The sequence below is a fragment of the Chiloscyllium punctatum genome, chromosome 30 (genome assembly GCF_047496795.1).
Source record: "Chiloscyllium punctatum isolate Juve2018m chromosome 30, sChiPun1.3, whole genome shotgun sequence".
NCBI classification, from domain to species: domain Eukaryota; kingdom Metazoa; phylum Chordata; class Chondrichthyes; order Orectolobiformes; family Hemiscylliidae; genus Chiloscyllium; species Chiloscyllium punctatum.
This window is the reverse complement of record NC_092768.1, coordinates 58,272,245-58,344,333: the sequence shown is the minus strand read 5'-3', so window position 1 is coordinate 58,344,333 and position 72,089 is coordinate 58,272,245. Positions and strand designations below refer to the sequence as shown.

At 43.6% G+C, this 72,089-nt stretch overlaps 2 long non-coding RNA genes across 2 annotated transcripts; both read right to left on the bottom strand.

Moving 5' to 3' along the window:
* Positions 1-15,958: 15,958 nt before the first annotated feature.
* Positions 15,959-56,264, bottom strand: LOC140455526 (uncharacterized). Its single transcript, XR_011952909.1, has 5 exons — positions 54,942-56,264; positions 49,555-49,689; positions 35,957-36,525; positions 27,293-27,391; positions 15,959-16,418 (listed from the first exon to the last, which is right to left on the bottom strand). It is a non-coding gene; the product is annotated as an uncharacterized lncRNA (long non-coding RNA).
* Positions 56,265-58,497: 2,233 nt separating this feature from the next.
* LOC140455525 (uncharacterized) lies at positions 58,498-64,507 on the bottom strand. The gene is made up of 3 exons (XR_011952908.1): positions 64,320-64,507; positions 63,804-63,857; positions 58,498-61,597 (listed from the first exon to the last, which is right to left on the bottom strand). It is a non-coding gene; the product is annotated as an uncharacterized lncRNA (long non-coding RNA).
* Between the last annotated feature and the right edge of the window lie 7,582 nt (positions 64,508-72,089).

Below are 72,089 nucleotides of genomic sequence, written 5' to 3'. Positions count from 1 at the left end.
ATGGTCTCGTGTTATTTTCTCCAGACAATACATCCAGAGAGCCAGGTACCTTCAATCTCCCTATAGCAGATGGTAGAATTTGAATACAATAAATTATTTGGAACTAACAATCTATTGAAACATTGATGGTTGTTAAAACTAATAACCCCTGGCTCAGTAGTGTCGCTCAGGGAAGGAAACTTGCTATCATCACTGGTCTGACCTACATGTTACTCCAGACCCTCAGCAATGGTAGATTCTCAAATGCCCTTTGAAATGGCCAAGTCAACCATTCAGTTATCAAGATCTACAAGATCTCAAAGAAGTGAAACCAGATAGACCTGAGCACTAGCAGCCGACAGCACATCGAATTACAGTGGTTCAGAAAGGCAGTCCCCCAACCGCTTCTCAAGAGCAAATAGGAAAGAGAAATAAACTCTGGCCCAGCCAACATCAAACATGTCCCATTCATAAAGGAAAGAAGATGGCCACACTGAGGGAAGAGATCGAGGGGACAGAATTCACTTCAAACAGGGACGTGCATATGTGCCCACACGTGCATGAAACTCAGGAATATGGGAGGAGGTGAAAAATAAATTAAAATAATGTCACATTTTATTTCCATCTCTGCTGACTATCAATAATCCCTTTGTTAATGTATTCTATCTCTCTATTTCCCCATATGTTTATCTCACCTCACCAACACACATTAAATTAATTCCCAGCTGCTTTCGGATCTGATACATGGTGAGTGGACTCACAGTGTTAACTTTGTTTTTCTCTTGCCCCACTCTGCCCAACCTGCTCCATTTCCCCTGCACTCTGTTTCTTTTTGGTTCAGGCTTCCAGTACCTTCCATTGTTTGATTTAACATATGTTTCCTTACTTTATAGGACAGATACCTTTCGAATCCACATTGACAAACTGAAAAGCATTGCTCCCCGACCCACCTCATACACTACTCCTGCATTTCCCAACTACTAATCTACCCCTGCATCTCACATGTCTATTACACCGAGCTGCACATGATTGGTGGGACTGTGGGAGGAACCTGGAGCACCGAGAGGAAACACTTGCAGACCCGGGAGAATGAGAAAATTCAACACGAAAAGTCCTGAGGGCAGAAGCAAACTGGGTCCCTGCTACTATGAGACAGCCGTGCTAATCACTGAAACATCATGCTCCCACCCCCTCCCCAAACTGTGTCCCTGCTACTATGAGACTGCCGTGCTAACCACTGACACACCATGCCCCCCACCCCCACCCCCCAAACTGGGTCCCTGCTACTATGAGACTGCCGTGCTAACCACTGACACACCATGCCCCCCACCCCCACCCCCCAAACTGGGTCCCTGCTACTATGAGACAGCCGTGTTAACCAATGACACACCATGCCCCAACCCCCACCCCCCCAATCTGGGTCTCTCCTACTATGAGACAGCCGTGCTAACCACTGAAACACCATGCCCCCCCCACCCCTCCCCCCAAACGGGGTCCCTGGTACTGTGAGACAGCCGTGCTAACCACTGAAACACCATGCCCCTCTCCCCTCCCCCAAAATCGGGTCCCTGGTACTGTGGGATAGCCGTGCTAAACACTGAGACATCATGCCCCCCTCCCCCAAAACTGGGTCCCTGGTCCTGTGAGACAGCTGTGCTAACCACTGAGAAACCATGCCCCCTTCTTTCCCACCAAACCTGTTCTCTGGTACTTTGAGACAGCCGTGTTAACCACTGAGACACCATTTCCCAATTTCCCACCCCCACCACTCAAACTGGGGCCCTGGTACTGTGAGACAGCCGTACTAACCATTTAGACACCATTCCCCCCTCCCCCTCCCCACAAAACGTGTCCCTGGTACTGTGAGACAGCCGTAATAACCACTGATCACCGTGCACCCTCCCCCTTCCCTCAAACCGGGTCACTGGTACTGTGAGACAGCCGTAATAACCACTGAGACACCATGCCTCCCTCCCCCTCCCCTCAAACCGGGTCCCTGGTACTGAGAGACAGTCGTGATAACACTGAGACACGATGTCCCCCTCCCAATCTCCCTCCCAAACCGGGTCCCCGGTACTGTGAGACAGCCATGCTAACCACTGAGACACCATGCCCCCCTCCCTGCCCTGTCCCCCCAAACGGAGTCACTGTGCTCGGTAATACTGGGGAAAATGTGAATAAAAGTGATGAGCTTAGAGCTATGATGTTGTGGCCATAACAGAGACGTGGGTTTCTCAGGGGCAGGAATGGATGTTGGATGTTCCAGGGTTTAGAACATTTAAATATAATAGGGAGGAGTTAAAAAGAGGAGGGGGTGTAGCACTGCTCGTCAGAGAGGGTATCACAGCTACAGAAGTTACCATTATCGAGGAGGGTCTGCCGACTGAGACAGTATGGGTGGAAATTAGGAACGGTAAGGCAGCAATCACCTCATTAGGGGTTAAATACAGGCCCCCCAATAGAAGCAGGGAGATTGAAGAAAGCATAGGTCGGCAGATTTTGGAAAGGTGTGAATGGAATTGGATAGTTGTAATGGGTGACTAACTTTCCCAATATTGATTGGAACCTCCTTCCAGTAGATGATTTGGAAGGAGCTGTTTTTGTAAGGTGCGTTCAAGAGGGTTTCCTAACTCATTACGTTGACAGGCCGACGAGGGGAGAGACCATTTTGGATTTGGTGCTCAGCAATGAGCCGGGCAGGTATCAGATCGTGTGGTGGGAGAGCATTCTGGTCATAGTGACCAAACCATTGAGGAGCAGGTAAGCATGCTGCAACAGATAGAGATTGAGGAAGCTGATGTGTTGAAAATTTTGACAAACATTATGATTGACAAGTCACCAAGGCCAGACTAGATTTGTCCTCGGCTGCTCTGGGAAGCGAGAAATGTGATTGCTTCGCCGCTTGCGATGATCTTTTCATCCTCACTCTCCACAGGATTCGTACTGGAGGACTGGAGGGAGACAAATGTAATTCCTCTCTTCAAGAAAGGAAATAGGGAAATCCACAGATATTACAGACCAGTCAGTCTCACGTCTGTCATCTGCAAGGTGTCAGAAAGGATTCTGAGTGATACGATTTATGACCATCTGGAAGAGCATGGATTGATTAAAGGCAGTCAGCATGGCTTTGTGAGTGGCAGGTCATGCTTCACAACCCTTATCGAGTTCTTTGAGGATGTTACTAGACAGGTTGATGAGGATCGAGCGGTGGTTGTTGTGCATCTGGACTACTGTTAGGCATTTGATAAGGTTCCCCATGGTAGGCTCTTTCAAAAGGTCAGGAGGAATGGGACACAGGGAAATTTAGCTGTCTGGATACAGAATTGGCTAGTCGACAGAAGACAGCGAGTGGTACTGGAAGGAAAATATTCTGCCTGGAAGTCAGTGGTGAGTGGTGTTCCACAGAGCTCTATTTTTGGGCCTCTACTCTTTGTAATTTTTTATTAATGACTTGGATGAGGAGATTGAATTATGGCTTAGCAAGTTTTCAGACGACACAAAGGTTAGAGGTGTCGTTGACAGTATACAGGCCTATTGTAGGCTGCAGCTTGACATTGCCAGGATGCAGAGATGGGCTGAGAGTTCTAAAATAGAATTCAAACTGGATAAATGTGAGGTGATGCATTTTGGAAGGTTGAACTTGAAAGTTGAGTACAGGATTAAAGGCAGGATTCTTGGCAGTGTGGAGGAACAGCGGGATCTTGGTGTGCAGGTACATAGATCCCTTAAAATTTCCACCCAGGTGGACAGGATTGTTAAGAAAGCATACGGTGCTTTGGCTTTCATTAACAGGGGGATTGAGTTTAAGAGCAGTGAGATCTTGTTGCATCTCTATAAAACTTTGGTTAGACCGCACGTGGAATGCTGTGTCCACTTCTGATCGCCCTATTATAGGAAATATGTGGATGCTTTGGAGAGGGTTCACAGGAGGTTTACCAGGATGCTGCCCTGGAATTATCTTACAAAGAGAAGTTGACTGAGCTCGGACATTTTTCGTTGGAAAAAAAAAGGAAGAGAGGGGACCTAATTGAAGTGTACAAGATAATGAGAGGCATAGATAGAGTTGATCGCCAGAAACATTTTCTCAGGGCAGAAATTGCTAACACGAGGGGTCATAGTTTAAAGCTATTTGGAGGAAAGTATAGAGGGGATGTCAGAGGCGGGTTCTTTACACAGAGAGTAGTGAGAGCATGGAATGCGTTGCCAGCAGCAGTTGTGGAAGCGAGGCCATTGGGGATATTTAAGAGATAGCTGAACATGCATATGGTCACAGAAATTTGAGAGTTCATACATTAGCTGTACCTCACATGAGGATCAATGGTCGGCACAACATCGTGGGCTGAAGGGCCTGTTCTGTGCTGTACTGTTCTATGTTCTGTGTTCTAAACTGTAAACAGTGACAAACCACCACAGATGTGTCAGGATCTGGAGGTAGAAACAGAGGCAGCATATAGGGTCAGATATGATCCTCTTCTGAAAAACTCATATCGGACTCAAAAAGTTAATTGTGTTTCTCTCTGTTCAGAACTTGCAAATGTTTTTCTGAACTTTCAATTTAGTTACTCTTCTGGACAGTGGATGTTTGTCTGATCTGAAAGGGAACAGCGAAGCTGCCATTTCTGTTGATGCTCAAGAATTTGGTTATGGTTTTTGAATGAAAAATGAAAAACTATGTGCCTGACAGCTCCCCAAATACCGATAGTTTATTGCCACTGTCATAATACATTATGAAAATGTTGAACTCGGTGATCATGACATCACATGATAAATCCGCTGAAAGTAACTGATTGAAATACTGATCCCAATTGTTATCAATGTCTTATCATGCTCCTGATTTTTCAGGCATCATACTCATCCAGCAAAGTCTTACCTTTCCGAAAGTTTACACACAGCAATGAAAACATAAAATATCTTTGTATTTTTAACAGGACATATTCATCCAGGGTTTTGGAAGGCACTAGCAAGGGCAGACTTTATTTGTCATCCCCAATTACTCTGGAATAAGCGACACAGAGTTGCCCTGTTTTAACTCCTCAGTCCAAAGTGATGCAGATCCAGACAGAGCTGTTTGTAGGGGCATTTCAAGATTTTTAACAAAAACTTGTGAAGGAACAGAAAAATTAGTCTCTAGTCAGGATGACATGCAACTTGGAAGATACCTTTCAGAGACTGATTTTTCTCTTGTTCCCATTCCCAGTGCAGAATGTTCTCTAATTCCCATTAACCACAGTTTTGCTCAGGGTCCTTGATTCCACCCTCAGTCAAGTCCTGCTTCGGTTGAAAGGGAAGTCACTCTGCTCTCACCTCAAATTACACGGGAAGTTCAGTTGAAAGAATAAAGAGCAAATGACAAGAACATTGCTTGTTAGAACAATGTCCTTGCAATATTCAAAAGAAAATTGATGCACGGTCTTCCTTAAGGCATTATTTCGACACGACATCACCTTTTAAACAATATTCAGAATGGTGGGTATTTGTTCTTTTAATTTGCTTCCAATTCAACGTTGAAATGAGACCGTGAATTGATCTTCTATAGTGTGTTTATAATCCAGAATTTAAATCAATCCTTATCATCATTTCTCTAGTTCTTTCAAACAAAATTAATGAATGAGTCTGTGTCCATCCTTCAGATTAAAAAGTTCTTTTATCTTTGACTATTGCAATGAATGTTGTAAAGAACAATCTGCAGGCCCATGTAAAATGGAAATATTGCAGGGCATGGTGCCAAAAGTTAGTCAAAGGTTTATGATGTCCAAGCCATATGAATAATACATATGGAGGGGTGGAGTATAAAAGCAGAATTCAGCTCGATATCCGAAATAATATTTGTGGCTCCCTCACAAAAGAGCACAGCTGATTCATGCTGTAAATTCACCAAAATAGAAAAAAAACAAGAGACTGGAATTCCCAATTCTGCAACAGCATCTGTAGAACAGGAAGAAAATCAAGGTTTGTTTCTGAAATTTATAAATGTTGATGATAAGAATGTGGGAGATGGAGGGGATGTTGGAGAATGATGAACCATGTTGTCGATGATTAGCCGGGTGGGTCAGAGTGATCAGGAATGTGTTGTTCACAAGAGGGTACAAATGGATGGTCAGATGGTCAGATCAATGACTCATAAACGGTAACTCTGAAACATGCGAGATGCTGCATTTTGGAAGATGTAACAAAACAAGAGAGAAGTCAAACCATGAAGATCCGTTGCATTTGCGTTTGGAGCAGAGAAGAGTGAGGGGTGACCCTGACAGAAGTGTATTACAGCATGAGAGGTATGGGACGACTGAACAGATAACAACCATTCCCCTTAGCTAAACGGTCAAAAACAAGAGGAAATACGTTTGAAGTGAAAGAGAAATTTGTGAAATCTGTTTTGACCACAGAGCCTGATATGTGTCAAAAGTGTATTGCCTGAGAGCGTGGTTCATGAAGGTAACCTCACAAACGTTATGAAACACTTGTATCAGCACAGGGTGGTGCAGAGTCGATGGGCCTTGTCTTTATTACATGATTACATGTGGTGGCAGCCATGAAAGCTTTGGTATATTCTGAAGCAGCAGCCAATTGGACTTGTTGGTTTGTTAAATCGAACTGTGCTCAGTAAGTGGCGAGATTACAAACAAGCATCATCCCATGGAGTATCAGCACTTACTCAATCTAGGACAGCCCAGCCATCTCTGAAATCATCCAGGATAATTCACATGATCAGTGTAAGAATCGTCCAACACAGCATCCACATTATTCCAGCTGTTTGACAGCATTATTTTAAGTTCACCAAGAAACAGAATTCGCTTCATTTTTATATAGACTTCTCGTGTAAGGTTATTATTTCTCTGAAGACTAATAAATTCCTAACATATATTTGTATTGACAAAGAGTTTGTTATCCTGCGAGCTGTTCCTCACAGCGTGGCGGCTGGTTTAACACTCCATCCATCACCAGCAATATTTACTCCCAGTTAAACCGGCACATGAGATGCACTGCTGGTACTCTCTCTCAATAGCCACTTGGATGGACCAACGTCAACTGGACTGGAACTTCTTAAGGGCAATTAATGCTGGTCTAACTCCATTAAAATCACAAATGAACTAAAAAGACAATCTGAATTTCTAATAATTTTAAACAACGAGGACATTTTATTGATCTGATGAGCTTGTAACTGTCTTTGAAATGTAGAAACTAGCATCAGGAGTAAGGAATCAAAATAGCTCCGTCATTAGATAAGGTCATGGATGATCTGATTTTGACCTCAATCACACATTCCTCCTTTGCTCTTACAATGTTAGTGCGTCATTCTTAGTCAATAGTCTGCCTGCCTCTGCCTAAGGAATATTCAATGTCTTATTCTCCAACGCTATCTGGGAAGAGAATTCCACAAAGACACAACACAATGAGATGATTACAACAAATCGCCAACTTCTTAACAGAGACATTCTTCAGTTTTATACCATCCAATCATGGTAATCTCTCATACAAGCTGAAACATTGTTTCAGAATTCAACTTGAAAGACTACTTGGAATATTCTGGGGTTAAGCAAGATCACATGTTGTTCGCCTAAAGCCCAGCAGATCCAAGGCCAGTCAATTCAAGATTTCCTCCAGAAATACACACTCGTCCCCGGAGTCAGCTGAGTGAATCGTCTATGGATTGCATTTCATATCATTGTGGTCATCGCTCTCTCGGTGTGCTAACACCATTACCTTGTAGATCTGTAGAAAATCGCCCCTACTTTTAAATGTATTCTGTGTCAGAAAGTTTGAACATTTATCTTATCTCCCTAAACGTTTGATGTACACGTAAAGTTTTTATTTTGTAACCAAGGTGCCTGGTTCCTCTGCGCCTAAAGCCAATGTCTCCACTGAAATAATACATTACGTTTCCATTCAACCCGCCAATATCTTTGAGCACAGACACATTTTTCCTACTATGTTCCATACACCAATATTTGCCTGTTCACTTGGCCCAACCTGTATCTCTTTGTAGACTCATGTCCTCTTCTTATCTTCCTTCTGCAACAGTTTCAACAATTTGTATTCTTCCCTAATACAGACAGAATATTTGGCCAAAGAAACACACTGTGGCGACATTTCAAAGTAATTTAAAATGAAATATTTTTACTCCATGTCTAAACTATAAATTTAAGACAAAGCTAAAGAGTGTTCCAGTCCTATCACTCAGTTCCCATTACTCAATGTAGGGTCAGATGGTGTGGAATGTGTGTGGGTAGAATAGAGGAACCACAAATGTGCAAAACCATAATTGGAGTAATATTCAGGCCTTTGAATCATAGTCAGGAGTTGGAGCGCATGATAGACCAGGAGATAGAAAATATATGTAGAAAAGGCAAAGTTACAATGAGTGGGGGGATTTCGATATGCAGGTGGATTGGGAAAATCAGACTGGTAGTGGTTTGCAAGGAAAGGAATTTGTGGAATGTCTACACGATGGATTTTTGGAGCAGCTTATGGTGCAGGCAACAAGGGAACGGGCAATCCTGGATTTAGTGTTGTGCAGTGAGGCATACGTGAGAAGTAATCTTAAGGTGAAGGAACCCTCCGGAGGCAGTGATCGTAATATGATTGAACTTAATCTTCAATTTGAGAGGAAGAAAGTAGAATCAGAGTTAATATTACAGCTGTATAAAGGCACCGACAAAGACATGAGAGAGGGGCTGGGTGGAATTGACTGGGAGAGGAGCCTAGCAGGAAAGACAGTGGAAGAGGAATGGCGGGAGTTTCTTGGAGCAATTTAGGAGTCACAGCAGAGATTCATCCCGAGATGCCTTGTCCAGGGAGGATGAGGTATCCATGGATGACTGGGGAATGCATGGCTAGGGTAAAAGAAAAAGAGAAAGCAGCTAACATGGCAAATGGCAGTGGGAAAACCAGAGGATTGGGAAGCTTACAAAGAGGAACAGAAGGCAACAAAATAAGAAATAACGAGGGGGAAGATTAAATATGAAGTTAAGCTATCCAGTGATAGAAAGGATGACTGAAAGAGTCTCTTTAGATATATTAAGGGCAAAAACAGGAAGCAGAAGTGGATATTGGGGCACTGGAAAATGACGCTGGATTGATAGTAGCGTGGAACAAATAATAGATGAGAAACTAAATAATTATTTCTTGTCAGATTTCACAGCGGAAGACATGAATAATATCCGAAAAATTCAAGTGAGTGAGGAGGCAGAGCTGATTAGGACAAATTGCTCGAAAAACTAAATGGGTAAATAAACTGGATGGAGACATCAATGGTGATATTCCAGAAATCATTGGAATCAAGGAGGGTCCCAGAAGACGAGAAAATTATGAACGTGACACCCTGTTTGTTTTTAATAAAACAAGATTTTTGAATTTTTTTTACAAAATTACAAAAATAGTACAAACTAGTGTATTCTGCTTTACAATATAATAACAACCCAAATATAGAATTTTTAAAAAACTATTAATCTATTCTCCAAATCAGCAAACCATAAAATAGGTTATCCTACATTACTAAAACTAAACAAAAGGAGAAAAGAAAATAAATAAGTAAATAAATAACTCGATACAAATGTTTTAAAATATATATTAAGTCATAACAGAACCCATACTCATACAGGATTCCTCCTCCCAGGACCCCCCGAAGCAGCCAGAACTATCCCCACGGCTAAGTAAAGGCCCTGAACAACGTGGCTGATATATCTGTGTCAATGTAGTTTAAAAAGGTCTGCCATGTTCTATGAAATAATTCCGTCTTTTGGTTCACCATATTCGTAAGGAAGTCAAGGGGGGTATATTCCATGATTATCCTGTGCCAATTTGAAAGCCCTTTGAAAGGGAACCTTCGGATATCCAATTCACTAAAACGTTTTTGCCCGGACGAAAGAAAAGAATAATGAATAATTTCCTCCTGTATATATCCAAAGAAGGGAAATTTGGGAACCCAAAAGTAGAGGCACTGGCTCCCACCCAATCTTTGCCAAGGCATTCTCTACTCTGTCCCAACACATGCAGATCTTATGGCATGTCCTCAGACAATGCGTGAGAGTACTAACTTCTGTTTTGCATATGGGACACATTGAAGATGCCCCTGCCTGGAACTTTACAAGTCACTCAGGTGGCATCTGAGCCCAATGAAGTATCTTGAATTGGATAGCCTGAGTTCTGTTACAGATAGACATCTTCCTAACGTTTTCCCAGACGTCCTCCCACATCTCTAAGGAGAATTCCATCCCCAATTCTTCACCGTAGATTTTATATAACCATTCCATGTCCTTTGATATCTTATTAAATAGTTTATGGTAGAGAGTACTGACCACGGGCGGACCCATTGGCCGACGCACTCTCCTTTCCCTATCCGATTTATAAGGATCAATTATCAACATCGTCTCCTATTTGAAATTATCGAAAAAGATCTTTGCTATGCAGCCCAAACTTCTGACGCAGCTGTTTGAAGGACATCATGACTCCCCATCGAACAGGATTCCCAAACAGGAGATACCTCTTGACTCCCAGATTCTGAATACATCAATCAGCCCTGGCTGGAATCCCAACATTCCCACTATAGGGGTATGGGGGAGGATTTTTGTAGGTTACCCTCATCCTGTCACATTATCGTCCAGGCTTTGATTGTATTTAATACAATAGGATTTTTACAATGATACGTCATAACTCTCACCTTGTCCATAAATAGTAAATTGATGAGGGGATATTTTGCTTGGGATGCCTCAATATCGAACCAGATTGTTTGTGGATCACAAGAGACCCAATCAGCTACGGAGGTAATAGAGAACTCAACTGGTACCTCCTCAAATCCGGAAAATCCAGCCCATCCCTTACTTGTGGAAGCTGCAGCTTTTCTAATTTAATAAGGGGCCGTCTATGACTCCAAATAAAGGAGCCGAGCCAATCATAAAGCTTACGCAGCGCTTGTCTCAGCAGCATCAAGGGGAGCATTCTCATAGCGTATAAAAAGCCAGGTAGGATGTTCATGTTGACCAAAGCTATTCTACCGAGCCAGGATATTGGGAGATCTTCCCAGCGTTGAAGGTCCTATCATAATTTCTCCAATAAATGTGTATAATTGACTTTATATAGCTGACCAAACGCCGGAGTATTAAAAATACCTAAGTAAAGAAAACCTCCCAGTGACAACCCAAAGTCAAAACGGGATTCATCCGGAAAATTGGATATACTGGCAAGACCGCTCAGCAGCATAGCCTCTGATTTCACAAATTGATTTTATAACCTGAGAACATGTCAAATAATTTAACCACTTGAATTAAGCGGGGCACAGATGTCAATGGATTATTTAAGAATAGGAGGACATCAACTGCATAGAGAGTAATTTTGTGCTTACCCGATCCAACCTCCGGAGCCATTATATGAAGGTCAGCTCGTACAGATTCCACCAACGGCTCAATCACTTGTGTAAATAATAATGGTGAGAGAGGGCATTCCTGACGACAATCTCTGCCAACGTGAAACTATCTGAACGTAAACGTTTGGTGATCACCGCTGCTTTGGGATCATTATATAATACTGTAACCCATTTAGTAAAGACCTCTCGAACACCAAACCATTCGAGCATATAAACGAGATATGGCCATTCTATCCGATCGAATACCTTCTCTAGGGAGACAACTAATCCTGGCGTCGCTCCCTGCTGGCAGGCTTGTGCCATATTTAAGACTCTTCTAGTGTTATTAGTTGATCTGCGACCCTTTATAAATCCCATCTAGCCTTCTTTAATAATGAATGGCAAAACCCTCTCCAGTCTTCATGACAACACTATTGAGAGAATTTTAAAATCCACATTCAACAAGATTATAGGTCTATATGAAGAGCAGTCATTTGGAGCCTTTTCCTTGTTGAGAATGAGACAAATATTTGCTTCTCTCAGAGAAGGCGAGAGGCAGCCCAGATTATGTGAGTAATTATACATATTTATAAGTGGCCCGACTAATTCCCCCATCTGGTCCGGGCACCTTGCCACTCTGGAGTTGCATCACTGCCTCCTGTATTTCCTGGGTTGCTAGGGGGGCATTGAAGAACAACATCTGCTTCCAGGTTAGGGCCGGGAGGGCAAGGCTTTTTTTTAAATAAAGACTTTATCTTCCTTGTTCTATCCTCACAGCCCTGTGGCCTATAAAATTCGAAATAGAATCTTCTAAAGACTGCATTGATCTTTTTTACGATCACAGGTCAAGGTACCATTACTCTTTCTAAAGACATAATTGCTTGGGCGGCCTTCTTCTTTATGGCAAGGTATGCTAGATACCTGCCAGGCTTGTCACTGTATTCAAATAATCTCTGCTCTGCCAGTATTATCTCCCTCTTTGCTGTTTGATTAAGGTATTCAAGGTTACCCTAAGTGCTGTGACCCACTGTAGTTTAGTAATGGAGGGTCTTAGCCGCCTTCCGGCAAGCCTCGAGCAGACACTGTTGTTCTCCCTTTTGTCTTTTCCGGGGCACAGAATATGAGATAACCAAGCCTCATGCATGTGCCTTAGCAGTCTCCCACATCACCGACGGGTTACTGACCGTGCCTGAGTTGATATCCCAGAAGGTTTTAAATTCTTCAAGAAATATTTTATATACTTACTATCCTTCAATAGGAAAAGGTCCATACCCCAATGTCGGGAAGCTATCTCATCATCACTAGTCTTAACCTCAATTTATACTGTGGCATGGTCGGAAATATATATATGACCGACTTCACAAAACAATATTGAGTTCAAAAATGTTGAGGGGACAGAAGCATATCGATTCCGGTATGGCACTTGCGTGGGTTAGAATAAAAAGTAAAGTCTCTAGCCTCCGGGTGAAGACACCTCCATACATCTACCAGCCCCAACTCCACATTCAGATCCGCCAACTGCCTAAATCTCAAAGATATACCCGCAGAGCTCTTAGGTATTCTGGCCATTCCTGGGTCGATGATACAATTATAATCCCCCGCTAAAATTGTGTGGTGCACCCCGAGAGCCATCAACTTGGAGAACGCTTCCATTACAAATTTAAATGTGTGCACGGGGGGGGGGGGCAATAAAGATTCAAAATCCCAGATTCCTTTCCATGTATTAGTGTATAACTTAATATATACCATCTAGAGTCATCTTTTATCTGGCTTACCATTTGGAAGGGAAGATTCTTCCGAATTAGAATGGCTACTCTCCTACTTTTTGAGCTGAAAGATGAAAAGAACACCTGGCCAAAACCACCCTATTGCAGCTTCGAATGCTCCTTATCAAGTAGATATGTCTCCTATAGAAGGGTTACATCCGCCCTTTCTTTTTTAAGACTTGATAATAGCTTGTTCCTTTGATTGGTGAGTGGCTCCCCTTGACATTCCAGGTGCACCACCGAAACAAATGACTAGCCATGATCGTCCAAGCAAGCCCGAGACCCCCCAGGAGGGAGATCCCCACCCAAAGACATTGAATAAATCCAAAAATGATTCACACATAAAACACTCTTTAAAACAGCTAAATCAATAAAAAACTAAGAACTACTCCTAAAAACAAATAACATAAAACATACTTAAACGGAGACTTTCCCCCTTGTTCACAGGAGGCACTACTACCTCCCAATAATCCCGTCATAGCATGTCCCAGCCAGAGACATGCCCTCGGACAGGCATTATAAATTAGAGCAAATAAATTCCAATGTCTTATAAGACAGAAGTTAAAGATGGGTGACCCTCCCACTTCCCCCCCCCCCCCCAACACCATCACCTGGATACACATAGCAAAACAACACAAGATGAAAATACATAAAATTACAAAATTACAATCTCAGCAAGTAATAAGCAAACAAATTTTTAAAATCCCAGAAACATTCCCAACCCGCACGAGCTATAGATAAGAGTCCATAGAAAGGATAAGGAATGATCCACACACTACCCCCACCCCCACCCACCAAGGAAAGATGGAGAAGAGAAAGAGGAAGAAAGGAGGATAAAAAAACAAAAGGAGGGCAAAATAAAGGCATTATCCATACAGTTCAAGTCCCACAGTCGACTTGAGAGCATCCAGGAATTAGTTTATTTCTTCTGGTGATCCGACGTTATGCACAGATCCTCCATGACTGCAGCACAGCGTTGCCGGATATTGCACAGAATATTGAATACTTAAATCCCTCAGACGCTTCTTCACCTCATCAAATGTCTTCCTCTTGCGGTCCACAGACGGAGAAAAGTCCTGGAACTGCATTATCCTAGAGCGCTTGTATATCATGTCATGAGAATCCTTCCCCGAGACTATGGAGGCCTCCAGCAGCATCTATTTTTCCCTGAAATGCTGTCGTTGACCTAGGACTGGGCGGGGTCGCTGGTCTGACCCCTTCTGGCACACAGCATCCCAGTGGGCCAATTCAGTCCACACCTAGCCCAGCTCTGACTCTAGTTACAGCAGCTGTGGGTGCCATTGCTCCAGAAAATCAACACGCGGGCCTTCCTCCTCCCGTTCGGGAAGGCCAAGCAACCGAATGTGTTTCCAATGACCTGGATTTCCGATGTCATCAATATGTTCCTCTAAGTTCGGGACTCGATTTTCCAGAACCCAGACCTGACCCATGGATGACTCAGAAGTGGTCTTGGAGGCCATTGCCTGTTACCCCGCTCTCCCCGACACGCTGCCTGAGTTTCTCAATGTCTTAGTCATGTTTCTGCAGTATGACCGAGACTGACTCCCACCTGGACTCTGTCTCTTCAATGGACGTATCAATCTTCTCTCGGAGTTTTACTAGCTCCGAGATCAGGCTCACCCCTGCAGGTGACTCCCCCGGGGCGGACGCAGACGTCTGTCTTGCTGCGGGGTTGGGGGAGGGATCCCTCTCCGTTGTGAACTCCGAGAACCTTTGCCTTCGGTCATTTTAAAAAGCATCAAATTATAAAGTTTGATGTAGAATGGCAAGGCTGCTGTGCAAAAACTGGTTTAAACAATTTAACAGGTGAGGTGAGGTTGTGTACCCCACTTTGCCAGAGTCTTGGGCAGAGCTATGCACTCTCATACCTACTGGGTCACCGCCATTTTGCATCTCCCTGACACCCTGTTTAAAAAAAGGAATAAGGCAAAAGACAGAAAATTACAAACTGATCAGCCTATCCTCGGTCGTGGGTAAGTTCCTGGAATCCATTGTGAAGGATGAGATTTCTGAATAATTGCCAGTGCATGGTAAAGTAGGGCAAAGTCAGGATGGCTTTGTCAAAAGAGAGGATGCTTATGAATCTGTTAGAATTCTTTGAGGATGTAACAAACAGGTTAGACCAAGGAGAGCTAATGGATACTATCTATTTGGACTACAAGAAGGACATTGACAATGTGCTTCACAGGAGGCTGCTGAGTATCAGGAGGCCCATGGTGTCAGAGACAAGGTACAGAAGCTCAGCTGTCTGGCAGAAAGTAGAGATTACAAATATTAGGGTCCTTCTCTGGATAGCAGACGATGGAAACTGGTGTTCCGCAAGGAAACCACAACTTTTTACTTTGAACATTAAGGATCTAGATTAAGGAACTGAGGGCATTCCGGCGAGGCTTTTAGATTTCGCAAAGGTAGGTAGAGGGACAGGTATCATTGAGGAGGCAGACGGATTTAGATAGGGTAGGAGAATGGGCAACGAAGTGGTAGATGGAGCTCAACCTGAGAAAGTGCGCGGTGATGCACTTTATAGGATAGAACAGAGGCATGGACTATTTTATAACTGAGGAGAAAATTCAGAAATCTGAAGTACAAATAGATTTTCTAGATCCAGTCCGGGATTGTCTCTAGGTAAATGTGCAAGTTGAGTCAGTATCTAGGAAGGTGTTATATCTGCCACACAGTGTGTTGGAAATCTTACATTCAGAAAAAGAACTGAGTCAACTCTTATAAACAATAATATTTGTTTATTGAACACATTTAATGTTAGAAAAATAAAATGCATTATAATGTAATGAAAAACATTACAAACTAACTTAACTTTGGATGATCACATCCCACCCCACGAGAAGGTGACCGGATTCCATGTGGTGAACACTAATTGTTCTTCTGATAGTCTCTTAGAGGTGTCTTCTCTTCAAGTGGTTATTATCGAGGGGTTTTGCAGCAATTCTTATCCTTCCAAGTCTTCACGCCTTTTTTGGAGGGTATGGAGGATCTGACAATGGAATGATCAGTTTCAGTTACCCTGATCAATCGGACTCAACCTGGGGTTGTCACATTGATGGCCCAAGGACGTCATTCCATTGTCCCATTCAGGTCCAACTTCATGCAGGTGTTACAGGGTCTGTAGCTGTCAAGTTCGTTGGTATTTGTAAGGAGATGCAGCCTGTCTGGATTCTGTAATATGTGGATTACCACAGAGACTTCTGTCAAGGCTGAGTTCTACTTCCCAGCATGCTTTAATCATTGTTCGTTTTTGTAACTCCATGGTAAATTAATTATTGTCCATCGTAAGATTATTCTTTCAGGTGGTCCATCTGGTAAGAAATGCAAATACAGTGATAGCATTTATTTTCAGAGGGCTTCAATATTAAAGCAACACGGAGTATTGTCTACCGTTTTGGGCACCATAACTCAGGAAAGATGTACTGCCCCGGACAGTGTTCAGAGGAGCTTCATAAGAATGGTCTTAGGAATGAAAAGCTTAACATATGAGGTCTCTGTGTCTATACTCGCTGGAGTTTAGAAGGATGAAGATGGATCTAATTGAAACTTACAGAATACTGGTGGCCTGGTCAGAGTAGACGTTGGGAAGATGCTTCCACTGTTAGGAGAGAAGGGACTCAAGGACATAGCCTGAGAGTCAAGAGAAGATCTTTTAGAACAGAGATAAGGAGAAATAACTTCAGCCTGACAGTGGTAGAATGGCAGTTTCATTCCCTAAAGGACATCAGTGAACCAGGTGAGTTTTTCTCGACAATCGATTCATAACCACCATCAGTCTCTTAATTCCAGATTTGAAGTCAAGCTCCGTGACTTGTTGTAGCAGCATTTGAAGCCAGGTCAGTCGAACATTATCTGGGTTTAGCACATACCAATTCAGTGAAAACACCACAAGGCCACTAATTTGCCCAATCCTCCACAGTGTGACTAGCATATGCAGAATGACATGTCCTATGATTTGCCTTCATGTTAACTTTGACTTCCTTATCAAGATATGGATGATTTTTCCCTATTATGCAATTCCTCTTCGGTCTTTAGTATCTCCCTAGTTATTTGCCAAATTTCTTCATCTGTCCTGCCTTTGACTGTTCTTTTCTCCCCCAGTCCACCCAGGACAAATCCTTCCTTAGCCTAGTATAATTATTATTGCCTAACACTAAAACTCTCAGGTATGACTCAGTTTTCACTCTTTCAATCTGAATGTGAAACTCCAGCAAGTTGTGGTTCCTCTTTCCAAGGCAAAGCTCATCCACCAATTCTTCCTTGTAACATAATATCAAATCTAAATTAGCCCATTCTCTGGTTGTTTCCATGACGTCCTGCTCTTAGAAATAACCTCTCATACTCTATGAATCTTTATTCGAGGCTATCACTGTTAAGTTGATTAATTGAGTCAATTTGCATGTTCAAACCACCCATAGTTACTGTTGTGCCCTTGTTACAAACCCTCACTCTTTTTTAACCTCAGAAGGACTTTGGGGCAGAGAGGCTGAAAATTAATCTTCCCTAGAGGTTTCTTCCCATGCTTTTTATTTGCACTGAGACGGATTTCAAACATGTTTTGACACAAAACACTTTGAAAAGGTCTGAGTTCCCACTTGCACAAACAAATGTTTATTTTCTTTACACTAACCACATTTCACAGTAAATATTGAGGAATTAACAGAGCTAAAAGTGGTCATGATATATCTTTAGCAAACAGGATTGAGGAAAATCCCAAAGCCTTTGTTTTCATATATAAGGAGCAAAAGGGTAACGAGAGAAATGTTTGGCCAACACAAGGACAAAGGAAAGAAAGTTATGCGTTGTGTCAGAGAAAATGGGTGAGATTCTTAACGAGTACTTTGCATCTGTATTCACCAAGGAGAGGGACATGACGGATGTTGAGGGATAGATCTTTGAGTATTTTGGGTCAAGCCGACAAAAAGAGGGAGAAGGTTTCGGATATTCTAAAAGGTAGTAATGTAGACAAGCCCCCAGGTCTGGATGGGATTTACCACACGTTACCATCTAAGATGTATTTGCCAGATACATATGAATGGGCGGGGAGCAGAGGGATACAGGTCGTTAGAAAATAGGTGGCAGGTTTAGAAAATAGGAGGATCTGGATCAGCGCAGGCTTGGAGAGCCGAAGGGTCTGTTCCTGTGTTGGAATGCTCTTTGTTCTTTATCATTCATTCTAAAAATTGCAAGTTTTTAACTTATTGTTTGCTACAATTTAATAATATAAACCATTTATTTATTTGGCAGTGCATGTCAAATTATTGTCATTGCTAAATTTCAGACACAGAGTCATACACATGTACAGCATGGAAACAGACCCTTCCGTCCAACCCGTCCATGCTGACCATATATCCCAACCCAATCTCGTCCCACCTGCCAGCACTCAGCCCATATCCCTCGAAACACTTTCTATTCACATACCCATCCAGACGCCATCTAAATGTTGCAATTATACCAGCCTTCAGCACTTCCTCTGGCAGTTAATTCCATACACGTACCACCCTGTGTGTGAAAATGTTGCCCCTTACGTCACTTTTACATTTTTCCATCCCAACCTAAACCTATGCCCTCTAGTTCTGGACTCCCCCACACCAGGCAAAATAGCTTGCCTATTTCCCCATTCAAACCCTCATGGTTTTATAGACCTCTATAAGGTCACCCCTCAGGGTTCCAGGGAAAATATCCCTAGCCTATTCAACCTCCACCTATAGTTCAAACCTCCAACCTTGGCGACATTCTTGTAAATCTTTTCAGAACCCTTTCAATTTTCACAACATCCTACCGATAGGATGGAGACCAGAATTGCACATAATATTCCAAAAGTGGCCTAACTAACCTCCTGTACAGCCGCAGCACGACCTTCCAACCACTATACTCAATGCTCTGACCAATTAAGAAAAGCATGCCAAATGTCTTCTTCACTGTCTTATCTATCTGTGACTCTACTTTCAAGGAACAATGAACCTGCACTCTAAGTTCTCTTTGTCCAGCAACACTCCCTTGGAACTCACCATTAAGAGTATAACTCCTGCTAAGATTTGCTTTCTCAAAATACAGTGTCTCGCATTTACCTAAATTAAACTCCATCTACCACTCCTCAGCCCATTGGCCCATCTGATCAAAATCCCATCTTAATGTGAGTTAACCTTCTTCGCTGTCCACTACACCTCCAATTTGTGTGTCATCAGCAAATTTACTAAATACACCTCTTATACGCACAATCAAATAATTTATATGAATGACTAAAAGTAGTGGACCCAGCACCGATCCTTGTGACACTCCACTGGTCACATGCCAACAATCTGAAAATCAACTCTGCACCACCACCGTCTGCGTTCTACCTTAAGTCAGTTCTGTATCAAAATGGTTAGTTCTCCCTGTATCCCACGAGATCTATACTTGCAAACATCAAATGCCTTACTGAAGTCCTTTTTGATCACGTCCACTGCTCTGCCCTCATCAATCCTTTTTTGCTACTTCTGTAAAAAAACTCAATCAGGTTTGTGAGACATGATTTCCCACGCACAAAGCCATATTTACTCTCCCTGATCAGTCCTTGCTTTCCCAAGTAATTGTGCAAACTGTCCCTCAGGATTCCCTCCAAAAACCTGCCCTCCACTGACGTCAGGTTCAATGGTCTATAGTTCCCTGGCTTGTCCTTACCACCTTTCTTAAACAGTGACACCACGTTCGCCAACCTCCAGTCTTCTGACACCTCACCTGTGACTATCAATGGTACAGGTATCTCAGTAAGAGGCCTAGCAATCACTTCCCTAGCTTCGCACAGAGTTGTAGGGTAAACTTGATCGATCAGATCCTGGGGATTTATCCACTTTTATGCGTTTCAAGACGTCATCACTTCCTCCTCTGTAATAAGGACATTTTTCAAGATGTTACCATCTATTTCTCTGTATATCTACATCTCCCATGTCTTCTCCTGAGTAAACACTGATACAAAATACTCGTTTAGTATCCACCCCATCTCCTGCGGCTCCACACAAAGGCACCTTGCTGATCTTTGAGGGCTCTATTCTCTCCCTATTTACCCTTTTGTCCTCAATGTTTTTGTAAAATCCTTTTGGATTGTTCTTAACTCAATTAGCCAAAGATATCTCATGTTGCCTTTTTGCCTTCCAGATTTCTCTCTTTAGTATGCTCCTACTGCCTTTATACTCTTCTGAGGATTCACACGATCTATCCTGCATATGCTTCCTTCTTTTTCTTAACTGGACCCTCAATTTCTTTAGTCATTCAGCACTCTCTATACCTACCAGCCTTTCCTTTCACCCTAACAAGAATATACTGTCTCTGAACTCTCGTTATTTCATTTCTGTACGCTTTCCATTTTCCAGCCTTCCCTTTCCCCGTGAACATCTGCCGCTATCAGCTTTTAAAAGTTCTTGCCTGATAATGTCGAAATTGTTCTTTCTCCAAGTTAGAACTTCAACTTTAAGTTCTTGTCTGTCCTTTTCCATTGTTATGTTCAAACTAATTGAACTGTTGGCAAATAGCTGGTGGTCACACATTTCAGTGAGAAATTAAATCGATTGATTACATTTAAATGCGTAAGAATGATAAGTCGATTTGATTGTTCAATCATTTGCTCACTTTGAACATGCAAATCAGTCAGAGGTCAACCACTTTGCAAATGATAGAGCAACAATGTACGCATTTGAATACTGAGATTCAATGTGTAATTGTGATCACCAAAATAGTCAGACAACATGTTCTTTTTCGATACAAAACAAAATGTGCATTCTTTACTTTTGTATCATAAACGTTTGGTGTTTATAATTTAATTCCATCAATGTAGAATCAACGAAATTGTTTTCAGAGATGGTGCAGTTATTGTGCAGTTGAATAATTGTAGCTCATACCTTATTGTTTCCCAATTCACAAACATGGCAAACTCCTGATCATTGTTCAGATCAGTAAACCCATCACTTTACATCATGACCGACATTAAAAGTGGATTCCAAAAGGCCTGAATTCGGTTACAGTGCTCCTGGACCTCACAGCTGCCTGTGGCACTGAGTGAGACACTTGCCTGCTCCTGAATCTGTCCAGAAAGTTTCCAACCTAGGTCAGGACAGACATTCAAATATTCCCTCTCAGAGAATCATTTGGAATCCACCTTTAGCAGCAGGAAACTAGCCAACAGGCTATCACTGCTCTCAGTGTAGGTACAAATGCTGTCTAAATTAGATACCAGCGACTGACGAGGAACCAGGTCTGACTAATTTATCTGCAGTCAGAGCCTGGCCCATGGAGCAGATGTATGGCCATTGAGTCTCAGAATCACATCGCACAAGTTACATATGGTGATGACATCTGGCATGTCCCCCAGACTCCATACATTTGTCCCGTGGACAAGACACTGGGTGAAAATGTTCACAACTGGCAGTCTATTGCAGCATTTTGTGTCTCACAGTGAACCCTCTGAAACTCTATCCAATAAATGCGCCTTCATATTCAACAGTATCAAAATAAAATTGTACATGTCTGTGGATGGTCAGATACTAATTCATAGGTCATCCAACGGAATGTATCTGAAGAAACCAGGAGCAAACAGCAAGCCAAGCATCGTTTTAATAACTGAACCTGGTGGATTTTGTCTGGTCTAGGTAACCACACATATTGTGCTGGCATTTAGGTGAATGTAACAATGCACTTCAAAACTGGAAGTCTTGGTCTAACGTCCCACACCGGCTTCCTGACCTCATGCACTGCACTCCCTTGTACACCTCTCTCCCTCGCACACCTCTCTCCCTCGCACCCCTCATTCCCTCAACTAATTACAATAAATGAGAAGCCACAAACTGAGTGAAGCTTAGAACATAGAACAGTACAGCACAGTAAGAGCCCTTCAGTCCTCAATGTTTTGCTGGCCTTTTATCCTACTCTTAGATCAGACTAACCTACATTACCTTCAACATACTAACTTCCATGTTCCTATCCAAGAGTCTTCTTAACTATCCCTAATGTATCTGATTCTACTACCACCGCTGGCGGTGCATTCCGCCCACCCACCACTCTCTGAATAAAGAACCTACCTCTGACATCTCCTCTAAACCTTCCTCCAATCACCTTAAAGTTATGCCCTTTGTTGATATTCTGCCCTGGGAAAAGGCTCTGGCTATCCACTCTGTCTATTTTCTCAACATCTTGAACACCTCTATTATGTCACCTGTCATCCATCTTCGCTCCAGTGAGAAAAGCCCTAGCTCTCTCAACGTTCTTTCTTAAGACATGTCCTCCTTCCAGGCAGCATCCTGGTAGATCTGGTCTGTACACTCTCTGAGGCTTCCACATGTTTCCTATTATGAGGCAACCAGAACTGAACCCAATATTCCAAGTGTGGGTTGAACCACAGCTATGTAGAGCTAAGCATTAACCTCACCCCTCTTAATCTCAATCCCCCTATTAATGAAAGCCAACACACCATACACATTCTGAACAACCCTGCCAACCTGGGTGGCAACTTTGTGGGATCCATGGACATGGAGCCAAAGATCCCTCTGTCACTCCACGCTGCCAAGAAGTTTGCCTTTAACTCTGTGTGGTGTATGCAAATACAACCTTCCAAAATAAATCGCTTCACAATTTTTATGGTTCAACTATATCTGCCACTTATCAGCCCAGCTCTGCATGCTGTCAATGTCCTCTTGTAACATATACGAACCCTCCACACGATCCATAATTCCACCAACCTTCATGTCATCGGCAAACCTATTAACCCAGCATTCCACTTACTCATCAGTCATCTATAAAAATCACAAAGAGCACAGGTCCCAGAGCGGATCCCTGTGTTACACCATTGGTCACTGATGTCCAGGCTGAATACTTTCCATCTGCTACTACCCTCTGTCTTCTATGGACCAGCCAAATACATATTCAGACATCCAAACTTCCCTGTGCCCCATGCCTCCTTACCTTCTGAATGCGCCTACAACGGGGAACCTTATCAAACGCCTTGCTAAAATTGTTGTTCACCACATCTACTGGTCTACCTTCATCAGTGTGTTTTTTCACATCTTAAAGAATTCAATAAGATTTCTGAGGGTGACCTGCTCCTCACAAAGCCATGCTGACTATCTCTGATCAAACTATGGTTTTCTAAGTAATTGTAAATCCTGCCTCTCAGAAGCGTCTCGAATACTTTGCCCACCACTGATGTAAGACTGACAGTTCTGTCATTCCCAGGGTTATCCCTATTCCCTTTCCTGAAGAAGGGAATAACATTTGCCATCCTTCAATCATCTGGCACTACTCCAGTGGACAATGACAATGTAAAGGTTATCGCCAAAGGCAAACAAACCTCTCCCATCACTTCCTGGAGTAACCTCGGGCATACCCCATCTGATCCAGGTCATTTTTCTATCCTTATATTTGTACTTCAATCATTCTGTACTTCTTAACAACTTTTCTACACCCTGTCCAACCAACTGATTCACTGTTTCCATTTCAATGCTATAAAGAGTGCTGCCTGCCTGAGTAAGTACGGTTCCCAATGTCCTCTGAATCACAGAATGAAAAATGGAATACACCAATGCCTTCCTGATGAAGGGCTTATGCCCGAATCATGAACTCTCCTACTCCTCGGATGCTGCCTGACCTGCTGTGCTTTTCCAGCACCACACTTTTCGACTTTGATCTCGATCAACTGCACTCCTCACTTTCTCCATTACAGAGGGCTGTCCCCTCTGCACTCGGAGCAGGGAATAAACCATCAGAACTTTATTGTATGTGGAGCTGACTGGTCAGTTCTGGAAAGTTGCACTTGATGAATATTTTTTTTTAAATTATAGTTCAACAAATGTTTATTCAGTGCCAGAGTTATAATTTTGGTTCATGGTTGAGCAGCCTGATAAGAAATAGTGAATGACTGAAGAACTCCGAGGTACAGAGTATTACTGGTGTTATATTCCAGCTGGGAATATTATCAGACAGACTGATTTTGTAAGAGAATGAATTGACATGTGGAGGTGTGACATTTTTGACATCACAGATACGTGTTTGGGGGAGGTCAGGACCAACAACTCAATATTCTGTTATACTGTAAAATATGGGCTGGACAGGAGAGGGTGTTGAATAGAAGGTGTTGTCGTATCATTAATAAAGGAGTCAGTTACTACATTAAGGAGGAACGATATCTTGGAAGTTTCTTCAAATGAGGGTTTATGGGCCGAGGTTAGGATCAGAACGATGACAGAACACACTGCTGGGGATATTTTATAGAGCCCCAGAAAGATGAAAATACAGGAGAAGATATATAACCAATTCACTGAGGAGTGTAGGAAAGCAAGGTGGAGATGTTACAGAGATAGGGAAGCAAGGCTGGTGATCTTACAGAGATAGGAAAGCAAGACTGGTGATGTAACAGAGATAGGAATGCAAGTTTGCAGATGTTACAGAGAGAGGAAAGCAAGGCTAGAGATGTTACAGAGATAAGAAAGCAAGGCTGGTGATGTTACAGAGATAGGAAAGCCAGGCTGGAGATGTTGGAGAGATAGGAAGGCAAGGCCAGAGATGTTACAGAGAGAGGAAGGCAAGGCGGGAGATGTTACAGAAATAGGAAAGCAAGTTTGCAGATGTCACAGAGAGAGGAAAGCAAGGCTAGAGATGTTACAGCGATAGGAAAGCAAGGCCAGAAATTTAACAGAGATCGGAAAGCAAGGTTGGAGATGTTATAGATAAAGGAAAGGAAGGCTGGAGATGTTGCAGAGATAGGAAAGCAAGGCCGGAGATGTTAAAGATATAGGAAAGCAAGGCTAGAGATGTTACAGTGATAGGAAAGCAAGCTGCAGATTTTTCAGAGATAGGAAAACATGGCTGGAGATGGCCGAGAGATAGCGTGGACTGCGCATGCTTGAACAGGATAGTGAGGTATTTTAAATTCAATCACAGGATATAGGGAGAGGTGTAGCAGCTGGAAGTTATAGAGATAGGGAGACATGTAGCGGCTGGCAGAATTTATAGCGATAGATGGGTCTGGGGTTTGAGATAAAGATTGTGGAGATATGGAGGGTTACTGAGATACAGATGGATGCAGCGGCTGGAGGAGATGACAGGGAAACATACAGACATACACGTAGATAGTCTAAAAATAGAATTGTGCAATGTCTTAATAGAGAAAATATTATAGAAATCTTTGGAATAGACAAGGCACTGGGAGGAACTGAAGGAATGAGACCTTGGATTGTCCAATCACGAGAGAAACAGAGTCAGTGTCATACAGCACAGGACAGGCCCTTCGGTTGACAGCGGCACAAATAAAAAGCCCTGCAGACCCTGGAAACCCCTCCTTCCTAACGTCTGGGGGCAAGGGCTAGATTTGGGAGAGGTGTCCTATAGACTGCTCAAACAACAATGTGACATAACAACACCTCATTGTGTCAGATCAAACACTGACACAGAAACCTCCTGCTGAGCCCCTTCCCTCAGCCTCACGGTGGCAGATCAAACACTGACACGGAAACCTCCTGCTGACTCCCCTCCCTCAGCCTCACGGTGTCAGATCAAACACTGACACAGAAACCTCCTGCTGACCCCCCTCCCTCAGCCTCACGGTGTCAGATCAAACACTGACACAGAAACCTCCTGTTGACTCTCCTCCCTCAACCTCATTGCGTCAGATCAAACACTGACACAGAAACCTCCTGCTGACTCCCCTCCCTCAGCCTCACGGTATCAGATCAAACACTGACACAGAAACGTCCTGCTGACTCCCCTCCCTCAACCTCACGGTGTCAGATCAAACATTGACACGGAAACCTCCTTCTGACTCCCCTCCCTCAGCTGATGGATCAGTGTCCCTCCACATTGAACAACACACGGAGGACGCACTGAGAGGGTGACAGAGTTGAAGAATGTATACTGGGTGGTCCATTTCAAACCCCACCAAGAGGGGATCAACAGCAGCACTGCTGATCGAGATGGTCGGGTCCAAATGGACATAGCTGTGAGACTGAGTCTGCACCGGGGCAGGGGGGAACGACTGAGAGGACGAAACACACGACCTCATCTTCACCAACCTACTGCTGCAGACACATTGATGATGACCATATTGGGAATGGTGACTACCACATACAGTATTCCGGGAGACAAAGTCACACATACATGCACGCACATGTGAGAGATACTATCACCATGCTAAACTGGACAGATTTCGAATAGGTCTAGAACGCAGCACTAGCATTTGTGAGGTGTTTCGAGTCATTACCAACAGCAGCAGGATTGTATTCCAGAACAATTTCCACTGTCACTACCTGGCATATGCTCCACATTACCTTGACCATCCGGCCAGGGGATAAACCCTTATTCAATGGAGAATACAGGAGGGCCTGCCAGGAGCAGCACCAGCTACACCTCACAATGAGGTGACTTTACCAATCAAGACCACTTACTGACCAAATAGCATAAACAGCCAGTGACAGACAGATCTAATCAACAAATCAGATCTAATCTCTGCAATCCTGTCACATGAAATCAGGGTGAATTGTGTGGTCAATCAAACAACTCACTGGAAGAGGACGATCCACAAATATCACCTTCCTCAGTGATGGAAGAGGCCAGCACAACAATAGAAAAGATAAGGCTGAAACATTCTCAACAATGTTCCGACAGAAGTATCGATGGGATGGCCTATTTTAGTCTCCTCCAGATGGCAGTCGTCAGCTAATTCAATTCATTTTTGTTTGGTGTCTCCAAGTGGCTGGAGGCATGGGATAATGCAAAAGCTGTGGGCCCTGAGAACATTCCATTGAAGCTATTCCTGCAGGGATATCGCACTGGAACCTACCTGACAATGTGGGAAATTATCCGTGCGGGTCCTGTACACACAGAGACAAAACATCAGACAATCAATGACTGCCCCATTGCTCTAATCCATATCACTAATAAAGTGTTGGAATGTTATTGGAATCTACAGTGGATCAAGTAGCACTTCCTCAACACCAACCTGCTCACTGAAACTCAGGTTAGTCTCTGCCAGGGCCAATCATCTCTTGGGCACATTGAAGCCTCGGTTTAATGGTGTACAACAAGAAACCACATAGCTGAATTCTACAGGTGATGCGACAGTGACTGCATTTTAAACATTATCTTAACTGCATTTGACCAAGTGTCCAGGCTTAACGGCAAAACTAGAGCAAATAATGCTCGTCTGCACTGGCTGAAGTTATACCTGGCACAAATGACGGTGGTTGGGGTAGGTGGAGATCAGCCATCTCAGCTCCAGGACAGCTCTGCAGCAGTTCCCCAGGGGAGGGGTTTCTGGGTAAGCCTGTAAATCAGAAATGGAAAGGTAAGGCACCAAACTCCTACAGTTTGATAGGGCTGCTCTCTCGTTAGACAGAGATGACTGGTGGTAGTTTAACTGGACAGTCATCATGCCTCAAATGAGGGAGAGGTTGCGTAGGACAGTCCTTTAGTCACCCCTGTCAGTGCAGGACTTGAACCCACCCTGTTGGCATTAATATCTAGCCTCCAACTGATTGAGCTAACCAAGTCCTCACTCAGCTCCTTGGGGAAGATACTGTAATATTATCCCATTTAGATATGTTGTTAAACACCTCTGGAGCAGGTGGAACTAGAAGCAAACTTCCTAAATCAGAGAGAGGGACAGTATCAGTGAGCTGTAAGAGTGATCTCTGCCTTCGACCCAATCATAAATGACCATCCCAACAGTGTGAATGCACAAGTGGGGATGTTTGCCATTGATGTTTGACAATGTTCAATGTCATTCGCGATTTACTCAGATACTGAAGCAGTCCTTGTCTAAATGCAACAAGGACCTGGAAATATACAGGTGTGTGCTTAAAAGTGACAAGTACCATTTCCATTACAAATATGCCAGACAATGATTTCCTCTAACAATAGAAAATTGAACCGTATGCTCTAACGTTCAATGCCACCACCATCACTGAACACACAACTAGCAATATCCTGGGGAGTACCGTTAACCAGAACTGGACTGACCATATGATTTCATTACCCATTCCTGTAATGTGGGCGGCACAGTGGCACAGTGGTTAGCACTGCTGCCTCACAGCACCTGAGACCCGGGTTCAATTCCCGCCTCAGGCGACTGACTGTGTGGAGTTTGCACGTTCTCCCCGTGTCTGCGTGGGTTTCCTCCGGGTGCTCCGGTTTCCTCCCACAGTCCAAAGATGTGCAGGCCAGGTGAATTGGCCATGCTAAATTGCCCATAGTGTTAGGTAAGGGGTAAATATAGATGTAGGGGTATGGGTGGGTTACGCTTCGGCGGGGCGGTGTGGACTTGTTGGGCCGAAGGGCCTGTTTCCACACTGTAAGTAATCTAATCTAAAGGTCTTATACTAAAACATCGATACTCCTGTACCTCTGATGTGGCCTGACCTGTTATGCTTTACCAGTGCCACACTTTGACGTATGAAAATTAATTGGCCACAAGAATATGCCAGGGGTTAGGAATCCTGCAGAAATAACTCACTTCATGATCTCTGAAAGCCTGTAAACCATCGGTAAGACTCATGTTGAATATGGGTGTGATGTAATACCCCCCCCCCCCCCCATTTCCTTGGGTGAGTGCAGCTTCACCCTTCATCCACTGACAGTCAGTAGTAGCAACACCTGCCATCTACATGGTGCTCTGCAGAAATTTACCAAGGCTCCTTACAACGTATTTCTGAAGCCCGACCATCAAGAAGGACAAGGGTAGCCGATACATGGGACCCCCACCATGTTCGCGTTCTGTTCCAAGCCATCCACCATTATGATTGGGAAGTATACTGCTGTTCCTTCAGTGTTACAGTTTCAATGTCCCTCCCGAATGGTATTGTAAGTCTAACTACAACACATGGACCCCAGTGGTTCAGTGCGGCAGCTCACCACCACCTTCTCAAGGGTAACAAGAGACGGACAATAAATACTGGCCCAATCATATTCTATGAATAAATTAAAATGAAAAATATTGTCCAAACATGCCCAATGCTGGACACTATGCTTTGGGTTTTGTGAGCTCAGGCTGGTTGGGTTCAGTTCGGAACTTGCTTGTTGTGAACAGCTAAAGAGTTAATCTGTCAGTCTCTCAGAGGCATGGCCTACATACCGAGCATCACACAGACATTGACATTCACACCCAACATCACTGAGCTCTGAGCCAGACATAGGCAATGCAAAATGTATTCATGTCTGACTAACATGCTTAAACACACAGTGAAATTGTTACCACAAAAATGATTATGATTGAATATTACCAGGGAGAAAGTGAGGACTGCAGATGCTGAAGATCAGAGTAAAAAACTGTGCTTCTGAAAAAGCACAGTCGTTCAGGCAGCACATGAGGAGCAGGAGAGTCGACTATTAGTTCACAACATTAATACAAAGGAAAATAATTGCATATTTTCAAAATTCCTGCACTTAATAATAACATGGTCTTGGGTGTGGGAATGATATTCATCATTTCAATGTTCCTTACTGTGAGTTGGGCACTGTTTTCATCATATTGTTGTTATAAAAGTGAACAAAATAAATGGGTGGATTTTGTGCTTATTGGACAATCTAAAAGCTGGTATTATGACAGGATGTCGGAACTTCATTGAAGAGATTTTGCTGTTAATGATTAGAACAATGCTGTAAACATTTACACAGAGATTTCCAGCTCAAGTCACACACAAGGACGTTTGGGCTGGGATGATGCTGGCCATCAATGGAGCTGCACAATTCTGTTTGGATATTAACATTGTGGGGCTAACATGCATTGAATCAATCATAAACCAAATCCAATGTAAGATGCCATGTGCTGCGGGAGACCATCACCTTTACAACACCGTCATTCAGGATCGGATCCAAGGTTCAGAATTACAGAGTTTAGGGACACACCAGAAGAAATATACTTGCAAGACATGGCTGTTTACAGGTCATTGTTATAAATATTGAACTGTGTCTGGACTAGCGCCATGTGCTAGTCCATTGACCAGTCTGCCCCACACACATCTCCCTGTTGTTCAGGTATGTCTCTAACCAGTCTGTTGTGTGAGTAACTGCCCAGCTCCAGCTTGGAAGCTCTCTGGACAGATTTTGGGGATGGTCAGTGTTTTGGAGGTCATGGTGAGGTCCAGTAACACTGTTTCTGAATTCAGGCTTTTCCTCAAAATCATTTCCAACAGCTTTGCTGCCTGCAAGATGGTGTGTTCACTGATCTGAACATGAATCGGCTGTTTACTACAGTCACTGAATTGTGTAATATTTAGGTGTGCGCTCTGGTATTTCAATTATTGTTCACTTCAATTGTTTTCAAATGAAAAATATTGATGTTTGGTTTATTTTAAAATATGTAAGAAATAAAGTGATATTAACTCTTAACTATACAAAATGTAAAATTGACCTGTTGCAAATTTCCCACAGACTAGTCAAGCAACAATCAATATTGTCTGTAAAGCAGGATTCTGCGAACAGAACTATGTCCCATGCAACATCACCATCCTGTCTGGGAGGTTCTGTCCCACTGAAAGAGCACAGCCAGGCAGAAGAGGGCAGATCCTGGGCATATAGGGCAGCATGGCGGCTCAGTGGTTAGCACTGCTGCCTTACAGCACCAGGGATCCGGGTTCGATTCCAGCCTTGAGCAACTAGCTGTGTGGAGTTTACACATTCTCCCCGTGTCTGTGTGGGTTACCTCCCACAGTCCAAGTATGTGCAGCTCAGGTGAATTGGCCATGGTGGTGGGTTGCTCTTTGGAGGGTTAGTGTGGACTGATTGGGCCGAAGGGTCTGTTCACACACTGCACGGAATCTATTATAATCATAGTGCTCAGCATTGATGCTGGGTTCTGTGGCTGCAAGACTGCTCTGCAGCAGGTTTTGCGGGAAACTATAAAAGGGAAACCTATAATTAATCACATTGTCACCTTTCTGCCGGCTGCAGATACACCTCTTCATTTCATATCTGTAAGAATTTTCAATACACAGTCCTTACAGGGAGCTGTACACCAAGATCCCTTCGAATGTTGATGCGGCCAGTAATTTTTCCATCCACTGAATGCTGCTCTCCTGCATGAGAACTTCCAAAATGAATCACGTCACAATTGTCCAAATAAAGTTACATCTGTGTTTTCTCTGTCCAAGTCTGCAGCTGACCTATATCCTGCTGTATTCTCTGGCAATCATCCTCACAATCTGCAACTCCGCCAATCAATTTACAGATCTCCAGTCACAAAAACACTGTTCCACCACTCCTGTCTTCTATGGCCAAACAGTTCTCTATCCATCTTACTAACTGACCACTGATCCCACTTCACTTCACCTCACCTTCTGTATGAGCATGCCACAAGAAAACATATCAAAGGCCTTGCCAAGGTCCAGCCCCGCGCCCTCATCAATCAATTTTGTCACTTCCTCAAAACATTCAATCATGTTTGTGAGACATGATCCTCCCCACGCAACTGTGTTGCCTGTTGCTAGTAAGTCCATACTAGAGTACTGTTGGAGCTGCGCTCATTCAGACAAGTTATTATTCCATCATATTCCTGACATGAACCATGGAGAATAGATTAGATTCCTTACAGTGTGGAAACAGGCCCTTCGGGCTAACCTGTACACATCACCCCTCCGAGGAGTAACCCACGCACACCCGTTTCCTTCTGAATAAGATACTTAACGATTTAGTATGGCCAATTCACTTGGATCCTGCACATCTTTGGATTGTGGGAGGAATGTCGAGTGGGCAGCATAGACACCAGGCAGAGTTGGGCAGAGGGGCAGAGAAGAGTTACAGAGAGACTGAGAGAAGGTGCTGCATTCACTGAGGGTGGGAGAACATGAGCCTTGTTGCGAGGTGGGTGCTGTAACAGAGATAGAGTGAGGGAGAAGTCACAAACTGCAGATGGTGCCACTTACTTGGTGGAGTGGAGAAGGTCACTGGTCTCCTTCCTACACTGCTGGGCATTCACCCAGAAGGCTGGCACCGCACTGACCCAGGAGTCAGCCTCGGACCAAGCTGGAAGGGTCTGGTGTCATAGCTTCCCCTGCCAGCCCTGGAGGAAGATAATGACCCTCTCATGCACCATGTCATACTCCAGGACCAGGGGCTTGGGCACAAAGTGGGGCCTTCTGCCATGTCCAGGCCAAATTTAGATTCACAACCCAAGAGTAAAATGACTTTTTAAAGATGGCTCCTGGAAACAGGGAGGCCGGTGCATTCTGGGATATCCAGGCAGAGGGCAGTTGTTATGACAAATGGGAAAATCATCATGTTAATGTCAGATGAGAGGAAGACCACGCGGGAAGGGAGAGTAGTTAATGAGACAGATTGGGGATGGTATCATGAGAAAATGCAATTCACCTTGTGGAGAGTAACCCTCCATGAAACCCGAATAAAATGAGATATGCCCAAATCATATGATGGGTTGAGCCTCTGTCTGTCTGAATCAAAATTGGGATGAACTATTGAGAGCAACAAACTAGGAGCGGAGAATTATACAGGAGATTCAAATCCTTAAAACAGGGTAATACAATGTTCCAGACTGTTCAAAGGAGCCGGGGAAAAATCTCCAATCCTCACTGGATGCAGGGATGGTGCCGGAGGCCTGGAGAACAGTTAATACCGCAACTTTGTTTAATGTGAAGCAAGGGACTGACTGAATAGGTCGAGGCTGAAATTCTGAGACAGTGGATAAACGGTCACTGAGGAAGTCCCAGTGACTCCAGGACAGTCAGTCAGGATTTGTTCAAGGAAGATCGCGTGTAAATAATCTGACTGTCGGTTTGATGCAGTAACTTGTAACATCATGTGAATTACTCGGATTTGACAAGAGATCCCATGGCATACTGTTTAAAAACAGACACTATGGGGTCCAGGTGAATGGAGCAAACAACCCAGAGAAGTGTAAGTCAAGGCATTTGGGGACATCAACAACAGAGAGGAATGGACAATAAATGAGAATATGGTCAGTGTGGGCAGGTAAATGAAGGTAGCTGGAAACATCAATAATCTCGTTAATGTAGCAAATGGCATCATTTCCTCTGTCAGCCAAAGGGCAGAATTTCAGAGCATGAAGCTTATGCTGGAACTGTATAAAGAATGAGTTCAGTCACGGCTTGGGGACTGTGTGCATTTCTGGTCACCCCATCACATGGAAGGATGGAATTAGCCTGGAGAGGATACAGAGGAGATTCTTCATCCTGTGACAGTGGAAGTGTAGTTATGGGGAAAGATTGGAACGGAGGATACTGAGATTTGATTGGGGTGCACATATTGTCAGGAGCCTGGGTAGAAAGGGAGAGAATACCTTGTTCCTATTGGAGACCTCAGTTACCATTGGCAAATATTTAATGTAATTGGTTGAAATATTAGAGAAGTGATGAGGAAAGCTATTTCACGCAGTTTATGGTTGGGATCTGGGAGTCATGCTTGGAAGTGGAGTAGAGGCAGAAACTCTCAAACCATTTTAAAAAGGTGCCGGGACCTGCACCTGCAGGCATACACTTTCCGGGGAGAGAGAACTAGGGCTTTAAAAAACAACGTTACATCTTGTCCAATGCAGACAGCAGACAGTCATCTCCTCTATACTGTGTTATTTTCTGAAGTTATCAAATGTTACCAATATCTGATAGGATCAATAAACAGGGATGAGGGGTGAGGGCAGGGAGGAGCAGTGTGTAAATTGATGAGCATCACAATAATACTGATCCCATCCTTTATACACAATGCTACTTCACTGTGTCGGCCTGTTTATCCTTCCTGTAGAAATGGGGAAAATCTTTGATTATCCAGGTCTGTCGTGGTCACACTGCAACCCCATCTCCATAATCCCAGCTCAATCTGACCTGGTTCACACTATTTAACGCTACCAAATTAGTACCAACTATATCTCCCATTAATTTTCAATTGGCCTTGTTGAAAATTTCCCAGCTTCATTTTTGCCCCATTGAAGGCTGTTGTCAGTCAACTAATTGCTTCTCAATCTCAATTAATGCATATCATTCTCTACCATCATCCTGAACTTTACAATAAAATGATCGCTGCACCGCAAAACCATCCCCTACTGACACTGGATCCACTTGCCCCACCTCTTTCCCAAGGACCAGATCCAATAGTACATCCTCTCTTGGGTTGGAAACATACTCCTGCAGTGAGCTCTCTTCCATGTAATCCAGGAACACTTGACCCTCGTGATCCTTCACCACCAGTATCTCTGTCTGTATCTGGAAACATTAGGTTTCTCAGCATAACTAATCTGTAGTATTGCCATTGCTCTCAAATGATCCTGCATATTTAATCTCCATCATTTCTTTGGTTGCTGGCCGACAGATTGCACCTGAAAGTGTAACTGTATACTTGTTGTGTAGCTCCGGCCAAATTCATTCTGTCCTTGGACGGATCCTCTTCCTCTTGGACTCCTTAACTAACGCTCATCTCAACTAATACTTCTACCTTCATCCTTTCCCTTCCCTTCTATCATTTCAGAATCCCTTATACCTAGCAATATTTAACACCCAGTCCTGCCATTCCTTGAGCCAGCTCTCGGGGATTCGTCCATCAGATTTCCACACACCAATCGGCATCTGGAACGCCCCACACCCCGAGTATTCATGTCTATGCAGAGTACCTCAGATTAAGTCTTTCTTTCTTACTCCATCTTACACTGATTGGCTTGTTATTATAAATTAGTACCAACTATATCTCCCATTATTTTGAGAATCCTGGTAGTATCCTCTACTATTCCTTTTTGGATCCTAAGCACACACCAAGTTATTTTCAATCCCTTCCAAACACCCCGTTAGAAATTCAGCCCCAGCTCTGTCACGTTAGCCCATCCAGCTCGTACAGTTGTTGCCTTCCCCAGAACCAGTCCCAATGCCCGAGGAATCTGAAGCCCTTCCTGCAGCATCAACGTTCCAGTCACACTCTCATCTATCTAAAACTTAGAGTCCTGTTCTCACTTCGACATGGCACTGGGAGTATTCCAGGGATTGTTACATTTGAGGTCCTGCTTGCTAACCATCCACAAAGCTCCCTAAATTCTGATCCACAGATCACTTCAGCCTTCCTAACCAGGTCATTCCTACCAACATGGACATGATTTTTGACTGCTCACTGGCCCCCAGACGAATGTCCTGCAGCCACCGTAACATTCTCAGCCCCACTATCCTGGAATTATAGACATGCTGACATCTTCTTCAATTTCCTGTCTCCCCTGTGAATATTGCTCCTCCTTCCTTCTCCCTCCCCTCCTATACAGTCAGGTTGCATGTCGTGCCACAAATTTGGCTCTGACAGCACTCCTCTGAGCAGCCAGCATCTTCATCAGCTTCCAAACTGGGAAACTGAATTGGGAGGGAGACACCAGGATATTCTTGTATTCCCTGACTGTTTCTCTTCAATTGCCTAATCCCCCATGACCTTACTTCTTGCAGGCCGTCATGTCTGCAGGGTGATCTGCTGTGTGTGAGTGCTATCCCCCTAACTCTCAGCATCACAGATGCCCCATAGAGTCTCTAGTCACTGTCTGAGCTCCAAGACCCAGTGTTCATCTAGGACACGAGCAGGGGCTATGACTTCCAAATATAACAGAACGCATTTTCCATCTACAAACATGTCTTGCCATGTCTTAAAATGCAACATGTTTAGAGTAACTTAATTAATTACTTCGAATGACGTTAACATCCGGGAAATAACAATATAGTTAAGTCCCTTTTTCAACTGTCACTTACTGGGGGTAATTTATTATATTGGCTCACAATTTCACTTCTCCCTCTTATTTCTGTGTTCAAGCCTTATTTCAGAAGTTGAAATAATAAATTTGTTGACTTACACCAATTTACTGACAGTCGCTAATAACAGTCTATTTATCAGCCATTGAACTTACAGCCTTTTCTGTGATGGCTCTGCCACTTCTATGAAACTCAGTGCAGGCAGGTCCCAGCAGCAGAAAGTTATGTCTGTGACTTCCAGGTACATGTAATCCTCCAGCACCCACTCCACTCTGTCCCCTCACAGGGTCACAGTCTCTGTGACTCCCAGGTACGTGTAATCCTCCAGCTCCCACACCACTCTGCTCCCTCACAGGGTCACTATCTCTGTGACAACCAGTTATGTCTCGGCCTCAAACCTCAGTGCTGATTTATATCATCTCACTTTGCTGCCTCTGTCACTTCCACGTGTGAGTGAGCCTCAAACACCAGCTCCAAGTTGCTCCCTCAAATGGCACTCCCTCTGTGACTCCGTGCTGATTTTCAGTCTACTGCTCCGCTGCTTCTCCAACTCCAAGTCCCAGCAGGCCTCGATCCTCGCTACTGATTAATATTCTCCTGTTCTGTGCTGCTCTCTCTCAGGTTCTCTCCCTTTGTGACTCCCAGGTAATGGTCGGCCTCAAGCCTCAGCTGAGATTTTTCATATCCCATTCCGCACTGCACACTTATAGGATCGTCGTCGTGCCTGGAAGACAGTGGAAAAGAGGAGGATTAGGCAGAGCAGATGGTGTTACAGTGATTGAGCGAGCTTTATGGGATGGAACAGGTTATCTGGGGAGCTGGGAAGACCTGCAGCAAATAAAGACGTTTACTGGAAGATACAGCGAGAGTTGCACGCACTGAAGAAGACAAAGGAAATAGAGAGATTGTAGCATGTTCATGACGGAGCTTTATAGAGTCTAAAGGGCTTTTTCTGTGCTGCTTACAGAGATGTGTAGACTTCAACAAATGCAAATTGACAGCCAACAATTGTTGTATGGTACTGGAGACTGTGGAATGTTACAGAGTTAGAAGACTTGCAGCAACTGGGGGGGTATATATACTTTTGAAGCACTGGTGGTGTTCAACAACCCCCAAGACGTGAGGAGGTACAGAGAATGGGAGCATTCCAAATAGTCGGATTGTAGGGTCTGGACGTCCTGAGATGGATACGGAGGATGAAAAGGGCCAATTTAACACATACAAACATTGCAATTATAGGGATTCAGGAAGGAGCCCTCTGCTGTCATTGATTGCAGTTATATGGACAGTTACAGAAGCTGAAGGGGTCCAAATTTTTAAAGGGAGAGATTTCAGGTGATCAGATGTCTAAACAAGAATAAAGACATTTTAGAGATCCCTAGCACAGATGGATATGGAGGAGGTAAGATATTGTGAGGAACGATAAGTCTGGGAGTATGTCAGATCTAAAAGGGAGAGCTGCATTCTCTGTGTGCAGTTATAGACGTGAGGTGTGCTGTATTACCTGCTGGAGGGGACACAGATGACAACAGTTCCAACGGCTGGTGCAGGGGCGCAGGAAGGCAGCTCCCCACCACCTTCTCCAGGGAATTACAGATGGGAAGGTAATGGGGAAACTCTGCTGTTTACAGCCAGACAGAAAAATAAATCCAGCAGTGGGTGTGAAATGACATTTCCCTTTCAGAACAACATGCTTAGCATGGATAGAGGATTTGTCTGATTGCCACCAAGCAGAGAGAGTGAACAAAGTGGTCTTTATCACGATGGGAACTGATGATTAGGGAGCGCCGCAGGGTCAGTGTTGGGACAACACTCTACACGTTATTCATTCAGAGTCTGGACAAAGGATGTGAAGAGAAATGGGTTTCCAAGAAAGATTTCAGGGATGACATTCGTGCCATATAAGGAGCAGGTGAAGTCTCTGGGTCTGCACTTGATGAAGTTTCGAGTCGGGCGCAGAATCTCATTCAGACTGACAGAATACTGAGGGGTCTGGATGGAGTGGACGGGGGGAAGATGCTTCCACGAGCAAGAGAGACTGGGGGCCAAGGGCACAGCTTCGAAGTGAAGGGATCACCCATTGGAATGGAGAAGTGGAAGAATGTATTCAGCCAGAGGGTGATGGATCAGTGGAACTCACTGCCTCATGGGGCTGTGGATGCTAAGTGACTCAGTGTATCTAACTCAGAGATAGCAAGGTTCTTGATAACTAAGGAGATCAAGGGTTACAGGGAGTAAGTGAGAGCATGAGCTTGAGAAACAATTCAGCCATAATCAAATAGTGTAATAGACCTGATGGACCGAATGGCATAATTCTACGCCTGGACATGATGGTCTTATGGACTGCACTTTTTCCATAGGTCTCTAACTGTGCAGTCATAATTTCTGGCATATTGTTTACCATACATTCCAACACTTTCCCCGATTACGGTTGTCACCTCTTGGTTTCAGATCAACTGCAGAAATCTACATCTCAGAGTAACGTGGGAATCGTTGTGTATAAATCTCGGAAAAGTGGCATACAGGGTCAGTAGGACACAGAGAAGGCAAATGGAATGCTGACATTGATTCCAAAGGGAATGGAGAATAAAAATAGGGAAGGCTTGTAACAAATATAGAGGACTCCAATCAACTCACATCGAGAAAAATGAACAGATTTGGTCCCCTATCTGGAGGTTAATAGCCTTGCATTGGAGGCAGCCCAGAGAAGGTTCACCAGGCTGGTCTTCAAAATGGGAGGATATTGATGAGAAGAGGTGGAGAAAGATGAACTTGCCGTCGTTAATTTTTAGAAAATAAGGCAAATTTATTGATACAACAAAGAATGTTGTGTTCTTACAGATTCAGTACTGAGACATTGTAACGGGAGATAAAGGGGAATACAGACACCAGAGAGACTAACAGAGAAAAGCTGGGTTGTAGAGACTGGAGGATGTTACAGAGTTCGGCTGGTTTGAGATCACTGTTGGTGGTTAGAGATCAGACAGGTTGTCGGACTGAAAGATGTCAAGGGTTATCAGTGGTTATCAGTCCTGAAGGAGTTACAGAGATCGGGAGGAATATAAGGACTAGAGATTAAACAGATAGGGGTGGTTGTTGGCGCTCCAGGAGATACGGAGAGGGGGTGGCTTGTCGGGACTGGAGATTACACAGAAATTGGTGGGAGTTGGAACTATAGAAGTTTTTAGAGAAAGGGAGGGTTTTGGCCCTGGATATTACACAGATGGGGTGCTATCTGGGATCAGTACTCAGAGATGAGGGAGCTATCAGTGGGCCAGGCAATGGCCTCGCGTTACTCTCACTCGACCGTTCATCCAGAATTTAATGCCAGTTGCAGGGATATCCATCTGACTACTTAATACCCTTTAAGTAAGGAAATCAGTTAGAGGCTGCCGGTCTGGACTACATATTAACCCAGAACCAGAGCAATGGGTTTGACTCTCAAATGCCCACTGTAATGGTCTGGCAAGCCACTCAGCTCTAAGACTGGTCAGGGTGGGGATGCGATGCTGGCCAGCCAAAGACAGCTACATCCCATGAGTGCATCACAACCAATCCTGCTGGCAGCAGTGTCCTGGCCAATCATGTCGGTAGGTTTATGGACAGGGCTTTAAACTGACAGAGAGGATGCAGGGACAGGGTTCAAGTGAAATCAGCTTTCAAAATCCAAAGAGAAAATGTGAAGCATCGGAATAGTATGGGAATGTGGCTGAAGACAAGCAGAAATGAACAGGAAGGGACAGAGTTGAATTAAAACTGTACACCAGCGAATAGGATTGAGACAGGACATTGTGGGAAAATGTAAATTATTATGTTGTTGTTTTAGTGGAATGGACAAAGTAACTGCAATAAGGTGACTTGTGACACTGAGAAAAATAAGATTTCGTCAGCAGACAGACGTGATTACATGGTGAACAAAAGGTGGAACATAAATATTCAACTGTGAATAACCTTAAAGGTCTCAGGCAGAATGGAAAGGCAAGATGGGAACCCTGACACTAATGGATAACAAATGTATTACAGAGAAAGCATGTGGCCTCAGATTATGCAGCTGAATCGGCCTAAATGCAAATTCTAGGTGCTACGTGTCAAAAACAAAAGCAAGAGAACAGGTTTTAAGCTGCCTAGCATTATTTCGTTGCGCATCCCTTCATTAAACAGGAATTAATTGCACTTCGTAACAAAGGTGGTGTGATGATTTTGGGAGATTTCAATGCTTGTATTATCTGGGACAGGCACATTGGCAAGAGTGATATTATCGTGGATCCTCTTTGAATTCTTTAGTCAGTGTTTCTTGGAATAACACATTGTGCAACTGGGTAGGGATGTAACTATCACAGATCGACCATTGTGTGTTGAAGCTGAGTGAATGAGAAATATTGCACTGAGATCCTCCAAGAAATTATACCGGAATTCAAAGAGATTATGACATTTTAAAATGACCATAAAGCACACCCGAGCATCAGTAACAAAACCAATTACATAATTTTGAGAGAGAACTGACCAAGGTAAACAGGGGAAACAGACTGAAATGTCAGGCTGTAAATGAACAGTGGAAAACATTTAGAGCTAGAGAGACCTAGAGACGTACAGCACATAAACGGACCCTTCGGTCCAACTCGTCCACGCCGACCAGATATCCTTTCCTAATCTCATCCCATCTGCCAGCACTTGGCCCATATCCCAATAAACACTTTTTATTCATATACTAATACAGATGCCTTTTGAATGCTGCAATTGTACCAGCTTCCACCAGTTCCTCTGGCAGTACATTCTATACATACACCACACTCTGCGTGAAAAGGTTGCCCATTAGGTCCCTTTTAAATCTTTCATCTCTCACCCTAAACCTATGCTCTCTAGCTCTGGTCTCAACCATCCCATGGAGAAGATCTTGTCTGTTTACCCTATCCACGCCCCTCATGTTTTTATATACCTCAAGAATGTCACCCCTCAGCCTCTGACGCTCCAGGGAAAACAGTCCCAGTCGTTTCAGCCTCTCCTGATAGATCAAATAGTCTATCCCGGCAACATCCTTGTAAATCTTTTCTGAACACTTTCAAGTTTCACAACATCTTTCCAATAGAAAGAAGACCAGAATTGCACACAATATTCCAAAAGTGGCCTAACCAGTGTCCTGCACAGCTGCAACATAACCTCCAAACTCCTGTACTCATGATCTGACCAATAAAGGAAAGCATACCATACACCTTCTTCACTATCCGCTTACCTGCGACTCTACTTTCAAGGGGCTATCAACTCCAAGATCTCTTTATTCATCAACACTCCCTAGAACCTTCCCATTAAGTGTATAAGTCCTGCTCAGATGTGCTTTCCCAAAATGCAGCATCTCACATTTATCTAAATTAAACTCCATCTGTCACTCCTCAGCCCATTTGCCCATCTGATCCAGATCCCGTTGTAAGCTGAGGCAACCTTCTTCGCTGTCCACTGTATCAAACTTTGGTGCATTCTGCAAACTTATTAACTGCACCGACTAGGTTCATGTCCAATCATTGATATAATGATGAAAAGTAGTGGACCCAGCCCCGATCCTTGTGGCAAACCATCGGCCTCCAGTGTGAAAAGCGACCATCTGCCACAACCCTCTGTCTTCTACCTTCGAGCCAGTTCTCTAGCCAAACGGTTAGTTCTCCCTGTATTCCATGAGATCTAACCTTGCTAACCAATCTCCCATGAGGAACCATTTCAAGCACTTCACTGAAGTCCATACAGATCACATCCAATGATTGGCACTCTTTTTGTTACTTCTTAAAAAAACGCAGTCAATTTCTTGAGACATGATTTCCAACACACAAAGCCATGCTGACTATCCCTAGTCACTCCTTGCTTTTCCAAATACATGCAAATCCTAAATCGCAGGATTCCCTTCAACAGTTTACCCACTACTGATATCAGGCTCACTGGTCTATACTTCCATAGCTTTCCCTTACCACCTTTCTTAAATGGTGGCACCACGTTAGGCAACCTCCAAAATTAAAGCACCTCACCTGTAATGATCGATTATACAACTTTCTCAGCAAGGAGCCCATCAATCACTTCCCTAGCTTCCCACAGAGTTCCAAGGTACACCTAATCAGTTCCTGGGGATCTATCCACTTTTATGTGTTTCAAGACAGCCAGCAACTCCTCCTTTTTAATATGGACATTTTCAAGTTGTCACCATCTATTTCCCCACATTCTATACCTTCCATTTCCTTCACCACTGTAAACATGATGCAAAACATTAGGTTAATATCGCCCCCATCTCCACCGGCTGTACACAAAGTCTGCCTTGCTGATCTTTGAGGGGCCCTATTTTCTCCCTCCTTACCCTCTTGTCCTTTATGTATTTATAAAAACCCTTTGGATTCTCTTTTACCCCATTTATCAAAGCAAACTCATGTCCCCTTTTTACCTTCTGATTACCTTCTTACATACACTCCTCTTGCCTTTATAGTCTGAGGATTCTCTTGATTTCTCATGTCTATACCTGACAAATTTTCCCTTCTTTTTCTTAACCAAAAGCTTAGTTCTCTCGTCATCCAGCATACCGTGCAACCACCAACATTTCCTTCCACCCTAATAGGAATACTGTATACTGTCTCTGGAAAGCCGTAATCTCATTTTTGAAGGCTTCCCATCTTCCAATAATAAAGGTTTCATTCTCCCAATCCCCAATTCATGCATCTGACGAAACTGCCATTTGAAAATAATGAAAAAATAATGCACATTCTAAATGAAGGCTTTGATGAGGTGAACTCTGGTCAGTCCCGTAGATCTGGAGGTCACCAGATGCACGCTGAGTGCTTTCTACCAGAGCAGCACCAGGTCAGTGTCAGGCACACAGACAGAATGGGCAAATAGATTCACACCTGACCTCACATCTCCCAGCCTGGGAACCTGAAGCTGTGCACAGCTATTCTGGTAAACATCTCCAAAATTAGGTCATCAATATCGGCCCAATAAGTCTAATCAAGAATGAACCAGTCATTCAGACTAAAATATCCTTCAGGTTCCACAACCCATTCCCGGTCCCATCCTGCAGGTTCTTTGAATCTAGCTCCATCTAACCTGCTTCAGCATCCCTATCCCCTCCTACATTTGTACCATCCTCCAGGTTCTTCAGCCTTTCCTACCTCGTAACATGACCCGGAATCTAAAACTCTTCCTAATTCTGCAATGTTCCCCAGAAGGGTACTGGAGGATGGTGCAGGCTACAGAGGATTGGAAGATTTTACAGTTATTAGTAATGTTGAAGTGGCTAAATTTGGCTTCGGTAATTTTGAGGGTTCACGCCAATACAGGAGGTTACAGAGCTAAGGAGGATTGGAGGGACAGGAAGGCGGTTCACAGTTTATGGGTTTTGTGGGAACTGGAGGAAGGTACCAAAACAGGGAGGGTTTAAGATTGATAACCTCTACTGAGTTAAAGGCAAGATTCTTGGTGGTGTGGAGTAACAGAAGAATCTTGGGGTCAACATCCATAGATCCTTCAAAGATGCCAGACATGTTGAACGGGGTGGGAAGAAGGCGTGCAATGTCTTAGCATTCATTAACAAGGGGAATGAGTTTAAGACCTGTGCGTGATGCTGCAGCTCCATATAGCCCTGGTTAGTCCACTCTTGGAATATGGCATTATATTCTATTCGCCTCATTATAGGAAAGATGTTGAAGCTTTCAAGAGGGCGCAGAAGAGATTTATCAGGAAGTTTTCTGGATTGGAGGGTAGGTCTAATGAAGAAATGTTGGGGAAGCCAGGGCTTTTCTCATTGGAATGAAAAAGAATGAGAGCTGCCTCGATGGAGATGTACGAGATGATGAGAGTGATACATAGAGTGGATAGCCCGAGAATGCTCCCATTGTGAAAATGGCTATAACGATCGGGCATAATTTTAATGTAATTGGAGGAAGGTTTATGGGAGATGTCAGAGATAGGTGCTTTACACAGAGAGTGGTGAGTATGTGGAATGCACTGCCAGCGTTGGTGGTACAGACAGTTACATTAGGGACATTTAATTAACTTTTGGATATGCACATGGATGAGAGTAAAATGAATTTCTCAAAATGAAGACCTGTGCCCTGTGATGTTCCAAGGGGATCCGTGCTGGGTCCACTGTTGTTTGTGATATACATAAATGATTTGGAGGAAGGTATCGGTTATATGATTACCAAGTTTGGAGATGACACTAAGATTGGTGGAGTAGCAGATAGTGAAGAGGACTGTCAGAGAATACAGCATTGTATAGATCGATTGGAGAGATTGGCAGAGAAATGGCAGATGGGGAGTTCAATCCAGGCAAATGCGAGCTGATGCATTTCAAAACATCCACTCCAACAGCAAACTAAATGGAAAAGTCATGAGGAAATCTGACGGACAGAGAGGTCTGGGTATTCAGGTTTCTTGAAGGTGACAACGCAGTTCAGTAAAGCGATCAAGGTGGCATACAGCATGCTTCCCTTCACTGGATGGGATATTGAGTAAAAGAGTTGGCAGGTAATGTTACAGTTGTATTGGATTTTGGTTCGACAACATTTGGAATATTACATGCAGTTCTGATCACCACATTACCAAAAGGATGTGGATGCTTTGGAGAGGGTGCAGAGGATGTTCACCAGGATGTTGTCTGGAATGGAAGGGACTAGCTTTGAAAAAAGTTTGAATAGATTCAGATTATTTTCATTCGAAAGACAAAGGTTGACCGGGGACCTGATTGAGGTCTACAAAATCATGGGATGTACACACAAGGTGGATAGCATGAGGCTTTTTCTCCCACAGAGTGCAGTGAATGGACCAGATGACAGAGATAAAGCGGGTTGTATAGACTGGAGGACCAAACAGAGATATGGAGGGTAGTCGTTACTGAAGATGTTTATAGATATAGGAAGGTTTACTTCTGCAGATTATTTAGATATGGAAGTGTGGTGTCTGACAGATATTCCAGAAGAGCAGTAATTTTGGTTGGAGACAGTTTCACAGATAAGGGAGCATTAGTAACACCCTCCATTTTGGTCAAAGTGGGAAGGGTTGTAGGGGAGGGTGACGTTTCTACAGATGGGGTGTCGGAGATGAAGAAGATTATGGAGATGAGTCAATGCATGGAGATAGAGGAGGAACTTACATTGATAGGGTGGGTTCTGGCGACAGGAGGATGTCACACAGATAGTGAGTCTTGTCGGAACTGGATTGGGAGAATCACAGGCTTTTAGTGGGTTCTGCAGATCGAGAATGCTGCAGGCACCTGAAAGGATTGTCGAGTCTCCAGCAAGTGATCTTGTCTTTAGGACTGGAAGAGATTATGTCGATAAGGAAAAATTGAAGACAATGTATGCTGTTTTCTTTTTCTTGAACAGAGCCTCAGTATCCCTCATGAGCCAGGGATAGCTAAAACTGCCATCTTTTCCCTTCACTCTAACAGAGACGCATTGGCCCTGGATTCTTGAGATCACACTTTTAAATGCCTCCCATTTGTCGGTCATTCCTTTTCCTTCAAACAGATTCACCCAGTTGATGGGAGCATGATGTGGAGGAGCCGGTGTTGGACGGGGTTGTACAAAGTTAAAAATCACACAACACCAGCTTCCAATCCAATAGGTTTATTTGGAAGCACTAGGTTCCAGAGCGCTGCTTCTTCATCAGGTGGTTGTGGAGCCCAATCATAAGGCACAGAATTTATAGCAACAGGATAACAGTGTCATGGAATGTAATACCAAACACAATTAGTTTAGTTTTCAAATTATAGAATCATCATCCGCACTTGGAAAGCTAGTGCTTTGAAATAAATCTGTTGGAGTATAACCTGGTGTTGTGTGATTTTTAACTCACCCAATCGACAGCTGCTCGATCCTGCCTAATGTCCCCAGACCTGTCCCTGCTCCAGTTAAAGACATTAATCTGTGGACATGTCTGATCTTTTTCCATAACTTTGTTAAAATTAAGACAGTTGTGTTCACTGGACCCAAAGTGCTCTCCGACTGACTACTCAGTCACTTGCCTGACCTCGGTTTCTGAGGGGAGGTTCAGTATTGCACCTGTCTGAGCAGAGTGGGGCCCTCTCCATATTGATATATGAAACTTCCTTGGACACATTTGACAAACTCCACCCCATACGGGCCTTTTACACTCCAGATGGCCCAGTCAATAAAGGGGAAGTTAAAATCTCCAACCAATACTATATTATTTCTATAGGTACCTGCAATCTCCCTACACATCTGCCCCTTTAGTACCCGCTGGTTATTTGGGGATCTAGAACACCATCACAGCAGACTGACCATCCGCTTTCTGTTTCTAACGTTTCACCATATGACCTCATTTCATCACAACGAAAAGAGTATCCTCTCTAAGCACAGTTGTTATATCCTCCCTTATCAAAAGTGCAGCTCCCCCTCCACACTTACTTGCCCCTCTGCCCCGCCTGTAGCCTCTGTATACTTGAACACTGAGCTGCCAGACCAGCCCTTCTTCAGCCATGTTTCTGTTATGGCTATAATATCCCAGTCCCTAGAGTCAGTCCATGATCTGAGCTCGTCTGCCTTACCAGTCAGGCCTCGTGCATTGAAATGAATGCCCTTTAAACCAGAAGTCTTTTTCCCTTCCTTGACTATGCCCTGGGATATTCTGGATAGGAAACTTGCTCTTGCTGGCTGATGCATTTTTCCCTTGACTGATCGATGGTACCTCTCTTATTCAGAGTCCAAACCCCCTGTCAAACGAGTTTAAATCCTCCCTGCATAACACTGGCAAATCTCCCTGCAGTCCAGAGGTTTTAACAATTGATTATTGAGGGTATTCGCAGGTAAAGGGACGTCAGGCAGTTGGGAAGCTTTCAAAAGAGAGATAAAATGAGAGTTCACGGCCAGCATATTCCTGTTAGTCTGAAGGACAATGCCGATCACAAGTAGGAAACACTGGATGACTTGGGGTTATTAAGGCTCTGGTCAAGAAAAGGGGGCACATGTCACATATAGCCAGCTGGATTAAGGGAATCCATTGAGGAATATTGCGGGTGGAGTAATTCACTTAAAAGGGAAATTAGGAGGGCTCAAGGGGGACCACAGAAAGCTCTGGCAGATCAGGCTGAGGAAATTCCAAAGAGAGTCTACAAGTACATTAACAACAGAAGATTAACTAGGGGCAGAATATGGATAGATATGGCCATTCAAGTGTAGAATCACAGGAGCTGGGCGAGATCCTAAATGACCATTTCACGTCAGAACGTACTATGGACAATGACTAGCAAACAAAGAGTCCCTATTACAGAAGAGGTCTCAGAACACAAAGGTAGAGAAAGCCCATGTCCTAAACAAGTGTATCCCGGAATATTGTGACAAAGTAGTGGCAGGGGATTGAACAGGGATATTTGTTTCATTGTCTTTCGCATTTCCACTGGGTTTAGGTGGCTGAGGGGTGAAAACCATGAAAGGCACAGGTAAGTTGATTAGCCAACGTTGCTACCCCAGGGTAGTGGAGTCCATAACTAGATGGGATTGAAGTGCAGAAGGAGAAGGTGTTAGCAATTCAGGGAAGTGTAGAAAAACAGTCCCCTGGGCCAGAATGGATTTATCATTGGACTCTGGAAAGCCAGGAAGGAGACTGTCAAGCCTTTGGCTTTGATCGTTAAGACATCAGTGTGTACAGGAATCGTGCCAGAAGGCTGGAGGACAGCAAATGTTGTCCCCTTGTCCAAGAAGGGGAATAGAGACAACCCTGAGTAATTATAGATCCGGAGCCTTACTTCGACTCTGGGTAAAATGTTGGAAAGGCTTGTAAAAGATAGCATTTATAATCAGCTGGAGATGAATAAGTTGATTAGGTATAGTCAGCATGGTTTTCTGAAGGGTCGGTCATGCCTGACAAACCATATTGACTTCTTTGAGATGGTGACCAAAGAGGTGGATGAGGGTAAAGCAGTTGGTGTGTATATAGATTATAGTAAGGCGTTTGATCAGGTTTCCCACGGTAGGTTATTGCCGACAATACAAAGGCATGGGATTGAGGGTAATTTTTGCTGTTAGATTGGATAATTGGCTCGCTGAAAGAAAACAGAGGGTCGTTATGGAAGTGAAATACTCATGCTAGAGTTCACTTAATATTTGGGACTGCCAGGATCTGTTTTGGAACCATTATTGTTTATCATTTATACAAATGACTTGGGTGAGGGCATTGAAGAATGCGTTAGCAAATTTACGGATAACACTCAGGTCGGTAGAGTTTGGATAGTGACGAAGGATGTTATAGGTTACAGAGAAGCATAGATAAGCTGCAGAACTGGACTGTGATTTTGCAAATGGAGTTTAATGTGGAAAAGTGTGAGGTGATTCACTTTGGAAGAAGTAACAGAAACATAGAGTACTGGGCTAATGGTAAGATTCTTGGCGGTGTAGATGAACAGAGACATCTCTCTGTCCATGTACATAGATGCTTGAAAGTTGCCACCCAGGTTGATAGGGTTGTTAGGAAGGCATTTGGCGTGTGAGTTTTTATTGGTACAATCATGAAGTTTCGGAACCATGAGATAGTGCTGCAGCTGTATGAAACGATGGTGCGTCCACATTTGGAGTGTTACCTATGGCTCAGGTCACCGTATTAGAGGACGGATGTGAAAGATTTGGGAAGGGTTCAGAGGTGATTTACTAGCGTTTTACCAAGTCTGGAGGGAAGGTATTATGACTCAGGCTGAGTGACTTGAAACTGTTTTTGTTCAGGAGAAGACGTTTGAGACCAATTTATTTAAATATATATGATTATCAGAGGGTTAGATAGGTTTGACAGTGAGAGCCTTTTACCTCAGTTGGCGATGCCTAGCACGACGGGTGATAGCTTTAAGTTGAGGAAGAGATTAATATTAATAAATAGATATAGGACAGATGCGAGAGGTAGGTTCTTTACTCAGAATAGTGGGGCATGGAATTCATTGCCTGCAACAGTAGTAGACTCGCCAACTTTAAGCACATTTAAACGGTCATTGGACAGGCATATGGATGAGAATGGAATAGAGAAGGTTAGATGGGCTGCACATTGGTTCCACAGGTTGGCGCAACATCGAGAGCCGAAGGGCTGTAGCGCGCTTCCATGTTCTATGTTCTGTCTTCTAGAGGGCATAAGTGTGAGATGGGAGAGAAAAAATTGAAAAGGGATTGGAGGAGAAGATTTTTCACACAGAGGATGGTGCACGTATGGAATGAGCTTCCGGGAGAAGTGGTAGAAAATAGTACAATAACAACATGTGAATGACATTTGGGCAGGCACAGAGAGAGGAGAAGGTTTGAAGGGATTTGTCTCATATGCAGGGAAACGTGACTCATTCAGGGACTCTGATCAGCATGGGCTAGTTGGATCGAAGGAACCGATTCCATGCTGCATGACACTGTTCCAGGTATTGGAGGAGGAGACTAATCGAGATAAGGCATGTTATAGACACTGAAGCAAGTTACAGCGATCGGGATGGTAGTCTGGAATACAGTATATTTCAAGTATGTGTAGGGACTATCAGGAAGGGAGGAGGTTACTGGAAATGGAACTCTTATAGTAGTTACAAATTATTGAAGACACTGGTCCACAAGACATGCCACAGATACAGTGTTGCAGAGAAGTGAGTCTCAGTACAACAGAAATTACAGTAGGGGTGGGGATTGAGCCCGGAGTGTGTCTGTACTGTGCTCCCCCTCCAACACTGTACCTGTGTCATGTTTTGTTAATCAATGTTTGGAGCTCTCTCATTGCTCTCTGCTCTGTTCACTGTGAGTGATCTTACCTCACTGCAGGATTTATTGGAAGACCCAGACCTCCCTACCCTTTGTCTCTCTGGCTGACCAATCATCTTCAATGTGGTGATGGACGACACACCCAGCAGGTGGGAAGTACACTGAGTCAGGAAATATCTGAGAACCTACAGGAGACAGAGGAAAAGACAGAATTGGAAATTAGACTGATGTAGTGAGGATTACACATGGAGAATGGCACTGAGTCCCACAGAGATCTGGAAAATCCCAGTCTCCATCCCTGGCCTGTGCTGCTTTGGCTCTCTGGAGTGGGTAATTTTGTTAGCTCAGGATCTGGAGTAGCTGCAAGAGCGAGAGGCATTGACAGAGGGATATCACATGGAGAGATACTGAGTGATATCACCAGAGTGCAGGAAGGTGTGAGGATCAAAACGTTGTATGTGAAGAATGGGTTTAGCTTCATGGTGCACTGGTATAACTTATCAGGGATGAGTAACCTGTGAGCAGGTGAAGTGATGGCCAAGTGGTATCACTGTATCCAAAACCTCAGCCAATGTTCAAGGGAGTCAGGATTGAATCCCACCATCTGAAATGGTGCAATTTTAAATCAATAACTTTTAAAAATTGCAATTAACAATCCACGAGTAAGCATGAAACCATTGCTGAGGTCGAAAATAACCTTTGTTCATCCAAAAGACACTTGTTCTTCAGACAAGGATATCTGCCCATCCTCACATGTGCTGCACGACTTACCCACAGCAAAGTATTTGGCTCCCAATTGCCCTCTGAAATGGCCAAGCAAGCTACTCAGCTCAAGGGCAGCTAGGTCTGAGCAACAAATGCTGACCAGCCAGATACACCCACATCTCACGATTAAATTAAAACAATCCCATTGCGCTGGGCTCCAAGGGAACCATATGTATCCAGAGAGATAGGTTTCCCTGTGTCCCATGCATTCGTGATTTCTGAATGGTTAGAGGTAATGAGGTGCTGTCTGAAAGGATGGAGAGGTGCTGTGGGGACTGCAGAAGGTTACAGCTATATCATGTGCTGGAGAGGCTTCAGGGTAGTTTGGTAAGAGTTGGATGTGCTGGACAAGATGACACACCTAATGATTTTTGTAGCGTTTTGGGGATAGTGGACATAACACTAAGTTTCAAAGTCATTTTGGAAAGAGATAAAAAGAGTGCAGATGTGAAGAGGCCAAATTTGGAGAAGCCCCCAGTTGATAAAATATCACTGTCACTGGGCATTATCACGATCATGATACAGCACCTGACAAACACAGACTGGGAGGAACTATTTGCAGTTGGGCTCATATTCGGAAAAAGGAAGTATGTTAAAGTGGTACAGTGAGAATTCAGGGCAGGTTTGGCCCCCGATGAGTAAATGTCAATGACAGTAACTCCAGCGAATACTGATCAAGTGATATCGTGAGCTGGATAAAGACGTACACTGCGATGAAAATAGGCAAAGCCCTTCAAACGTATAGAAAGTGCAAGGGGGTCCTTCAAACTGAGGGTCAAAGAATGAACATGAAATATCCTTGGCAGATACTTTTAAGTAAAGGCTACAAGGTATTTGATCAGTATAGTTCGAGGGTTGCTCATGTTACAAACCAAAGGAACAATCTGTACATGGAGCCAGAGGAAGTAGGTGAGGTCTTCAATAAATGCCTTCCGTCCTTATTGACACAGGGGAAAGGCATTGTAGCCAAGGATTTCAGTTGAGGATGGTGAGGTTCTCGAACATGTGTCGACCAATAAGGAGGGGATATTAAATATTTTCACAGGCATAAAGGTGGATAAACGCCCAGTGTCCAATGCAATGTATCCCAGGCTGCTATGGGAAGTAAGGGAGGAGATTGCTGGGGCCCTGGTGGATATATTTAATACTTTGCTGGCCACAGGTGAAGTGATGAATGACTGGAGGATCGCTAATGTGGTTCCTTTGTTCAATAAGAGCAACAGGAATAGGCCAGATAATTACAGAGCGGAGAGTCTGACAGCAGGAGGAGGGAAATTATTGGAAAATATTCTGAGGATGAATCAAAACTTGCAACCGTAAGGGTCAACTCGGCTGCGTCATCACGGATTTGGTAGAGGAAGATATCGCCTCAGAATTCAGTTGCGTTTTTTGATTTGGTCTCTCAAAATACTGAGGAGGGCATTGCAGATGATGTGGTTTACATGAACCTGAATAAGGCCTTTTACAAGGTCCCAAATGGAAGGCTGGTCCAAAAGGGAAGAGCCCATGGGATTCAAGGCAAATTGGTAAATTGGATACAAAATTGGGGGATAAACTTCTTCGTATTTGAAATCCTTTCACCAGCGGGTGTACCATGGGGATCTGTGCAGGAATTGTTGATTCTTCTGTGGAATAATAACTTCAATGTAAAAGCATAAGGTGTCATTAGTCGGTTTGCAGATGACACGAAAGGTGACGGTGTGGTTCACAGTGAGGGGGGATGGTCTCTAGATACAGTCTAATGACGATCAGATGATAATCTGAGCAGAGTTTAGTACTGGTCAGTGTAAGGTCATACTCTGTGGGAGGTATGATAAGTGAAGGACAGACATAATGAATGCTCGATCCTTGCCGAGTACTGAGTAACAAAGGGATCTTAGTGGACATGTGCCTAGATCCCTGAAGGTGTCAACACAGGGAGACAGGGTGGAAAAGGCACATGAACTGGGAGCGGGAGGGGGCCCCATACCCTGGTGGGGCGAATTGCTTGAGAGGATATAAACTAACCTGGCAGGGTGTTGGAACCTCAACAGCCATAAGGCCAGAAAGAAGATTGAGGTCAGTGCACAAGTTAAAGAGAGAGAACATTCAACAGACAAGGCAGGCAAGAACATCACAGGGAATGTGGAGAAACTAATGATTAAACTGCACTTATTTCAATGAAAGACGCCTGACAGATGAACTCAGGGCATGGATTGAAACATGGGACTGGGATATTATAGCAATTGCAGAAACACAGCTGAGGGAGGGGCAGGAATTGCAGCTCAATGCTTTAAGGTAGAGATGCTACAGGAAGCTTGGAAGGGGAGGCCAGAGAGGACGTGTGGTAGTGGGTTTTAGAGAGGATACTCCTGTGGGATCGCCCAGCGAAGCTATTCTCGTAGAACTGAGAAATAAAAATGGGTCATCACTTTGATACGATTGTCCTACGAACCCCGAATAAGCCGTGGCTGACTGTGAAACAAATATGTCGGGAGATCTCAAATATCAGGCAAAATACTAGGGCTGTTATGGTTGGCGCTTTTAAACTTTCCAAAAATAGACTGGGACTGCCATTGTTCAGTGTTTTCAAGGGAGGAATTTGGTAATTGCATTCCATGAAAACTCCCAATCAATATGCAAATGTCCTGAATAGGGAAAGGGGGAAATACTGACTTCCCCTTGGGAAACAAAATAGGGAAAGGGACTGAGGTGTTAGTGGGAAAGCATTTTGCCAAAGTGACCACAGTTCTATTCGTTTGAAAATAGCGATGGAAAAGGACTGGCCGGGTCCACAAGTTCAAGTTATAAAATGGGGCCAGACCAATCTTGATAGTCTTAACCAGGAACTTTGAAAATGTGATTGGTGTGTCTATTTGCAGGGAAAGAGAAGTCGGCAAATAAGAATATTTTAAAAGTGAGATAAATTGAGCGTTCAACGCCAGCATGTTCCTGTTAGTGTGCAGCTCAATGCTGACAGCATTAGGAAACACTGGTTGTCTATTGACGGTCAGGTCAAGGAAAAGGGGGCACGTGTCAGGAATATTCAGCTGGATCATGAGAATCCCTGAGGAGCATAGGGGCTGCAGGAATACACTTCGGGTGGAAATCAGGAATGCAGAAAGGGCACTTGAAATCGCCTCAGCAGAGAAAGATAAGACGAATCCGAAAGTGATTGTGCAAATAAATTAAGAATATACAAGTAAGTCGAGACAAAATAGGGGCCCTTAAAGATCAATGATGCCATCGATATTTGGAACTGCAGAATATGACTAAGTCCCAAAAAAAGTTTTTCACTCCAGAACTTACTATGGACAAAGACTGGGGAACTCAGGGAATAATTGGAGGTCTCTGCAATTCCAGTCTCCCCGCTATAGGAAGGATGTTGTGAAACTTGAAAGGGTTTAGAAAAGGTTGACAAAACGTTGCCAGTTTGTTGCTGAATAAGCTTGGGTTATTTTCCCTGAAACATCGGAGACTGAGAGGTGACCCTACAGAGGTTAATATAAACATGAGGGGCATGGATAGAGTAAACAATCAAGGTCTTTTCCCAGGGGTTGGGGAGTCAAATGTAGAGGGCTTAGGTTTAAGGGCGCCCTAAGGGACAGCTTTCTCACGCACACGGCGAGATGTGTATGGAATGTGCAGAGAGAGAAAATATAGGAGATGGATGCTATGACAACTTTTAAAAGGTATCTGGATGGGTATAAGAATTTTAATGGTTTAGAGGGCAATAGGCCAAATGCTGGTAAATGGAACGGATTTATTTAGATCTTCTAGTCAGCATAGATGAGTTGGATCGAAGGCTCTGTTTCCACGCTGTACATATCTAAGACTTGAAAAGAGTGCATGTTACAGAAGAGATGGTGCTGGAGGTTTTCATACACAATGGTATGGAAAGCCCCAGGACCTCATTAAGTGTATCCACAGATGATGGTTCATAGATGGAATGGACTGCCAACAGTTGGGAAGTCTATTGCGTCAGGAACTTCCTGAGTACCGACAGAAGACAGAGGAATGGACAGAATGGGAAATTAGACAGATGCGGTGAGGGTTACACAGGGAAAATTGCAATGAATCCCAAAGAAACTTGGAAAATTCCAAACTCCATCCCTCGCCTGTGCAGCTGCGTCTCTCTGGAGTGGAGAATTCTGTTAGTTCAGGATCCAGAGTAGCTGCAAGAGCGAGAGGCGCTGAAAAAGGCAGCAATTAGACCCACATAGGGAGGAATACCACATGGAGAGAGACTGAGTGATATCATCATTGTGCAGGAAGGTGTCAGGATCAAACAATCATGTTAGAAGAATGGGCTTAGGTTCATGATGCACTGGTTTCAGTGCTCAGAGATGAGCAACCAGTGACCAGTTGAAGTGATGCCCCAGTGGTAACGTTAAGGGGACGCAGGTTTTAATGCCACCATCAGAAATGTTGGAATTTGAAATCAATAATTTTAAAAATACCAATTAATAATCCACAAATAAGTATGGGACCATTGCCGATGTACAAAACAACCCAAACACTTGTGCTTTCGAGAAAGACATCTGCCCATCCTCATGTGGTCTGATCGACATCCCCACAGCAAGGTGTTTGCCTCTCAATTACCATCTGAAATGGCCAAGCAAGTTACTCAGCTCAATGACCACGAGGGCTGGGCAAGAAAGGCTGGTCAGCCAGAGACACCCACATCCCATACCTTATTTTTTAAAAGATCCATTAGGATGGTCCCACTGGAACCGTGCTGGGACCAGTGTCCTGGCCAATCATGTCGGTAGGTTTATGGACAGAGCTCTAAAATGACAGCGAGGATGCAGGGACAGAGTTCACGTGAAAGGAACTTTCCAAATCCAAAGAGAAAAGATGAAGACATCAGAACAGCACAGGGGTGTAGCTGAAGACAAGCAAAAAGGAACAGGATCATTGTGAGGCATGACCTGCCCCTTACAAAGCCATGCTGACTATCTCTAATCAAACTATGAATCATAAATCCTGTCTCTCACAGTCCTCCCTAATAATCTGTACACCACAGACATAAGACTGACAGTTCTGTAATTCCAAAGATTGTCCCTATTCACTTTCCATAACAAGGGAATAACATTTTCCTGCCTCCAATCTATCTGGTATGACCAGTAGACAGTGAGGAAGCAAAGGCCATCGCCAAAGGCGCAACAATCTCTTTCTTCGCTTCCTGTCGTGACTGTGGATGCAGCAGGTTTATCTATTTTTATGTTTTACAAAATTCTCAGCGCATCCTCCTTCTTCACATCAACCTGTAAACATGTATCAGTCCTTTTCATCGTTGAATACTCTGGATAATTTAGCATGGCTGATTCACCTAACCTGCACATTTTTGCTGTCAGTGGAAAGCCGAGCACCGGAAGGAAACACACACCGACAATGGGAGAACATATACAGTCGCCGGAGGCTGGAATTAAAATCAGGTCCCTCGTGCTATGAGACAGCAGTGTTAACCACGGAGACAACGTGCTGCCCCATGTAACCCTCTAGACGTCTATTTGATTCTTGCTTCCTCAACCATAATTCAGCTTCCTTCTTCCTCTTGACTAGACATTCTACATCCCTTAGAAACTTGTCAAATGCTTTGCTGAAGTTCATTTGGACAACATTGAATGCTTTGCCTTCATCCAGCTCTTGGCAACCTCCTTATTCCTGATGAAGGCCTCCAGCCTGAAATGTCGATTTTCCTGCTCCTCAGATGCTGTCTGACCTGCTGTGATTTTCCAGCAACACCCTCTAAAGTCTGATTTCTAGCATCTGCAGACCTCACTGTCTCCATTTCCTTGAAGAGTCAATCCGGTTTGTGAAACATTGTTATCCGCTCACAAAGCCATGCTGACTATCTCTAATCAGCCCGTGCCCTTCCGAATATACTTAGCTCCTTTCTCTCAGAAGCTCCTCTAACAACTTCGCCTTCACGGGGCTGTAATCTCCCGGCTTTTCTCTGCACCCTGAAGTGATGGAACATCATTAGCCGCCCTCCAGTCTTCCGACACCTCACGGGGTCTGTTGATAATGTAAATATCTCTGTTAGGGACACTGCAATCTCTTCCCTAGCTTTCCACAATATTCTAGGATCAACCTTTATTTGCTTTACGACTCCAGCACTTCCTCTTTTCCATTGAGCATTCTTTCCAAGACGTCACTATTTGTTTCCCCAAGTTCCTGAACTTCCATGTCTTTCTCCACAGTAAATTCTTACAACACTATTTTGTCTAATTTCTCGCCCATCTCCTCTGGTTCCACACATAGGTGACTTCATTGATCTTTAACGGGCCCTATTCTCTACTAAGTTACTCATTAGCACTTCTTGAAACTTGTGCAAAGGCTTCTGATAATTCAAGTAATCCATAACCTCCGTACCACCACACATCTCCGACACCCTTATCTACTCTGCCATTTATATTCACACCAGAAATAAAATCCAACAGGCTCAATAACAAATTCTCTTGTATAAAATGTGTTTCTAAGGGTCCAGTTATTGTTTATTGACATATCCTTTCTAAAACATTTTAGCATGCTCCTGACTTACTGTCAGGCTAACACTATTTGGTTTCAGACTGACAGCAGAAAGGGTTGTGAGAGTTCTTGGTTGTCAAGATGGAAGAGGTAGCTTTCAGGGTCATCAGGTAATAGAGAAGGCAAATCAAATACTGACATTTGTTACAAAGGGAATGGCGTCTAAAAAAGAGGGAGATCTACGGTAAGGTACAATCATACCACACCTAGAATATTAAGAGCAGTCTGAGTGCGCTAAGGAACAACATTGTCACATTGGAGGCAGGCCAGAGAAGGATCACTCGGCTGATCCTGTGAATGGAGGGATTTTCTAATGGGAAGAGGTGGATTAGACTGAGGTTGAACCCATTGCCGTTCAGAAAACATGAGAGAGAAGTTGAATGAAACATTCATGTTTCTGGGGGGATTTGACAGGTTAGATGCTGGGAAGTTAGAAAACAGAGCAGTAGAGCACCGTAATAGGCCCTTCGGCCCACCATCGCTGTGCTGTCCATGATTCTATTCTAAACTAGTCCCATCTACCTGCACATGGTCCATATCCCTCTATTCTCTGCCTGTTCATGTTTCTGACCAAATGCCACTTCAATGCTTTGCTCATATTTCTGCTTCTCCGACCTCCCTCAGTAACTTCCACTCTCTACGTTAGAAAAACGTGCCTCACACATCTCGTTTAAACTTCTTCTTTCTCAGCTTAAACCTGTGTGTTATAATATTTGAAACTTACACATTGAAAAATAGATTCCGACTATCCACATGATCTGCCCCGTCCTAATTTTATTTTCTTGTACCTGGTCGCCTGTCAGCTTCTGATACTCTCACAAAACAATCCAACTTTGTTAAATTTCCTCTTATACCTAACACTCCCTTCAAAAACCTAACACGTGCTACATGCTGATAAACCCCTTTTGTACCATCTCCAAAGCCTCCACATCCTCCCTATTGTGTGGAGATGAAAACTGCACACAGTTCTCCACGTGTGGCCAAACAAACGTTTTATACAATTACAACAGCAGATGCAAACCACTATACCCAACGTTTTGACCGATGAAGGCCAGTGTTCCGTTTGCTTTCCTTCCCATCTGGAACACTTCTGTTGCCATTTTCAGGGATTTACTGTCTTGCACCAAGATCCTTCTGTATATCACTGTCCCTCAGGATGTTAACTTTCTTCTTGAATTTGACATGACCTCATAATTGTCCAGCTTAAACTCTATTTGTCATTTCTCTGCACATCTTTCCAACTGATCTGTAACTTCCTGCAACCTTCGATCTCCTTGCTCATTAATCCCAACTCCACTAATTTTCATGTCATCTGCAATAATTATCTCTGTCACTTCCTTTCGTTTCAGTGGTGTGAGAATCTCCAACCAGAGAGAATAAAATCCCAGCAAGGGCTCATCCATTGAAGATGGAGATGAGGAGGAATGTCTCCATTCAGAGGGTTGTGAGTCTGTGGGAATTCCTGACTGCAGGGGCCTGTCGAGGCTGGGTCATTAAGAGTATTTACAGCAGAGATGGTCAGGTTTTAATTAATCAGGGAAACAAGGGTTTTGTGGAAAAGGCCGGTAAATAGAGTAGAGAATCATCAGATCAACCATGATCTGACTGAAGGGCAGAGCATACTTAAAGGGCCAAATGGCCTAATTCCGCTCCTCCATCTCATGGTCGGAACTCAAACTCAATTTGTCCTGCATAACATTATGGGGCTCGACTCACAAAACACCTTTATAATGGGATTACTAGATATTTATTATTGCATAGCATTTGATCTACAAAGGACAATTTTGTTGATAGAAAAACATCTCGTATACAATCCAGGATTAAATCCATTACAGCCCTGATACTCATGAGTTATCCAGTCGGGATGGAGACTACTGTAACACACATTTACTCTACTGCCCTTGCTACAAGTACATTCAGTATCCTGACTGTAACCATATTGGCATTACCATCACTGGCTGGTTCCTATAAATGAAATCCTGCTAAATGCTGCTGTTGCTTGCTTATTCTCAGCTCCACTCAGTTAAGACTACAAATTTTGATCTTCACTTCCAAATGAATGTTTCATTACTGCGTTCAGCTCATCCTTTCTTCACAACTTGTTGGCTTTTTGCCTAGCCTGCCACGATCCCACAAAACCCTTCAGTATTCACTTCCCTGCAATGGCCATTCTGCAGCAACATCTCCGGAATAAACAGTTCCATCATATCTGTTCACTGTCATTCCATCTCCTTTATAGTGAATGCAGTGAGTCATTCCTCAGTAGTGTGGGATTGAACAGATGGATAGAGGTTACAGAGGCTCGAGGATATTCGAGTCAAACAGAATTACATCTGGTCAAGAACGTTAGTGCGACAAAGGGGTTTGTGGATTGGAGGAATTTACAGAGATAGAGGGATCTGAGTTAGATTCTGGAGATAGGGATAGGGATGGAGATTGGCTAGAGGCAGGCAGGCTGATAGGCACAGATAGAGGGTCTTCGAGGCATAGTCATAGAGTCATGGAGGTGTACAGAATGCAAATAGACCCTTCGGTCAAACCCGTCCATGATGAACAGAGACCCCAACCCAATCTCGTCCGACCTGCCAGCACCTGGCCCATATCCTTCCAAACGCCTCCAATTCATAATACCCATTCAAATGCCTCTTAAATGTTGCAACTGTACCAGCCTCCACCACTTCCTCTGGCAACTCATTCCATACACGTACCACCCTCTTTGTGAATAACTTGCCCTTAGGTCTCTTTTATATCTTTCCCCTATCACCCTAAAACTCTGCTCTCTAGTTCTGGACTCCCACACACCATGGAATAGACTTTGTCTATGTACCCTGTCCATGACCCTCATAATTTTGTAAACAACTATAAGATCACCACTCAGCCTCCGACGCTCCAAGGAAAACAGCCCCATCCTGTTCCACCTCTCCCTATAGCTCAAATACTCCAACCCTGGAAACATCCTTTTAAATCAATTCTGAATGCTTCAAGTTTCACAACATTTTTCCGATAGGAAGGAGACCAGAATTGCACGCAATATTCCAACAGTAGCCTAACCACTGTCCTGTAAACAACATGACCTCCCAACCTTTGTACTCAATACTCTGACCAATAAAGGAAAGCATACCAAACGCCTTCTTCACTATCCTATCTACCTGCGACTCCACTTTCAAGGTGCAATGAACCTGCACCCCAAGGTCTCTTTGTACAGCAACTCTCTCTATGACCTTACCATTAAGTATGTAAGTCCTGCAAACATTTGCTTTCCAAAATGCAGCACCTCGCATTTATCTGAATTAAAGTCCATCTGCCACTTCTCATCCCATTGGCCCATCTGGTCAAGATCCTGTTCTAATCTGAGGTAACCTTCTTCACCGTCCACTACATCTCCAATTTTGGCATCATCTACAAACTTACTAACTGTACTTCTGATGCTTGCATCCAAATAATTTATGTAAATGACAAAAAGTAGAGGTCCTATCATCGATCCTTGTGGCGCTCCACTGGTCATAGGCAACCAGTCTGAAAAACAACCCTCCACCATCATCCTCTGTCTTATACCTTTGAGCAAGTTCTGTATTAAGTGGCTAGTTCTCTCTGTATTCCATGAGATCTAACCTTACTAATCAGTCTCGCGTGGGGAACCTTGTCGAACACCTTACTGAAGTCCATATGGATCACATGTACTGCTCTGCCCTCATCAATACTCTTTTTTACTTCGTCAAAAAACTCAATCAAGTTTGTGAGGCATTATTTCCCACACACAAAGCCATGTTGACTATCCCGAATTAGTCCTTGCCTTTCCAAATATATGTACAACCTATCGCTCAGAATTCCCTCCAACAACTTTCCCACCGGTCAGGCTCACCGGTCTATAGTTGTCTTGGAGTTTAAGGGTGTTTCAGGGAGAAGACTATTGTATATACTAACAGAGATATGGAAGACTGTAGTGACTGAAGACGTTTAAATATGTAAGCGGACTTCTAGGCTCTGGAGGCGACGTAGACAGGAAAACAATGGACAATGCCAGGTTGCTGGGTTGGAGACAGTTACACATGTGGGGACGATTGCACAAACTGAAAGCGGTTCTATTGTTGGGACGGTTGGTGGGGTTGGGAGGGGGTGTTGAGGGTGAAGTTTACATAGATTACGTTTGAAGAATTGGAGAAGAATAAGGAGATTACATTTTTTTCACAGCTAAGGAAGATTGTCGGAGCTGGAGAAGTTTGCACAGATAGGGAAAGAAGAAGAGGTTAAAGACTAATACAATGACATGGAGGGTGATGTTGGTAGGAGGAGCTTACAGGGAGAAACAGCACTGTCAGGGTTTACCGGGATGAACGAATTTAGTATTTACTGGAAAAATGTATGGATTAGGGTGTTAGGGATTGGAGAACCTGACAGAGACAAAGAGCATTGTGTGATATAGAGGAGATTCCAAACAGAGACAGGATTATTGGGACTGGAGGATATTACAGAGCTCCCTAATACAACATGGGGCTGGATTGATGCCTGGGACCTCTGTGCTGTCTCAGTGAGTACAGCAGAGGTGAGAGCAGGACTCTCACAAGATGGTGGGAATGAAGCCTAGAATGTTGCTTTTCCTTGCCGAGAACTGTGTCTACGTCCTGTCTTCCACGTCGGAATATAGAAGGCCAGTAACTCCTCCCTGTGCTGTTTACTGTGAGTGATCTTTTCGGCTGCAGGATTTACTGAAGGCTCCAGATCGCACTCTCCATCTCTCTCTGGCTGCCCAATTGTCTTCAATGTGGCAATGAATGAGAATTACGAATTTGGCGAAGTCAGGCACATCCTGATTACCTAAAGGAGAGAGAGAAACAGACAGAATGGCAAATTAGACTGAGGTAGTGAGGATGACTCATGTCGAGTAGCACTGAGTCCAACAGACACCTGGAAAATCCCAGTCTCCATCCCTGGCTTGTGCTGCTCCGTCAGTCTGGAGTGGAGAATTCCTTTGGCTCAGAATCGTAGACCAGCTGCAGGAGTGAGAGGCGTTGACAGAGGCAGCAATTAGACCCACACAGTGAGGGATACCACATGGAGAGAGACTGAGTGATATCACCAGAGTGCAGCAGGTTTTCAGAATCAAACCATTGTGTCAGAAGGAGTGGGTCTGATGCAGTGGGAACTGTTACCAGTTCTAAGGGAGAAGTCAGCTATTTTATTGGGATGGTACAGTGGTGGAACCAGTGCCCTGGTCAATCATATGACCAGGATTGTGCAGAGTGCTTGAAACTGGCACCCATGAGAAGGTATAGGGCTCAGCTGAAAGGAAATCCGAATTCCACGGGGAGAGATTAAAATATTGAAACAGGGGGACGTGGTTGGGGACAAACAGAAAGAAAGAGGAAGGAAGTGAGTTCAACTAATATTGTACACCAGCAAATATGTTTGTGACAGGAAATAGTGATAAAAAGTAAATTACTGTATCTAAATTTGGATGAAAGAAGTATTTGCACTAAGGGATATGCACGTGTGACTTGTGATTTCTATCTACTCACCATCAGGGAGACATGGTCACAGGGTGAACAAGAAGGTGGGGCATTAATATTCACAGCTACATAACATTGTGGAAAGTCAGGCAGAATGGGAAGAAGGATGGGGATCTCTCATCGTTAGGGATAACAATGGGATAATCAAGAAAATATGTGGCCTTAGATATTCAATCAGTCGTAGACAAAATTCTGGGTAATAAGGGTCAGAACACAGAAGTGCAAGAGCAGTGTTAAGGCTCCTTTACAGCATTACATTGTGAGACACTGGATTAACAAGGAATTATTTGAATTTGTAACAAAGGCATTGGGATAACAGTGAGGGGATTCAACTTTCCTCTCTCATTATCGCATTGGTGATGGGTCACAGATTATGCTGACTATCTCCCACGCTCCGTGGGAGTCTGTAGGTGGTTGTACAGACTGATGTGGCCTCCCATAGACTCTGCAACACTTGGGGCAGAAAGTGGCCGGGTGAATGAGATGGGTGCGGCTTTTGGCTGACAGCACGCTCCTTGTGCTGTTTTCTCCTGGAATCTCCACAGTAAAATCCAAACACTTTTTTTTCAGATCTCCCCCATCAACTGTGATTCCACATAAACGGCCTCATTGACCTTTCAGGGGCTTTTTTCTCTCCCTCGCTATACTTTAGCCCCTGTTGAACCTTGTCAAAATGCCGCTGAAATTTTAAATATTCCCCACCACCAACAGCCTCCCACAGCCTTATCTATTCTGCCAGTTATGCTCATACCAAAATATAGAATACAACAGATTTAAAAATATTCTGCTTCTAAAAAAACATATTTCCCCCATTATTTCTCAGTGTCCAGTTATCATTTATTGTCATATCCTTTATAATCCAGTTCAGCATGTTCCCGACTTGCTGTCAGGCTAACACCGTTTGGTTTCAGGCTGATTGCACAGAGGGTTTTGATCAGCATGTTCAACACAGCATCTTGGGTCCGTTCCTGTGCTGCATTGTTCCACGTTCTATTATGCATCAAGGAAGTATCTCGACCAAGAAAAGACTCGGGCCACTCAGGGATGAAAGAGAAATGAAAGGGGTTGTTGGGGAGGGGGATTGGTAAGGACAGGGAAGGGGAGGTGAGGCGGTAAGAACAGGGAAGGGAATACAGTGTGTAAGAGGGAGCATGAAGAATAAAAGCAAGCAGGAGTATAGGAAAGTCTGAGAGATGTTTGTGAGGGAGGCCACATAAACGAGTGGAATAAATTAACATCACATAGCATAGGGACATGCAGTGATAAAACCCTCATTTGAACATGACTGGAAGGAATAACAAAAAACTATCACATCGGGTTAAAATCCACATTACTAAAGGTGGTGCAGGTTGGACAATGGAAAAGAGATTGTCATGGAGGAGAGGGCTTAAACAGAGCAATGGATGGACATGGATTCAGATCCACAGTAAAGGGATCACACCAGGGCCTGACCAATGAACCACAGCAAAGCAAGTTCAGTATTGGATTATAGATGAATGCTCAATATTATTCACCTCTGAACCAACTTCATTGTCCTTCAATGTAAACTCTCCGGCTGGATTTTTTAGCTGAAAAGATACCACAGAACTGAAATCAGAGAAACACTTCAGTTTTCATTACTTCTACTACTCTGCAAAATGAGATGACAAAAGACACATGTTGAGACACTTTCAGAATAAACAAATATATCTCTTGGTTTGAGTGCTAAACATCCACTTGTTAAAGGAGTTTCCAAAATCCACCATCATCAACTCAGGACGGGAATTTACAAAATGATTTGAGAGATCTTGTACTTTAATGACAAGGTTATGTTGTAGAGATGATTTGAGAGATTTGATATATGCATCCCATTTTAAGATATTTTTCTAACTACAAATTCTGTTTTCCAAAGATTGTTTGGAAAACAAAAGGTTGGAATAAAAAGAAAAAAAGTTATTCATGAACAGAATCAATTTTCTGTAATAACTGAATTCAATTGCGGGTGCAGCGAGCCAGCATGCCCAGCAGTCCTTAAAGCCCTCCATACTCACGACAGGCGAGGGCAGCACATTGGCAAAACCGACTTTATCTCCGTTGGAAATGGGAAGAGATGCGTTTTTGCACATGTTAAGGCTGCAGGAGCTGTCGAGCGTTTAAAAACCCTTTCAGCGAGAAGCGACTACGTTGAAAAATAACTTGCAATTAAATGTGTCGCAGTTCCGAGATGAACAGCCACCATCTTGGCCAGGGATCTGGACGCATGCACATACGGGTCCGTGACGTCACAGTGCCGGGCGAGGCCGAAGGGTGACTCATGCAGATGCCGAAACTCTGAGAGTCAATCAGACAGTGCTAGAGGAGGTCAGCAGGGTCTGGCAGGAGATGTGGACGGAGAAACAGAGTGAAACATTACAGTCCTGTGTGGATTTTCTTCAGAACCCATTACCCGGGTGCTGCAGTGTCCTCGGCGATAGCTTTTATCAGTTTCACCCTCAGGTGATCTTTGAAACAAACAGCAGTCTCCCTGAATCTCTGGATTTTCTGCAGGAGACTTTTTAACGCACATGCTCAGATGCGTCATGTCCCACTTGTGAAGCAGATGGTGCTTGAGAATCCAGGCCTTCTTAGTTCGAGGGGAGTTCCTCAGGGTCTTTTCTTTGGCCGAGCCTACTTCAGCTGCTTCGCCAATCACTTTCCCTTCAGAAGTAGGGATCTTGGTTGACGATTGGACAATATTCAGCATCATTCTCAACTGCTCATATACTGATGTGCATATATCAATGTGTTCAGGTTGTACGTTTGCTCGCTGAGCTGGTAGGCTTGCTCTCATTGAGAACAATCTTACAACCTGAACCTCAACCTGAGCTAAAACTGTTCTCAAAAATCGCATATCAAAAATAAGCAGCAAGACCGGGCCAGCATCTAAAATTTGCACAAGTGGCACGGAACAGTCGTATCACATCTATGCCTGGCAAAGACCATCTTTAACAAGAGAATATCTGAGTATCCCTTGTTGACATTAAACAGCAATATTATTGTTGAATCCTCCATGAGCAACATTCTGGGGTGTAATGTTGACCAGAGACTGAACAGGAGTGACCATACCACTTGAGACAAGATCAGGGCAGAGGCGAAAAGTCTTGCAGCTCTCAACTCACCTCTTGACTGTCTTCCTACAAGATGAAAGTCAGGTGTGATACGGAGTCCTCTCCATTTTCCTGGTTGAATGCTGTTTCAACAACACAAGAAACTTGTCAACATCTGTAACAAAACAGTACTCTTCATTACCAATTACCTTCACCATTCCCTTTCTTCACCACTGATGTAAAGTAGCAGCAAGAGGTATCATCTCTTCTGTAACATTCTTCTGGATAATGGCCTGAACTATCCACCAGTTGGCTACGTACACCCCACAACGGGTTTGCACCTCAGGACACACAATGTCACATAGGTGTTGGGAATAACAACCTGAACTATTCAGGAAGGGTCCGTTTTGCTTTTGATGGTGGCTTTTGCATCTTTTGGATCATTTGGGATAAGATGGAGAATAGAGGAAAGTAGACTTTCTGAAATTGGATTTGTTAGTTCTGAGATTTTACCCTGTATGGACTGCGATAATATTTGAAAATCATTTCACAAAGAAATAAATTGAAAGAATTGAAGAGGATTGTTTCAATTCAAACATGATATAAAGATCCAACAGTCACGAAATTCATTTGGACGTAAAGGGAACATGTTTATCTGGTATGTCTGTAAGCAAAGATTTCAAACAACATAGTGAGTGGTGAAGCATCAACGCACGCACGCACGCACACACACACACACACACACACACACACACACACACACACACACACAAGAATGCGAGCGTTCCTCTGAACTGACTGCAGAAATTATTTAACATTAACCAGTTAACATTTTAAAAAAAACAGACAGAGAAGACATAAATATGTTGTGTTTCTGTGAAAGGATTCAACAGATATGTGAGGAGATCAGCACCATGGAAATGTCTGGATTGTGAGAAGGATTGCAAATTCCCAGACCATCTGGAGGCTCATCGACACAGACATTCTCAGGAGACACCGTTCACCTGCTCTGTGTGTGGGAATGGAATTACTCTGTCATCCAGCTTCTTGTAACACCAGTGGGTTTACACCGACAAGAGACCTTTCCCCTTATTGTGGGGAAAAAAATCTTTAAAGTCTGTCAAGGTCTTAAATTCAATGGTCTTTAATTAACATCACACTGTTCCCATGGGGGAGAAGTTATTTAGCTGTTCCATGTGTGGAAATGTATTCACTTGGGGGTCCAGCTTCATGTCACACAAGCGTCTTCATCATTGGGAGAGAAGCTTTGTCTGCTCCATTTGGAAGGAATAAACTTTATAGTTCAGCCTAATGTCAACTGTTTAGTTGACACTGGGGAGAGACCAATCATCTGCTCTGTGGGTGAGAGGGATTTACTAAATCAGCAAAGCTTCAAATACACAGGGTGGCCATTCTAGAGAGAGTCTGTACGCTTGCAGTGAGTGTGGGAAAGAATTCACTTCATGACCTGTACTCTGAGCACCAGTATATTAACACCTTTTACCTGCTCCTTGTGAGGGAAAGGGTTCATTCGATTCTTATACCTCAGCTGGTATGGCTTTGTTCACACCAATGAGAGAACAGGTAAATGGTATGACTGTGAGAAGAGTTTTATGAGTAGCAATGATTTAATGAAAGACCAACAAACACATTGTGGGAAGAGGCCATTCACCTGCACTGTGTGTAGCAAGGGATTCAATTATTCATTCCCACACATGGTACCCCAGTGAGTGGGCATCGGTTTAGCTGAGTTTGGTATGTTATTGGTTGGCAGAGCAACGTGATGCCAACAGCATGGGCTCAATTCCCGTTACCAGTTTGAGGTTACCCTGAAGGACTCTCCTTCGCAAAATATTCCCACTCCTGAGGTCAGGGGGCCCTCTGGTCAAATCACCATGAGTCGCTTTTCTCTCTTTTAAAGAGAGCAGTCCCTATAGACTGCTAAGACTATGGTGACATACTCATTCCAGTGAGGTCTGGTGTGATTGTATTCTGCTGTTATTGCATCTAGAACTGAACTGTGTTCATTCTGCCAGCAGTGGATTACTGCATTGGATGTGAATTATCTCTTGAACTGAACTAGTGTTTAATTGTTCAGGTATCAATCACAGATTTTTTTTCAACCATGATTTCTCTTCCATGAGATGAGACTGGTAGATATCCATTTACTGCCCTGTTCTTGAGTCTTTTATTCATTGCTAAGGCTTAGTTTGCATTTATAACTAAATTTTCATACATTCAGGATTTGTGAATGTGCTTCATAGCAACTGAAGTCATTGTGAAGTGTTGTCACTGTTGTGGAAGATACAGCGGATAGGTTGTGCCGATGTGCAGTGGGAACCCAGTCCCACAGTGAGAGCACGTGAATGATTTCTCATCAGTGTGAACACATTGATGGGATTTCAGTTCCTGGGAACTTATAAAGCACTTCCCACACTCTGGCATTTAAACAGTTTCTTGTCACTGTGAACCCGTTGGTGTATCTGCAGGACAGATGAATTAAGTGCATCTTTTCCCAAATTCAGAATGCCAATGTGAATTCTCTGGTGCCTCAGTGAATTTGATTACTGAGAGGTCCTTCCCCACATTCAGAGCAGGTGAATGGCTTCTCTCCAGTGTGAAAACATTTGGATTTCAGCAGGTTTCTGGAATCAATTAATTTCCTCCCACACACAGCAGATGAGTGGTCTCTCCTCTGTGTGATCTCTCTGCTGCTATCTCAGCAGACTGAATGACTGACTGTATCCTTTCCGACAGTTACAGCAGGTGAACGGCCTCTCTCCAGTGAGTTCGCAGATGTAAAGTGAGATCAGATGTTGGCCTGATCCCCCTCCCACTTTGAAAAAACTTAAATTGTTTCTCATCAGTCTGAATATATTGATGATGCGTCAATTCCTGAGACCTTTTAAAACATTTGGCGCACTCTGGACAATTAAATGGTCTCTCCTCAGTGTGAACCCACTGGTGTAACAGTTGGTTAGACAACTGAGCAAATCCTTTCCCACACTACGAACAGGTGAAACGTTTTTTATCCCAGTGTGGCTGTACTGATGAATTTGCAGAGTAGACGGTTAATTGAATCCTTTCCACTGTTAACTCACTTCCAGTTTCTCTCCAGTTACATATTGAAAAGACAGAAGATTGGCTGAAGCGCCGCTCACAGACAGACCACGGGATGGGTTCACTCACCTGTGAATGGTGTTTTCTCCTTTCATTCTCAAAGGTCGATGAGATTCAGGCGACATCAAACAGAGCAACTCCATCAGATTCTGATGTGATGCTTCATTTCAGTTTCCCAACTGCAAATCTTCATCTTTAATATTTCTAAATTTAAAACAGAAATAGTTCACTAAGAGATAACTTTTAAAAACACCAAAGCAGAAAATTTCATTCCGCATTTGATGTGGATATTCCAGATAAGGTCAGCATTTATTGCCCGTTGCTAATTTTACTGGACAAGGTGACGATGGGCTACCTTCTTGAACAACTGCTGTCCATTTACTGTTGGTAAACCCAAAACACAAAGAATGCAATTTCAAAATTATAACCCAGTGACACTGGAGAAATGGCAAAATATTTCCAGGTCACAATAGTAAGTGGTTTGTAGGGTTTTCCTATCTATCGGCTAACCTTTCCTTTTAGATCCAAGTGGTTGTGAGTTTGAAAGGTACTGTTTAAGAAGCTTTGGTGAATTTCTGCAGTGTATCTTGTGGATAATGCTGACGGCCTGTCTGAGTGTTTGGAGGTGAAGGAAGCGGATCTTTATCGATGCTGTGTCAGTAACGTGGTTCTGATCAATTCGGCTGCTCTCTTCTGGATGTTGTTGAGCAGTGCCATATTGTTGGAATTGCACTCAGGAGTCCTCAAGAAGGTCATGATTGAAATTTCTCTTGCTACTTCGATGCTGCCTTATCTGCTGTGCTTCTCCTGCGCAATGCTTTCTCAACACTTCACTCATCCAGGCAAGTAGGGACATCCCATCGTGTTTCTTACTTATGCCTTGTAAAGTAATAAAAGATTTTTGGGAAAACAACCCAAAGAAAGAGAAGAACAGTTGGACAAAGGAGCGGATAACAATCAGGTTCAGAGAGTGAATAGCTGTTAATGGAGACTGCTGGTCACTAAACATAGGTGGAGTCTAATAGCAGGTTATCTGACAGATAGGCTTCAGGGAATAAAGAAGTGTGTTATTCGCTGTAGAAATCCCAGCCTCTGACCTGCTCTTGTAGCCACAGTGTTCTTATGGCTGGTGCAGTTAGTTTCTCATAGAGACTGTGACTTTCACAGCACTGAAAGAGGCTTTTTGACCTATTACGCCAATGTCAAGCATCAAGCATCTATCCACTCTCACCCCATTTTCCAGAACTTGGTTTATAGCCTTATGCGTGGTGGTGCTTCAAGTGATCATTGAAACATATTTTTAATTCCACTAGCTCCAGCAAAATGCCATCACCATACACATATTCCACTTCCATCCTTTGTCCACCTTCTGCAGGGAACATTCCCTCTGGGACACACTGGTGCATTCTGCCTTCACTCCCAAAACCTCCCCCCACAGGCCATGGAATCTTGCCCTGTAATCTCTGACGAGGTGACCCATGCACACATACACAGCAGATAAGAACGAGGAGCAGGGTTAGGCCATCCGGCCCTTCGAGCCTTCTCCACTATTCGATAAGCTCATGGCTGATCTTTCCATGGACTCAGATCCACTTACCCGTTCTCTCACTGTATCCCTCCCTTCCTTTATTGTTAAAGAAAATCTTAGCTTTAAAAACGTTTCCTGAAGTAGTGTTAACTATTTCACTGGGCAAAGAATTCCAAAGATTAACAATCCTCTGGGTGAAGAAGTTCCTTCTCAATTCAGTGCTGAATCTTCTCCCTCTAATCTTGAGGCTACGCCCTCTTGTCCACGTTTCACCCGCTAGTGGAAACACCTCTCCACCTTATGCACTGAATTCACACTGTTCCAACTTTCAAAAAGTATACTCAGCCTTCATCACAGTGTGCCAAAGGCAACTGTCGGCTGCCCGTGTGGTATACGAAGTCCCTTTCTGACATAGATCTGGGCAGAGCTGCGTTTTCACCGTAGAGATCATCAGCCCCTTTAGACAAAGGAATTCAGGTGTTTGCCTTCATATTGGCATTAGTAAGAGTTCCACACTGAGTCAATGTTTGTAACATGGAGAAAAACAAATCACAGTATGAAGTTTGGGCTGAGTGTTGTTTATCTATCATTTTGAATATTGTTTCAAATTTGCAGTGCTTATCTTTAAATGCTTGTTCTTGAAAGTGGTAGCAGATGGAGTGCGGGAGGTTGAGGGGTGACATTATGGAAGTTTATCAAATCATGAGAGGTATGGATAGGGTGAATAGCCAAGGTCTTTTCGACAGGATAGGAGACTTCACACATAAAGGACATAGCTTTAAGGTGAAATGAGGAAGATTTAAAATGGACGAAGGGGCAACGTTTTCACACAGAGGGTGATATGTTTATGAAATGAGCTGCCAGAGGAAGACTGGTAGAAGCAAGTACAGCTCCAACATTTCAAAAACATTTGGACAAACATATGAATGGGAAACTTTTAGAGGCATGTGGACCAAATGCAATCAGATGGGACTGTTGTAGATTGAAAAACCTGGTCAGCATGGGCAGGTTGGAGCAAAGGGTCTGTTCGTATGTGATATGACTGTATCAATGCAGAAAGCGGTGAAAAGGGAAGAAAGGATTTGATGCAAGCAAATTGGCAGGAAACATAAAAAACAAGCATCATAAACTTTCCTGTGTATATAAAAACAGTCCAAGATGGCTGTGTGACCTTTGGTAGAAATGAAGTCAGGAAAGTATATTGAGGACATTTGGAGGCTGTGACTGGGAAATTGGCTCAAGGGAACAGGCAGATAATTTACACCGGTATTTTACATCATTCCTCATGGGGAAGACACTGAAAGTACATCAATGATATAGGCAAAATGGTGATAGTAAGGAAGTTCATGAACCATGCCTAACGAAAGGAACAAGGTTTCTAAAAAGCAGATAAGAGTAAGGGAAGACACGTCAGCAGCAATTCTGAGTTGGTTTTAAAAGAAGTGGCCACAGTCTTGGGATCATTGCTCCCCCTCTATCAGATGTTAGTTCTGCTGTTTGTTTAAGTAAGCAGTAAGTGCAGTAGCTTTAATGGGTTGTCATCAGGTTTGGTTATACATGGTTCTGACACTGGCATGTTCACCCACGCTCGTGACTGAACCATAGCTCAGCCTCATGGTAATGGTAGATTGCAGGATTATCCTGGGGGAAAAGTTACAGATTGTGGTTGAATATAATTCTACTGCTGCTGCTGCTGTTATGATTTCAGCATCAAATGAATGCCCAGTTTAAGCTGCAATATCTGCAATGCAATTCTGCTACATGTCCCCATTTCATACCGGGACCCATTCACCCATCACCCCTATACACAGTGACCTACCCTGGTTTCTGATGTAGGAACACTTCTTTTTTTATTATTACTTTCATCCTGTTAGGGTCTCTTAATGATGTCATGATGCAATTTATCACATTTCTCAAAACCACGTAACGTTTTCATCTGAATCTTTTACCCTCCAGTAATATCAGCTTCTGTTTAAAGTGATTGCGTTTCCCTCTGTTTCTCTCCCTGATCATGATTAAGAGCTCTGTAGTGTCAGAGATGCCAGCCTTCTGTAGTTTCAGAACAAATGAATTAGTGCATTATTGTT